The sequence below is a fragment of the Podarcis vaucheri genome (genome assembly GCF_965113315.1).
Source record: "Podarcis vaucheri genome assembly, chromosome: 1".
NCBI classification, from domain to species: Eukaryota; Metazoa; Chordata; class Lepidosauria; order Squamata; family Lacertidae; genus Podarcis; species Podarcis vaucheri.
In genome coordinates, this window is record NC_138759.1 from 121,756,590 (window position 1) to 121,826,166 (window position 69,577).

The 69,577-nt window shown below is 44.5% G+C and overlaps 5 protein-coding genes and 1 long non-coding RNA gene across 11 annotated transcripts in view; 2 read left to right on the forward strand and 4 right to left on the reverse strand.

The window, feature by feature from the left end:
- Positions 1-339: 339 nt before the first annotated feature.
- On the forward strand, positions 340-11,680 carry METTL5 (methyltransferase 5, N6-adenosine). Its single transcript, XM_082209827.1, has 7 exons — positions 340-673; positions 1,459-1,573; positions 5,222-5,403; positions 7,007-7,089; positions 7,358-7,409; positions 9,093-9,142; positions 11,375-11,680. Exons 1-7 carry the CDS (start codon positions 484-486, stop codon positions 11,438-11,440), a joined length of 738 nt encoding a protein of 245 aa, XP_082065953.1. The 5' UTR covers positions 340-483; the 3' UTR covers positions 11,441-11,680.
- Positions 10,715-31,416, reverse strand: SSB (small RNA binding exonuclease protection factor La). Its single transcript, XM_082203032.1, has 12 exons — positions 31,260-31,416; positions 25,688-25,758; positions 24,874-24,977; positions 22,850-23,024; positions 21,030-21,137; positions 20,830-20,930; positions 19,446-19,517; positions 19,300-19,342; positions 16,855-16,995; positions 13,598-13,784; positions 12,561-12,689; positions 10,715-11,594 (listed from the first exon to the last, which is right to left on the reverse strand). Exons 2-12 carry the CDS (start codon positions 25,751-25,753, stop codon positions 11,494-11,496), a joined length of 1,227 nt encoding a protein of 408 aa, XP_082059158.1. The 5' UTR covers positions 25,754-25,758; positions 31,260-31,416; the 3' UTR covers positions 10,715-11,493.
- On the reverse strand, positions 11,682-12,554 carry LOC309525122. The gene is made up of 2 exons (XR_014216055.1): positions 12,389-12,554; positions 11,682-12,145 (listed from the first exon to the last, which is right to left on the reverse strand). It is a non-coding gene; the product is annotated as an uncharacterized lncRNA (long non-coding RNA).
- A 1,951-nt stretch (positions 31,417-33,367) lies between the features above and the next one.
- On the reverse strand, positions 33,368-44,698 carry KLHL23 (kelch like family member 23). 3 transcript variants are annotated; one of them, XM_082191597.1, is made up of 4 exons: positions 44,442-44,698; positions 38,995-40,209; positions 37,939-38,091; positions 33,368-35,492 (listed from the first exon to the last, which is right to left on the reverse strand). In XM_082191597.1, the coding sequence occupies exons 2-4, from the start codon at positions 40,205-40,207 to the stop codon at positions 35,143-35,145; spliced, it is 1,716 nt and encodes a 571-aa protein (XP_082047723.1). In that variant the 5' UTR covers positions 40,208-40,209; positions 44,442-44,698; the 3' UTR covers positions 33,368-35,142. The 3 variants fall into 3 exon arrangements, with proteins under 3 accessions (XP_082047723.1, XP_082047724.1, XP_082047722.1); XM_082191598.1 differs by lacking the exon at positions 44,442-44,698 and adding an exon at positions 43,948-44,206; XM_082191596.1 differs by lacking the exon at positions 44,442-44,698 and having other exon boundaries at positions 38,995-40,300.
- A 10,431-nt stretch (positions 44,699-55,129) lies between these two features.
- Positions 55,130-62,078, reverse strand: PHOSPHO2 (phosphatase, orphan 2). 3 transcript variants are annotated; one of them, XM_082209427.1, is made up of 4 exons: positions 61,954-62,078; positions 58,909-59,039; positions 57,710-57,752; positions 55,130-56,029 (listed from the first exon to the last, which is right to left on the reverse strand). In XM_082209427.1, the coding sequence occupies exon 4, from the start codon at positions 56,006-56,008 to the stop codon at positions 55,286-55,288; it is 723 nt and encodes a 240-aa protein (XP_082065553.1). In that variant the 5' UTR covers positions 56,009-56,029; positions 57,710-57,752; positions 58,909-59,039; positions 61,954-62,078; the 3' UTR covers positions 55,130-55,285. The 3 variants fall into 3 exon arrangements, with proteins under 3 accessions (XP_082065553.1, XP_082065554.1, XP_082065552.1); XM_082209428.1 differs by lacking the exon at positions 61,954-62,078 and adding an exon at positions 61,044-61,128; XM_082209426.1 differs by lacking the exons at positions 57,710-57,752; positions 61,954-62,078 and having other exon boundaries at positions 58,909-59,041.
- A 43-nt stretch (positions 62,079-62,121) lies between these two features.
- Positions 62,122-69,577, forward strand: part of CFAP210 (cilia and flagella associated protein 210) — a 17,181-nt gene continuing 9,725 nt past the window's right edge. Inside the window, exons 1-4 of one of the 2 annotated variants that reach the window (XM_082192885.1) lie at positions 62,122-62,241; positions 64,406-64,620; positions 66,996-67,169; positions 68,922-69,115. In XM_082192885.1, coding sequence (XP_082049011.1) covers positions 62,157-62,241; positions 64,406-64,620; positions 66,996-67,169; positions 68,922-69,115 — 668 coding nt within the window. In that variant the 5' untranslated portion in view covers positions 62,122-62,156. The remainder of the gene's footprint in view (positions 62,242-64,405; positions 64,621-66,995; positions 67,170-68,921; positions 69,116-69,577) is intronic. The other variant, XM_082192886.1, reaches the window with a different exon arrangement.

Consider the following 69,577-nt stretch of genomic DNA (forward strand, 5'->3'; position numbering starts at 1 on the left):
AAAAGAGTGATTTGTTTGGTTTTACAGTCATGTGTTTTCTGTATTTAATTTGTAAGCTTGTTTGATAGCATTGTCGTCGTACCTTGTATGGTGCCTGGAGGACTGTTATATTGTGGTTTATAAACTGAACGGATGAATAAGTGAAAAATTCTAAATGTTGGAAATTGAAAGAAAAGTTGGAAGGCCTCTGAAGGCAACCCTGCATAGGGAAGCTTTTAAATGCTGGATGTTTTATAATTTTTTAAATATATGTTGGAAGCCACCCAGAGTGGCAGGGACAAGCTAGTCAGATGGGCAGGGTAGAACTAATAAAGTTGTTGTTGTTTTATCGTGCTTGGTAACACTTTATCTTTTTTTACAAATTTAATCTGTTGACCTGCTGCTGTATTATTTATGTTCTTTCCTAAAACTTTAATAAATACAGGTGGCAGAGGACAAAAACAAATTAAAGAAAAACAGGAATTGTGCTCTTGAACCCAATGCATGCATGTAACAACCACGTCCGTGTTTAATTCCTATGAATATCTTATTATAAATTTCTCTTCAAGCTTAAACTGTAAAAAAATGAAGAAGTTAAAACTTAAAGAACTAGAGAGCAATCTTCAACAAGTTGATGATTTTGAGAATCCAAAACTTCTGCTTGAGCAATATCCAACAAGACCACATATTGCAGGTAAATCTCAATTTGTTTCCTATTTCTTAACAGTATGGCTAACATACTTAGAGGAGACCTATTGAAAACAAAAGGGTTAAGCTAATAATGACTAACTTAAATTTATTGATTTAAATGGATTTACTGTGACTTGGATGCAGCCCTATAAATCTATTCTGCAAACGCTAATTCAAGAAAGCAGCCTCATTCTGGAACCTATGGTTGTTGGTGTGGATGATGTATATAGCAATCATGTATATTTAGCATTAAATTTAAGTCATGTGGGCAGCAAAAATTCTCATTAACAAGCTTTAAGTTGTGGATAAAACATGTTTTTCTCCTGGGGCTGTCAAGGAAGTCAAGAGCTTAATTTGTATCCCTGGAGCTTAAGTTGCTAATTGATGGTGAATATTGAATTATGACTGTCTTGTTATGCTGTTGCACTCCTCTGAAAAGCAAGAGTCCATGTTCAAAACGGTTTAGTGGAAGAACACATGCTATCAAGATAATTCCCATATTTTGGGGTCTTGGACAGAAACACGTTCTTGTTTGACTTGTTCTGTGCTAATCACTGGCTTGAGCCACCTGGGTTTTTTTACAACCTGTCTTGCAAATATATTTACTTTAGTCTTCTTAGCTTGCCTTGCCCACTATAAAGTTGGCTGATTGGCTGGGAGTGTTTGGACTTAATAGGAAACTGTTCAGCTGGTGAAAAGGGGATAGATTAGAGGCCTGCATTTCATTCCAGCCTTACAGTATGGTTTTGTATTTGCTGTCACCTGTATTTCTTTGTTTTTGTCATCTAGCATGTATGCTTTATACAATTCACAATACTTTTGGTGATATTGAGAACAAGACTGTGGCAGATCTTGGGTGCGGTTGTGGTGTGTTGAGCGTTGGAAGTGCCATGTTGGGAGCAGGGTAGGTCTCTTACAGCAATGTGTACCTTGCTTTCTTATAATGTGTGCCGATACTGGATGTATTTCTGAAAAATGATAAAAGTGTGTAACCAGAAAGTCTTGATGAAGCCAACCAACCTATAAAAGTGCAGTTAGTAAATTTTTAGAAAAGGTTTTACGTTAAAGGCTAGCATCCTGATATGGACCTATACTAAAGGAACTGGACCTATTATACATGTGCATTAGGAAATCCCTAATATAGTGGTACCTTGGTTTACGAACTTAATCCGTTCCAGAAGTCCATTCTTAAACCAAAACCATTCTTAAACCAAGGCACACTTTCCCTAATGAGGCCTCCCACCACTGGTGCCCGTCCACCGTTCGGATTCCATTCTTAGACCGAGGTAAAGTTCTCAAACCAAGACACTATTTCCGGTTTTGCGGTTTGTAAACCGAATTGTTCTTAAACTAGACTGTTCTTAAACTGAGGTACCACTGTACTGAGTGAGACCATTGGCCCTTCTAGCTCAGTATTGTTTAGAGTGAATTGCAGTGGTTCTCCGGAGTTGCAGACTGGGGACGTTTCAGTCCCACCTATTTACGCTGGGGATTGAAACTGGGACCTGCTGAGGAATGGCTTGTATCCATATTGGTTTGAAAACTGCAGGCGTAAATTGGATATACTGCGGAGTGGAGATGCAGTCTAGCCATGCTTTGTTGCTTTGAATATACCGTGGTACCTTGGCTCTCAAATTTAATCCATTCGACTTCCAAAATGGTTCGAAAACCAAGGCGTGGCTTCTGACTGGCTGCAGGAGCTTCCTGCACTCAATTAGAAGCCGCGTCGGACATTCAGCTTCCGAAAACCTGAACACTCACTTCTGGGTGAGCCGATTTGTTCAGGAGTCAAGCTGTTTGACTACCAAGGTACCACTGTAACGTGTGTCCCTAAATACACTGGCTGCCTTGAAACGCCACACTGAGCCACAGAGTATGGTTCGTTTAACTAGACTGTGCACAAAGCTCATGTCTTTTCCCACTTTGCTCTAGTCAAGTGGGGAAACTAAGACCAATCCTTGGCTTAGTGTTACGTCCGAACCAGCATGGTTTATTTCTGACACATAACACAATGGAATATGGAGAGACGCAAACTACAAGCACTTGCTCAGGAGTAATACTAAGACAGCTTGTGGTTTATTTAGCCACTTAACTGTGGAGCGAGCCCCTGTGCCAGAACATAGTTTATGCACGGTACGTTTAAAGAAATCATGACATATGCTACGTCTGAATGCTGCCATTATTGCACAGCTTAAACCAGGCATGGCCAAACTTGGCCCTCCAGATGTTTTGGGACTGCAACTCCCACCATCCCTAGCTAACAGGACCAGTGGTCAGGGATGATGGGAATTGTAGTCCCAAAACATCTGGAGGGCCAAGTTTGGCCATGCCTGGGTAAACTGTTGCCAGCTTGAAGCCATAGTGCAGCAATGTCCAACTGGTAGACCGCAATTGACAGGTATATTGGCGGAGTGCTCCAGGTCAATAGCAGAAGTAAAAAAAAACTGATAGCCTGGTCTCTCCCGAGCGCTCGCGATGCGCCCCACCTCCGTGTACCTTCGCCACTGCCGCTGTGAAAGCTCTTGTTCCCTGCATTGGTGGCAGTGGGAGAAGCAGGGAGGCTGTGAACCATTGGGTGAGCGGTTTTCTGCAATCCTTCCTTAAAAAAGCTCAGCAACTCTGATCTCTTCCCCTAAAATAAGCTCAACAACAACTCAGCTGACTCCCCCTAAAGAAAGCTCAACAACTATGAACAATGACAATGGGTAAATCTCTGCCAGTTTTATTATATTGGGAATAGATTGCAGTCTCTGGAGAGTTGGGTGAGCCTGCCATAGAGTAACTCTTCTGTATTGCAAGCTTTCACATGAAGGAATTCACAAAAGTCATTCCTATGAAGAAAACATTTGACACCCTTAATTTATTGAGGTTTATAAAATGTGCAACCTTACACCCACTTTTGAGTTGCTCAGGTGACTTGAAAATTAGCAACCTAAAGACACATTAGTTAGGTAAGGGGTAATTAGGTAAAGGGACCCCTGACCATAAGGTCCAGTCGTGGCCAACTCTGGGGTTGCGGCGCTCATCTTGCTTTATTGGCCGAGGGAGCTGGCGTACAGCTTGCGGGTCACATGGCCAGCATGACTAAGCCGCTTCTGGCGAACCAGAGCGGCGCACGGAAATGCCGCTTACCTTCCCGCCGGAGCCGTACCTATTTATCTACTTGCACTTTGATGTGCTTTCGAACTACTAGGTTGGCAGGAGCAGGGACCGAGCAATGGGAGCTCACCTCGTTGCGGGGATTTGAACCGCCGACCTTCTGATCGGCAAGTCCTAGGCTCTGTGGTTTAACCCACAGCGCCACCTGCGTCCTGGTAAGGGGTAATTACTTGTATGTTTAAATGTCTGAATGAACAGGGTGCATCGCCTTCCTAGAACAAAGTCACGTAGCAACAGGGGAAATTGTCTTTTTATTGTCTGCATTAGTGGTGTGCGGTCATTGGACTGGGGGGACTAGGCTAGTCCCTTAAATGTTTCCCTGGCACCACCTTCCCAATGCCCAGGAAGCTTCTGCCCAGCCTAGGGAGGGAGGTGTGATGCTCTGATGGGTCCAAGAGCCTCCCCGCCACCTTCCCCAAGCCTGCCCAGCTTTTGGAAAGAGGCAAGAGGGCTCCAGCGTCCTCTCAGAGCCCTGGCGTCTCCTCAAAGCCCAGGAAGCATCTGGGGGGAGGCACGATGCTCATGTACATGACATCCCTTCCCCAATCGCTTTTGCAAGCTGGCGCTTCTAGCCCTACAAAAAAAAAGTCACGCCATGCTACTGGTCTGCATCTTGGTAATCATTCATTTATGCATCCAGTCTTCAATACAAATCCATTATTTCCTTCGACAGAAAAGGCTAGTATTGAGCATTCTTTCAAGTACACATATACCAGGAATAGGGGTGCAGGTGGTCTAAACCACTGAGCCTGTTGGACTTGCTGATCAGAAGGTCAGTGGTTTGAATCCCCGCCACGGAGTAAGCTTCCAGCTCCTGCCAACCCAGCAGTTTGAAAGCACGCCAGTGCAAGTAGATAAATAGGTATCGCTGCAGCGGGAAGGTAAACGGTGTTTCCGTGCGCTCTGGCACTTGTCACCGTCCTCCGTGTGCCAGAAGTGGTTTAGTCATGATGGCCACATGACCCGGAAAACTAACTGTGGACAAACGCCGGCTCCCTTGGCCTGAAGGCGAGATGAGCACCGCAACCCCATAGTTGCCTTTGACTGGACTTAACTGTCCAGGGGTCCTTTACCTTTACCTTTTATCTATACATCAACATATTCGTAACTGAAACAAAATATAAAAAAATCCGTCCAGTAGCACCTTAAAGACCAACTGAGTTTGTTATTGGTAAGAGCTTTCGTGTGCATGCACACTTCTTCAGATACCACTTCAGATAAGTGTGCATGCACACGAAAGCTAATACCAATAACAAACTTAGTTGGTCTCTAAGGTGCTACTGCAAGGAAATTTTTTATTTTGTTTCGACTACGGCAGACCAGCACGGCTACCTACCTCTAACTAGAAATATTCGTAACTGTAATTGCTGTTTTTCCTTCCCCCCTTTTCCAGGTTATGTATAGGATTTGACATAGATGCTGATGCCTTGGAAGTATTTAGCAAGAACGCTGAAGAATTTGAGCTGACAAATATTGATTTGGTCCAGTGCAATGTGTGTTCTTTGTCTGACAGAATGCCAAAAACCTTTGATACAGTCATTATGAATCCTCCTTTTGGAACAAAGCACAATAAAGGTTGGTAATAATGCAGCCTTATTTCCAGTGATAAAGCAACTAGCTTTACAAACTAAATGTTTTGTAATTACACTTCTTGGCAATTTCTTTCAGTACTTACTTTTGGATTGTGTAAGAGTAGCGATTTCTAAAGTCTAGTGCCATTTTTTTAGGCTGCATGTGTGGTGTTAATAAGGATTTAGCCTCAGCGCCTAGGGCTTGCCGATCGAAAGGTCGGCGGTTCGAATCCCCGCGGCGGGGTGCGCTCCCGCTGCTCGGTCCCAGCGCCTGCCCACCTAGCAGTTCGAAAGCACCCCCGGGGGCAAGTAGATAAATAGGTACCGCTTACCAGCGGGAAGGTAAACGGCATTCCGTGTGCGGCTCTGGCTCGCCAGAGCAGCGATGTCACGCTGGCCACGTGACCCGGAAGTGTCCCCGGACAGCGCTGGCCCCCGGCCAATAGATGTGAGATGGGCGCACAAACCCCCCAGTCTGTCAAGACTGGCCCGTTCGGGCAGGGGTACCTTTACCTTTACCTTTACCTATCTTCTATATATTGGAAGACTCATGTCACCAATCCTGTTTTGCTCTCTCCTCCCAGGTTGTGCAAACCCAATTCCTTCTGTTCTTCAAAAGTGTTCACTTTCTTTCTACATTTAGCACTAGATTTAAGATGGATGCTTGTGATGTTCTGCTTGTTAATATTTCCAAGCATATGCTATTTTATCCAGCATATTGTAGCCATCTAATAGGGGGCATTTAAAAGGGACGCGGGTGGCGCTGTGGGTTAAACCACAGAGCCTAGGACTTGCCGATCAGAAGATCGGCGGTTTGAATCCCCGGGACGGAGTGAGCTCCCGTTGCTCGGTCCCTGCTCCTGCCCACCTAGCAGTTCGAAAGCACGTCAAAGTGCAAGTAGATAAATAGGTACCACTCCAGCGGGAAGGTAAATGGCGTTTCCGTGCGCTGCTCTGGTTCGCCAGAAGCGGCTTAGTCCTGCTGGCCACATGACCCGGAAGCTGTACGCCGGCTCCCTCGGCCAATAAAGCGAGATGAGCACCACAACCCCAGAGTCAGTCTCGACTGGACCTAATGGTCAGGGGTCCCTTTACCTTTATTTAAAGGGGCAAAACCTTCCCTGTTTTGGGGGGGGGGTTGGGTGGGCGGAGTAAGTCATCTGAAAATGGCAAAAGTTTTACTGAAGTTTAGGCACATCGCTTCTGTTCCTTCCCACTCGTCAGTAAGGTCTGTCATCTTTTGTGGAAAGAGGCACTAATTTGTTTAAGGTTGTAACTAAAAGCATGATGTTAGACAGGAACAGGTAGCTAAAATATTTACTCTTCTTGGGCAGGGAAACTGAATATTCAAATATACTGTTTAATTAGGCTTCCAATGCTGAAAACCTGGAAGAGACACATTTGGCTTCCAAATTAAAGAAAACATTTTTTTCCCAAAAGTGATGCAAGTTTCACTTAATGCTGACGGACAAAGCTTAAAATTAGTTTAATGTTTGTCATCGCACCTTTCAAGATTGCTAGCCTGCTACCCGTTTCAGTAAAACAAGTTTTGCTTTGGCTCATTCAATAGGCGATGTGAAACGTAACAACCATCTTTAATTTCCTAGGCATGGATATGGCTTTTCTCAAGACAGCATTGCAGTTGGCAAGGACAGCCGTATATTCCTTGCACAAGACTTCGACCCGACAGGTACATCTCAGTCAAGTTTGTCTTCTTTCCACCTATATTACAGGAACTGAGTGGGTCAGAACTTATGGGAGCTCTAGCGATACAAATATCACACTTTGGAACATAATTTCACGATCAGCTACATTACAAGTCAGTGTTTAGGATTCTTACCCTTTGGTCACGATGGAAGCAGTCCTATCGCAGCTGTTGCGTCAGTTCAAAAGATCAGGCATGCTTCTGCCGATTGCCGAGGTGACCACTAAACACCTTGCATTTCTTCCATGCTTAGCATATCCAGAAGAAAGCAGATGAATGGAATGTGAAAATGGAAGTTTTAGCAGGTAAGAGCTGACTGTTTAGATCAGCCTTAAAGGCACATGGTTCCCCTTGCTGAAGGTTTGGGCTAGATAGGAGACTGCTGTGAGGAAGAACAACTTGAATTTAATAAAAAAAAATGAAACACAGATTATGCCTAATACAGTCAAAACTCAGTTGTTGAACGTAATCTGTTACAAAAACCCGTTCGGCTTCCGAAATGTTTTGACAACTGAGGCGTGGCTTCCGATTGGCTGCAGGAGCTTCCTGCACTCAAGCGGAAGCCACATCAGATGTTCGGCTTCCAAAAAATGTTTGAAAACCGGATCACTTACTTCCGGGTTTTCGGCGTTCGGGAGCCGAAACGTTCCAAAACGGAGGCTTTGGGGAACCGAGGTTTGACTGTATTTGGGTTGTCTTATAGTGCCTAAAAAAATGAAACTCAAAAGAGCTGCTTCCAAAGCCACTTTGCAAGAGCTACAACGATGCTGACTTGATTACATACGATATAGGAGTCACTTTTGCTTTTTCCGGTTGAGTTGCCCTGAGAACTTGGCTATTAGGGGAAATAAGTATGGTTAAATAAGAGCAGACAATTTTAAAAATCTTTTAAATTGCATTTTAGAAGTAGATCAGGTGATTTACTGCTTGTCCGATAATGTAGCCCCCCCATCCAAACCTTAGACAAATAATGTCCCTGACCTCCAATATCCATTTTATTTTAATTTATATCCTGCCTTATCTCCTGCTGTTTCTGGACTACAACTCCCATCATCCCTCGCTAGCAAGACCAGTGGTCAGGCATGATGGGAATTGTAGTCCAAAAACAGCTGGAGACCCACATTTGGGAAACACTGGGGTAGATTCTTCTAAGACAGATTGTTGTTTTTAGTCGTTTAGTCGTGTCCGACTCTTCGTGACCCCATGGACCAGAGCATGCCAGGCACTCCTGTCTTCCATTGCCTCCCGCAGTTTGGTCAGACTCATGCTGGTAGCTTCGAGAACACTGTCCAACCATCCTGTCCTCTGTCGTCCCCTTCTCCTTGTGCCCTCCATCTTTCCCAACATCAGGGTCTTTTCCAGGGAGTCTTCTCTTCTCATGAGGTGGCCAAAGTATTGGAGCCTCAGCTTCAGGATCTGTCCTTCCAGTGAGCACTCAGGGCTGATTTCCTTAAGAATGGATAGGTGTGATCTTCTTGCAGTCCATGGGACTCTCAAGAGTCTCCTCCAGCACCATAATTCAAAAGCATCAATTCATCAGCGATCAGCCTTCTTTATGGTCCAGCTCTCACTTCCATACATCACTACTGGGAAAACCATGGCTTTAACTATATGGACCTTATGAGACAGATTACAAATATCAAAATGCTTTAAAAAAAATATGCAGCATGCATAATGGCAGCAGATGGTAGATGGTCCTACTTTGTGGCGAGTGCATTGTTCATCTAGCTCAAGGCTTTGTCGCTTTCACCTGCCTGCCTCCCTCTCCCAGAATCCTTATCATACAGCAGCTGATGGCTGATGGCCCTGGAAAAACAGGCCGTGTATCTAAAATGCATTTAGTCCATGGAAACTTGTGTTTTCTTCCTGATTCCAGTTAACCTGCTTTCGCATCATTATTCCCTAATGCTTTTGCCGTTTACACCCAGAGACATAATTGCCTGATACCATCCATTACACCTTAATGTGTTTACTCATTTTGTTTTCAGAACTGAGATACGACCTACCAGCCTCGTTCAAGTTTCACAAGAAGAAATCGGCAAGTATTACATCACTCTTGAGCCAGAGTGAATATAGGAACTTGGTAGTTTTAACTGAAGCATGGGCTTAGGACCACGTATGAAAACCTTTTAGGCAAGGAGCTCTGTGTATTCTGTGACTGAACTGTTCAGCCACTAAAGGTGGATCTGGGGACAGAAATCAAGATCCCGAAAATCAACTCTGTGTTGACCTATTTTGAACATTATGTATACAGTGGTACCTCGGTTCTCAAACACCCAAAACCCAGAAGTAAGTGTTCTGGTTTCCGAACAATTGTTTTTGCTATTTATTTTGCGTTTTTGAGGCTTTCTCGGTTAATCTGTTTTTGTGACTGTGTGGAACCCAGTTCAGCTGCTGATTGATTGTGTGACTGCGGAAATGGATAAAAGCCCCCAATCCAAACAATTTTTATCATCTACAATACTGTCTTATTTATTTTATAGTACAGTACATTGATTATTGCTTTCATTTTATGGATCAGTGGTCTCGTTAAGATAGTAAAATTCAAGTTAAATTGCTGTTTTAGGGGTTGTTTTTAAAAGTCTGGAAGGGATTAATCCATTTTGAATTACCTTCTATGGGAAAGCATGCCTTGGTTTTGGAACGCTTTGGTTTTGGAACAGACTAAGTTTGAGAACCAAAGTACCACTGGACAGGTACACATCCCCCTAAACAAACTGTTGGTGATACAAGCAGGTGGTACAACCTAAGTGTTGGCCAGCAGAGATCCAGGTAAACATTACACTAAGCCTCTGTTTACTAACAGAGCATGAAGTCATCTGTGTCCTGCTGGCCCACATTATGGATTACACCATATTGATTTTTCACACGCAAGTGCTGTTGCTAGAAAGCACCATATTCAAGTAGAAGCAAAAATATACAAGGTGGATACACCCACCTATTTTCTCACAGGCAACCCACCCCCCCAATCTTTCTTACATATACAGTGGTACCTCAGGTTACATACGCTTCAGGTTACAGACTCCGCTAACCCAGAAATACTACCTCGGGTTAAGAACTTTGCTTCAGGATGAGAACAGAAATTATGCGGCAGCAGCAGGAGGCCCCATTAGCTAGAGTGGTGTTTCAGGTTAAGAACGGACCTCCTGAACGAATTAAGGACTTAACCCGAGGTACCACTGTACAGGGTTATCCCCACTCAAGGCCCTCTGCAGTACTAAGCAACTCCCTGCTGGCAGGCAAGCAATAACTGAGCAAGCAAGGTGGCCCTTGTTCCTTCTCTCCCCCCCCCATTTTTTTGGGGGGGGGGCAAGGCCCTCTAAGGGGCTCCATGTGGCTGGTGGGGAGAAAAATGGCAGTTTCCTCTTCCTTGACCATCCCCATCTAAAAAAAAAAAATCCCATGTGGCAAAGCAAGAAAAAGCAACTTAAATGACAGGTGCCCCGATTGCTTTAGGGATGCCAAGAAAGGCTTTTACAGGCACCAGGTTGATCACACACACGACCCAACTCCCAGTGTTGTGGTAAACAGAAAAAGCAAATGAAATTCGAAGGCAGCTATTTAACGAAAGCATCGGCAAGCAGTTCAGAATCGAATCACTCAAGCCGGGTAACTGTACACATTTTGCTTTATTTAAGCCCACCTTTCCCATCAAACTCAAGACGGTGGTACACCTGTTGTTCCACTTCTGAAACTTAATGCAATATAATTCATTGAATTCCAACACTGAAGCACGTTAAGTTTATTTGGTATCTACTAAATACAACTTTTGTACATAGGTTTGAATGAAGGTGGTTCAGTTTTCTGGAGCCTTTCCCCTTTGGCCCAGGGGTTACGGAGGTGGTGGCCAGGGGCAGAGATTTCCCTGCAGAAGCCTTCCCTGGTACCCACGGCTGCCCTGCCTTTCCCCACTGCTGAAATTAGGCTCGGAAAGAGCATTCAGTTGTAGCTAATAGAAAAGGTTGCCGTAATTAGTGTGTGTGGCCTACAAAAGGAGTTGGCAACTCTTGGTGCGTTGTATAACAAACAATTTATGCTTTTATCCAGGCCACAGTCCCTGCCCCCAATCCTCCAGAGCATACTGGGGGGGGGGGGGAGCAAGCAGGGGGTTGTAAGGGGAGAATAGAGGAAAGGGAAGTCCCATTTATGTTAAGAGGGACCACACAGTTCGATTTCACTCAAATAGCTATTATAAAAAGGTATGTTTTTTTAAAAGAAAAAATCCCAAAGAAATAACGTGAAATGTAACTCTTCTATCCCCTTCTTGCAGGTGGACATCGAAGTCGATTTTATTAGATTCTCTTGCAGAAAACAGGATGAACGGAGGAATGATTGAAAACAAATCATTTGTTTCTTTAAAGCAAAACCCTCAATGCTTTTTTGGGAGTACTATTCTGTATCTCCAGCTCCATTTTCTGTCTTCAGCTGTTTGCGGGCAGGCTCTTCCTTCTCAGCCTCTTCCAGTGGTCTTTTCTTTGGACTCGCCGCCCCTAAAAACGTCCAAGAGTTAACTCAGTATTTGATCTATAAAACAGCCAGATCCATACCTCTGCCAATAAAGCAAGTATTACTGAAACTTTTTGTGCAACCGTCCTTGGTGCCTCTCTCAGAACAACACCAAATGCTTACGCTACATATTTGGATGGAAGAATATCGAGGAATGCTTGTGACCCTCAGACAGCCATTCTCCCCTTGGACCTGCAGCTGTTCAAGGTGAAACAGATTCAGCTGTAAAGTGATTATTTTGAAGTAACAGAGGCCTCCGAGCCTATTTTGACTGATCAGCCATTTCCCCCCAGCAGCAAAAGCCTGAACAAGCTGGATGGTAAACACAGCCCAGTGTGCTGGGAATGTATTTTGGCGTTGAGCTATGAGTTGCCAACCAATCTTACTGGCCTTCTGGCTTTTTCGTGGAGATTAACACTGCCTTTTTATTACTTGCCCTGCCAAGGCTTCTTGAAAGATCAGGTTGACTGGAGCCTCTGTTGCACAGCACTATTTTTGCCTGTTCCGGGTAAACCATTCTGCAAAGACATTCAACCTAAAGTATAAAATAAAAAAAATTCCTTCCAGTAGCACCTTAAAGACCAACTAAGTTAGTTCTTGGTATGAGCTTTCGTGTGCATGCACACTTCTTCAGATACTTCACATATCTGAAGAAGTGTGCATGCACACGAAAGCTCATACCAAGAACTAACTTAGTTGGTCTTTAAGGTGCTACTGGAAGGAATTTTTTTATTTTGACTATGGCAGACCAACACGGCTACCTACCTGTAACTGGAACCTAAAGTATGTGAGACTTGAGTCGCTGAGGCTTATTCCTTACCTAGCCCTTTTATTCTGCAGTGGGAAGCTGCATTTGATACCAGGAAAAATCCCAGCCAGTATTAAGAGTATGTGATACTAAACCCAATGCATGCATTCAGAATCTTGTTCTAATAAAGGAAACCGCTCACCTGTTGCACTTTCATCTTCCCCCTCTTCTTCATCTTCACTCTCAAACTTCGTTTTCTTGCCTTGGAATTTCACTTTCCTGTCCTGCGCACCTTGAGGTCCCTTGCCACCTTTTCCTTTACCTTTGCGGCCTGTCGGGCAAGAATAGGCACATCTTAGGCCGCTTAATATTCAGCTTTAGGGGCTTCCCACAACGCATCTCAAGAGGATAAGAAAACTGCAACCTCAACTATCTAAGCCAAATGTTGACAGGCAGCGGTTTTCCACTTTTGCCCTGCCTTTCCCAGAACTTGAACCCTGGACCCTTCTGCAAAGCATATTCACGTGCAGCGCTCCCCAAGCATTTTGCCGGTATGTGTGGGTGAGCCTTCATAGATCAAACCCCGCTGGCAGAACTCGTGCAACCCCTCCACGCACGGTGCTGAGAGTTAGTCTGCCCATCCAACCACAAGCAATGAGGTGTGCAAATCAGTTGCAGAATTCGGATTACATCCCCAGCACGCTCTCACTGCCCCAGCATGATCTTATTTCATAGGCTTTCCCCTCTGCTGCACAGTCCAGTTCACCACCAGTTTTCCTGCCCCCTCCAAAGCCCTGCCCCCACTGCTGCTCTTCCAGCAAATCGGGACCACAAGAGTCACCTAGCCCAACCCCTTGCGATGCAGGTATGCTTTGCCCAACACGAAGCTCAAACACACAACCCTGAGATCAAGAGAGTCATGCTCTGCCAACTGAGCTATTCCGGCATTGGCCTAGGCCTCATGTCTGGCTTGCAGGTTTCCCAAAGGCAACTGGTTCACCGCTGCATTAAACCATTTCTGGACAACATAGCTCCCTGGTCTGATCCAGCCAGACTGATCTTTGTGTCCTTATATGGCTTCTGTGGGTCCAGAAAGGTTTCTGCTGCAGATCCCAAGACTGGGACCCTACTTGAGAAGAGCAGCCCACCGCTTTGCTCAACACCGGCTATCCACATAATAAGGCTTCCAAGAAGGTAAGCTAAATGAAAGAAGACTAAAAAATCAAGGCAAAACGTCACCTTTTCCTTTCTTTTTGTTCAACAGTTCTTGCTGCCCCTCCATGATTTTCTTGAGGCCTTCTCTCGCCACGTCTCCTTCCAACACGTCCCACGTCACCTCTCTGCCTCGCAGCTGCAGGCTCCCGTCATTTGCCGCCTGGGCTTTATCCAGCGCTTCTTTGGCGCTGCTCTTGAACAGGATGATTCCCTGTGTGCAGAAACGCAAGTTTGTCATCTCAATACGCAACCGTTCGCTCGGACATTTTCTTTCTATGGATTCCCTGTAGTCAGAAGAGACGGCCAAAGTGGCGATTCGATAGCTAAAATTTGCCACCGAGTCGTAATGGATGCAGCGGTAAGGACCACACAGGCCAAGCACTCCCACGAGGCCTCAGCCTAAACTAGGTTTGTTGGAACAGTTTACAGTAGAACCTCAGGTTGCGGATATAATCCGTGATGGAGGCACGTCTGCAACCCGCAGCGTTCGCGTCCTGAAGCGCTGCATCTGCGCAGATGCAATTTGGCGCTTCTGCGCATGCGGTGAAACCCGGAGGTAAACCGTTCCGGTACTTCCGGGTTTCTCGTGGTCCACAACCCAAAAACATTTAACCTGAAGTGGCTGTAACATGAGGTATGACTGTATTTGACACCAGTTGCCCAAGAACATAACTGATCACTCCTCTGAACCCTCTCAAGGCGGCCCACTGTTAAGTACAGTGGTACCTCAGGTTACATACGCTTCAGGTTACAGACTCTGCTAACCCAGAAATATTATCTCATCTTAAGAACTTTGCTTCAGGATGAGAACAGAAATTGTGCTGCGGCGCGGCAGCAGCAGGAGGCCCCATTAGTTAAAGTGGTGCTTCAGGCTAAGAACAGTTTCAGGTTAAGTACGGAACTCCGGAACGAATTAAGTACTTAACCCAAGTTACCACTGTATTCCTATTTCGTTTTTAGCACTGCGGCAGCATAGCTGGCATGTCATGCGCTTCTTCAGAAAAGCACCAAATTCACACCATGCGCAGACTCATCTATCATGATAGCTCACAGATATCGGGGCATGTGGTGGCATATAACAGGTGTGTGCACGTAGTAGCCGACGTAAGAATGGTTCTGTTGGGGTGTGGCATGAACACAGTGCACAGATACAAGACGATAGCTCTTTTAAAAAGGTCAAAGCCTTGAACAACCGTACAAATAAATGCTGACATCGTATAGGTGTGCACAAACACAAGCGGTATTTGGTCTGTATTGGCCACATGTAATACAACTCGGACAGAGGTTAAGTGGTATTAGGTACTTATATAATTATTACATTACAGTTTTACTCTGTTTTATATTGTGCTCCTCAGTGTCTCCATATCTGAAAGTCATTATGCACTTGGCGTAAAACTGGTGCTTTTATGAAAAGGCATGTGTTGATTATTGTGAAAAATTTAGATAAGCCACTACAGTGGTGCTTCGGGTTACAAACACTTCAAGTTACAAACTCTGCTAACATGTAAGCAGTACCTCGGGTTAAGAACTTTACCTCAGGATGAGAACTAAAATTGCGCGCAGGCAGTGCAGCAGGCCCCATTAGCTAAAGTGGTATCTCAGGTTAAGAATGGTTTCAGGTTAAGAACGGACCTCTGGAACGAATTAAGTACATAACCAGAGGTATGACTCCCAGTTTGACTCCCAGAACAGTTAAAAAACCAAGGTGTGGCTTCCAATCAGCTGCAGAAGCACCGGACATTTGGCTTTCGAAAACCGGAACAATCACTTCTGGTTTTCAATTCTTTGGGAGCCAGAACTTTTGAGTTCAAAGGCCCTGGGCTTCCAAGGTACGACTGTACTGGCATTAGTTGCTGTTCTTTTCATTTGAGGCCTAAGCCAGACAGGACAACCTTATGATCCGAAGAACAGTGGCTCGGTGCCGGAGCATCGATTTTGCCCACAGAAGGTCCCAGGTTGAATCCCTGCCATCTCCAGCTAGGGCCGGGAGAAATTTCTGTCTGAAATCCCAGATAACTGCTACCGGTCAATATAGGCAATACTGCTTTCTATGTTCCTAAAGCAGCACATGAGTCACTACCCACAACTCTGCCCTTTAACTATTCTCTTTCCCAGGAGAAGATGCTATAGTGGACTACAGAGAGGAATGAACCAGTTCCTGTAGCTTATGAGCATAAAGCAGTCCTCCCAAAGCTAGTTGTGGCTCCTTCAGCTAGGAGCTGCCAGAGTTTCCTGGGGTGTTTTATACTAGCTCTGGTTCCTGGGATATCGCTCGTGTGGCAAATCCATGGGAGGTATTACTCAAGAGTTGAACCATTGAAATTTATGGACCTAACTTTGTCACGCTCATTAATTTCAATGGGTGTGCTCTGAGTAAATCTTAGCTGAAATACCACCCAATTTGTTTAAGGCAGGGAGGGGGAAAGCAGACACCCTTTAGGTGCTGTTCGGACTACAACCTCCATCACTTGTGACCACCAGCTGGGGCTGGCGGGAGCGCAGAACATTTTAAGGCAGGCCACAGGTCTCCTAGGGTTGAGACCCATTGTTAGTTATTCACCACAATGCAGAGTTTTACCTCTACCTATTAATTTGCTGCTTAGAATAAAGCGAAGCAATCACAGCATTCTGTCTAGCAAGCAAGAATGAAATTTATGCTCCGTTTTTATGAGTGCGCCTTGGATAAGAGGAATCAAATGTTTCTGCCAAGTTTTCCATTCTGATTTTCAGTAATAGATTGTATATACCAGGGATGTCCAACCGATTGACCGCGATCTACTGGTCGATCCCTGGGAGGTTTAGGTTGATTGCGGTTGATCGCTGGCTCCCCCCCCCTTTGCTGGGGGAAAAAAAGCACCTGGCCTCGCCCCCTCTTCCATTTGCGCACGATCGCTAGAACGGAAGACAGAGTTTTTGCTGTGAGGCTGATTGTTTACTGAGCAATCTTTTGGTGAGCGACTTTTTCCTTTCTCCCCTAAAGAAAGCTCAACATTTTTTTACCTCCCCCTCTTAAAAAAGGCTCCACAACTTTGTCTTTCCTCCCTAACAAAAGATCCACAAATTTGACCTGAAACCCACCCACCCCCTGCAAAAGGGGCAGATCACTGCCAGATTTTTATTCTGTGAGTAGATCGCAGTCTCTGGGGAGTTGGACGTCCCTGGTGTATACGTTTCGAAGTGAACCACTGTCGTATCAGGCAGCGAGCACAGCAAAACCTGAAAACATCGCCCCATTTTGTTGTTAACATTTCGCCAGATGCAGCAACGCCCCGGGGTCTGACCTCTTTGGCACCTCTGACAAAGTCTATCCATTTAATTTCGCCATGGCCAGAGAAAAGGGCATGGAGGTCTTCTCGGCAAGTCTGATCTTCCAGGTCTCCAAAGAACTTCAGCAAGCAGCCTTGCTTCTCCTCCAGAGATTTCTTTCATTTTCAAAAGGGGAGGGAAAAGATTCCATTAGACAGGACAGACATTTATACCCCAGCAGGATTGAACAAGAGCAAGAGATGGGTTTTAAAGCTTCCCAGCACTTGGGCAATGAGATGTACACAAACTTGGACCGTTTCAAGGTGTGTGTGTGGGGGGGGGGATCAAGCTTGTAGACAATTAGCGAGTTCCCAAGTTCCCGGCTGTTAAAATAGCCCTATTTAGAGATTCTCATGCTACCATAATCACATGGAGGAAGGGTGGGGGGGGGCACACCACTGTACCTCCACACTCCTCAGCTGGCTCCAAGGCCCTGCACCCCCCACCGCCATCCACACTTTGGGAGGACCCATTCCCCAACCAACACAGCTCCACCCCCTTCCACCATGTGATTATGATGTAATGAAAGAGAACGCCTGAATTGGGATATTCCTTCAGTGCTGTTGGCTGCATAGTGCTGCTGGTGGCTCGTAATAGCCATCACATGTTGAGTTGCATGCTTCCAGCTATGTGCTGCTTTACTCTAGGGTTCAGTTTTCCAAGCATGCTCCAGCGATCTAACCTTGGTCAAGACCAGATTACCCTGGATCACACCTTCCTGCGGTGGAACCAACACAAAACCAATACACTCAAAGTCTTGCAACCGCAACTTCAAGAATGTGAATTTATTTGGCACTGCTCATCTCCCTCCCCCAACCCATGTACACAAAAGCACCCATGATCACATTAAATCTGGAATGGGGAGGGGGGGTGTCCTGCTTCTTCCAGGAAAGCTACTTTAGCACAGGACACTGGTAGGAGGAGGAGTATTACACTCCAGTCTGATTGGAGCGTAATTGAAATTTGTAAGATTCTGGAACACACAAACAAAATAAATCACTAAACCATCAATTCTAGCACATGAAGGGCAACCTAAATTGTATAATTTGGCATCTCAATGATTGGTATTATTCATTGTATTATAATTTGGCATTGTTATAATGAGGCTATTATTGGTTTGCAATTGAAAATTAATAAAAGGGGGTATTACAATCCCAGATGCACTTTGGCAATTGAGTTTCAAGTCTCCGAAAGACTATTTTGGAAAAAGCTTGAAACCAAACAGGTAAATTGTTGCCTTTAGCCTTCTCCACACAACTCTTACGAACCCCAATTCTCTCCCATCTGGGTCAGAACAGCCTTTTCCACTGTTTGGCCTAAATTTAGCCTTGGCTAATTAAGTTTGCGACTAGCATGAAAATGCTGACTAGCTTTTTAAATAATAAAAAAACCCTTCTACCAAGTGGACTGGAAGAGAAGGCCCTTTCTCCTCCAGCCAGCCCCTTTGTCGGAATGAGATTCCAGGTGATTTTTGTCTACCCCGCAAGGTGTTAAATACAAGGCTGACCTAATGACATAAAAAGGAGCAGAACTGCTTTCTAGGTCTCCTGTATCTCCAGCAGCACTAGGCAAACAGCCCTTATGAATGAGGCACTCCGGATTTAATTTCTAGAAGAATCAGAGAATTGTAGAGTTGGAAGGGACCCTGAGAATCATCTAGTCCAACCCTCTGCAATGAAGGCATATGCAGCTGTCCCATACAGGGAATTATCAGCAGAAGAAATGTTGTCAAGGTTCAGGTTCCTGTGCAAACCCTCCTTACAGCTAGTCCCAGTCCACAGCCAGTTACCCATATCTGGGACAAAAATGCACTCTGTACCTGCTCAGGGGCATTTCCTACTTACTTCATATGCTCTAGGATTGAGCCTTCGCACTGAAAACGGATGTTGGGGCCGACTACTGGCTCAGTCCCAGTATGTGTAAGAAATCAAGTGCGTACGGGGTGAGCTCCCGTTGCTCAGTCCCTGCTCCTGCCAACCTAGCAGTTCAAAAGCACGTCATAGTGCAAGTAGATAAATAGGTACCGCTCCGGCGGGAAGGTAAACGGTGTTTCCGTGCGCTGCTCTGGTTCGCCAGAAGCAGCTTAGTCATGCTGGCCACATGACCCGGAAGCTGTACGCCGGCTCCCTCGGCCAATAAAGCAAGAGGAGCGCCGCAACCCCAGAGTCAGCCACAACTGGACCTTTACCTTTTTTAAAGGGGGGGGGGAACTAAACAGCGTCGTGTGTTTTGGAGAACCCAGGGGAAAATTTCCTGTTTGTTTTATTGTTCTTATCAGGTCCAGGAGAGAAGACTCAAGGTGGTCTTAGCTAATTGCTTTTCAAGTCTTTATTCTTCCACCTTATCCTTCTAAATTACACAGGGGAAACAGAGGCACTGTGGATTACACAGTTTTGTCAGTGAAATCAAGGGGCATGTACCATTTCCGCATCTTCCGCTTGCTTCTGTTTCTCCTCTTTCTCCCTGCGACAAAAAAGTAAGAAAAAGGATTGCGAAGTTAAGCAGAGCGCACTGCTAGCAAACAAAGAGGAGATGATAATTGTGAGGTTAAAAAGTCTCCGCTTACTGCTTGGCCTTTGCTTTCGCTTCCAATCTGTTCCGTTTTTTCTCGTCGTTCTTCTTCGCAAAGTAATCATCCCTGCACGGAATATATAATTCAATTAAGCAAGCCAATTTAGGGGTACTCTATGCAACGGAAAGGAATATGAAAGCCACCCTTAAGATGTCTGGCTGTTCTTTGAAGCGAGCTAATCGCCGCCTTGGTGCTGCTATAGACAATGGTGACCAATTAGCGTTGACAGAAAAACTGGCTTTGGTTCAAGAAAAAAATAATCAGCTCTTATTAAAACTGGCCATCTGTTTTCCCCTCAAAGCACGATGAGACTCTTCTCCCCACTGTGCTCTGTTCCTCAGACTGCAAGAAATCGCTACCATTGCCAGTGGAAAGATCTCCATCGGGAGGTTGTGGACTCTCCTTCCATGGAGGTTCTTAAGCAGAGGTTGGATGGCCATCTGTCATGGATGATTTATAGCTAAGATTCCTTCCAGCTCTACGATTCTATGATGCTAGAGGGCAGGCAGGCAGAGCAAGACAGAAGACCCCCCCAGACCCATTTTCTAGCACTTGGTGGAATGGACTAGAGCGCAGCACACCCAAAAGCGTCTGCCAAGAGAATTACAAGCAAAAGTCCACTCCAGCCTTGATCGTAGGCTCCTTCGCCAAGGCTATCAAAGCTTGCCTTTACAACTTGGTGTGGGATGTAACATAAGCAGTCAAGTACAACACTTCCTGTTTGCCCAGAGTGGACACAGAGGGGGGGGTGTTACTCCAGCCAGGAGGACTTCCTGTCATACCTGTCTAGAGCATCGTCCCCGAGTGTGACCAGGTAGATGGGCATGACTCTGTGAGTGCCTGTAAAAGGCCAGTCACGCAATCATCTTCCTATCTTTTGCTGCTCTCTTCTGATACTAATGTATTTTGCTGTCTGCTGGCTCTCAGTAGTTTGCAGTTTGCAAAAAGAATAAAACCAATAAATTGGTTAAGTACAACCATTTAATTTTTTAAAAAATAAAAATAAAATCAGCAATAAACTAAAAACAGATTAAAACTCGCAATACTCTACATACCTGGATAAGCTCGTATAAACAAGAGTGTTTTTAGCGGGCGCCAAAATGGGTACAGTGAAAAGGCTTGCCTGGTGTCAACAGGTAAGGAGTTCCAAAGTTTAGATGCCACTACACTAAGAGATCCAATTTTTGACAAATGTGGATCAGGTATTCTGCGCCAGCTCCGCAGATCAAAGAGGTCAAGTGGGCATATATGGGCAAGGCGATCTTGCAGGTAAACTGGTCCCATGTTGGTAAGGGCTTTGAATACTAATAGTAACACACTGGGTGACTAGTAACAATCTATAAGTCCAAAGCATTACGATATCAAGTACATAACTCACCTGAAAAGTACAATAAGCTCCGTGTCCTTGTATTTTTGGTTTGGAGTTTCAACGAACTGTTTGGCAGATTCGACGCTGTCAAAAACTGCAAATACTGATCCCTGAAGGAGGTAAGAAAGGAGATGTTTTAATTTAGATCGGTGGAATATTCCCACAGGAAAAAATAATAATTGAAAAGAGCTTTGACGAAAAGGAGTTACCTTGAACATTTTCTGAATAGTTTTCCGCATCTGAATGTTTTCAACTTTGCCTTTACAATCTAGCCATTCCTTGATATCATCAAGGGTTGCATCCTGTGGAAAACCTTTCTGAAAATTGAGGATTCGGTCAGTGACTTCATATTCAGAGACACGTTTATGCAAACACCTATATGGGGACGTTTAGGGTATTTACACAGACGTAGTCTTGTTTGTGAACAATACCCATAAGCAGGATGGGTAGCAGTAAAGAACGATATTTGAGAGCCTCCCTCATGACGAGCAAAAATCGAATGTCAAGCAGAATTAGCCAACTTAAGCTAAACTGCTCATTACCGGGCAACATAATATGGGGCACAGTGGATAAAAATCAATGATTTTTAATAAAACAAAAAAAACACCTGTTTTTTTATTTAAATCAGAGGTTTTTAAAAATTCAAATCGGATTTAAAATGCTTTTCAGGGAAAAATCTTTCTAAAGATCGTTTTCTATTTAAGTTCTATTTAAGTTACATTGCAGTCCAAAGACTGCATCAAGAAATAAGGATTTGTTTTAAGTTTTTCCTGTGTGCTAAAACTCAGTCTAAGGTGTGTGTTTTTTTAATGTTTAACCACATCAGTTAACAAACATGTTATTGTTTTAGTTAAATAAATTGTTTAAATCGTTATTAAGGAAATGATTTTTTTTTCTCCTTCCAATAAAATACAGCAGAACAGCTGTCCAAATATAAACAGTTAACTTATTAAACCTCACAATAATCTCTGTATTTCTAACAGTATAACCAAATCAGCCATTTTTTATACAACTGCAAAAACTACTCTGAAAATTTCTTATTCCAAAAATGAAAACTTCATTTGGTTGTAAATATTAAGATTATAAGAGAAGGAATGAGTCTTTCTGTAAAAAAAATAATGATTTAAATCAAGTCTTACTGACTAGTGATTTAAATTTATGTGATGTAAATCAAATCCACCCTGAAATATATACAACCAAAAAATAATCAATTTGAGTCGTGCGAATCAACTTGTGTTGACTAGACCCAGCTTTTTTTAAGCATTGTGGGCTAAAGTCGTTTCTGAGGCTCCTCTGGGATTATGGACCCTGAAGCCTCAGTCTTATCATTTTCATAGTACAGTGGTACCTTGGTTCTCAAACGCCTTGGTACTCAAACAACTTGGAACCCAAACATTGCAAACCCGGAAGTAAGTGTTCCGGGTTGCGAACTTTTTTCGGAAGCCAAACGTGCTCCATTTTGAGTGTTACGCTTCTGATTTGAGTACCACACTTCCGTTTTGCGTGTTACGCTGAGGTCTGTCTGTTTTTGCTATTTATTTTGCATTTTTGCGTCTCTTTTTGTTTTGTTTTTGTGACTGTGTGGAACCCAGTTCAGCTACTGATGGCTTGATTGTGTGACTGCAGTACATTGTTTATTGCTTTCGTATTATGGATCAGTGGTCTCGTTAGATAGTAAAATTCATGTTAGATTGCTGTTTTAAGGGTTGTTTTTAAAAATCTTGAATGGATTAATCCATTTTGCATTACTTTCTACGGGAAAGTATGCCTTGGTTTTGGAACGTTTTGGTTTTGGAATGGACTTCCAGAACAGATTAAGCTTGAAAACCAAGGTACCACTGTAGATCTTTCCTGGGGAAAAGTGCATTTTCAATTCACTGAGCCTAGTAAGGCCCAGGGCCTACAATATGCTTCCCAGAATCCTTTGCAACACGCAGGGTGTCAAAGAAATTTTCATGCAGGACTGGGGTCCCCCAAACTAGAACGTTTGAAATCCGGTTGCTTTAAAACACATATCATTTCCACTTACAATATACACAGATCTGCTTTTAACCGCGTTCTTATATTGCTCCGTCACTTCCGGCAAAGGTTTGTTTGGAGATCTTCGGACTTTAGCTTTGTCTTCGCTAATTTCCATCAGCTCAGTCGTTGATTTTTTCAACGCCCCCACTATTACATCAAAGTCTTTTGTGAGGCGATTTAACCTAGGAAGGAAGGTAGAAAGGTGGGTAAAAAGAGGTTATTTGTTTTCTTTTTTTAAAAAAAATCAATTACATTAAGTCTCCTCTAAATACAACCTGAGTGAAAAAGTAGAAGTGTAGATGCCCTTTATGATTGGATTACATCAGGAAAAATGAAGAAATAGATGGAAAATCAATATATCGCATAGGAAATGTATTGGACACAAACTCCTTTTGCAGAAACGAAAGTTAATAAATTTGCAACTACAAATGAAAGTCAATAAACCAGTGGCTGTTAAACGAAAGATTAAGATCGGAACTGCTGTAAATGGATTTATGAAGATTATGGAAGCAGGAAGAAATAAGAACCTCGTATCCTGAAACCCAGTGCACAGAAGTCACCTCAAATTGTTAATTCGGTTTTTGAATAATCGGCTCTGTTTTTAATTGGATTGTGATTGGGTACTGCGATAATGTGGCTTTTATTGGATTTGTAGTAAATTCAAAAAAAAAAAAAATATTGCTTGCACTGCATTCAGATAACATGATGAAGGCTGCACAAATCCTTAAAACTGAAACCATTACCTTCTACTGAACATATTGGCTTGGATGCCAAGGTAAGGTTACATTAGAAGATCATAGAAGTAGTTTTACTCCTCAACCTGTGGTTTTCTCCTTACCTACAACCCTTTATGAATGAATTTTAAGAGGGAGAAATGTAAAGTATTGCACTTGGGGGAAAAAATGAGAGGCACAAATACAAGATGGGGGACACCTGGCTTGAGAGCAGTACATGTGAAAAGGATCTAGGAGTCTTGGTTGACCACAAACTTGACATGAGCCAACAGTGTGACGCGGCAGCTAAAAAAGCCAATGCAATTCTGGGATGCATCAATAGGAGTATAGCATCTAGATCAAGGGAAGTAATAGTGCCACTGTATTCTGCTCTGGTCAGACCACACCTGGAGTACTGTGTCCAGTTCTGGGCACCACAATTCAAGAAGGACACTGACAAACTGGAACGTGTCCAGAGGAGGGCAACCAAAATGGTCAAAGGCCTGGAAACGATGCCTTATGAGGAACGGCTAAGGGAGCTGGGCATGTTTAGCCTGGAGAAGAGGAGGTTAAGGGGTGATATGATAGCCATGTTCAAATATATAAAAGGATGTCACATAGAGGAGGGAGAAAGGTTGTTTTCTGCTGCTCCAGAGAAGCGGACACGGAGCAATGGATCCAAACTACAAGAAAGAAGATTCCACCTAAACATTAGGAAGAACTTCCTGACAGTAAGAGCTGTTTGACAGTGGAATTTGCTGCCAAGGAGTGTGGTGGAGTCTCCTACTTTGGAGGTCTTTAAGCAGAGGCTTGACAACCATATGTCAGGAGTGCTCTGATGGTGTTTCCTGCTTGGCAGGGGGTTGGACTCGATGGCCCTTGTGGTCTCTTCCAACTCTATGATTCTATGAAAGCAGGTTTCCTCAACCTCGGCCCTCAACCTGTGGGTCCCCAGACATTGTTGGACTACAACTCCCATCATCCCTGAGCTCTGGCCTTGCTAGCTAGGGGTGATGGGAGTTGTAGTCCTACAACATCTGGGGACCCAGAAGTTGAGAAAGGCCGCTCCAGATGCTTTTGGCCTACAACTCCCATGATTCTTAGCTAGCAGGACCAGCGGTCAGGGATGATGGGAATTGTAGTTCAAGACATCTGGAGGGCCGAGGTTGAAGAAGTCTGCCTTAAAGGCTTGCTGGACAACATGGGATGCAGCACAGGGAAGATGATGAGCGAGGAAGGACTGATAGGACTCAACAAAAACCCCATCCCTGCTTCCCCTTCCTTTCAGTTAACTTTGAATAAGCACCCATAGATTTACCTGTTGAATTTGATTAACGTTTCCAAAGTCACCCAGCCATCGTCCAGCTTGATCTTCTCCTGGAGGAACTTGTCCCGTGGCAAGTTGTGGTCGCCAAAATAGTACTATGACGCAAGTACGAAGAGCAACACAAATATTAGAAGCCAAAGACAACCTACTGCTTCATTTAGCACCGAGAAATCAGTTTCCATGCACGGGAGCTTTCAGAAGCCTTTCTTCAGAGCGTCATCGGAATTTACAGCACACATTTCAGAGCGCCAGGTGAAAAACGTCCGGGTTTCTGTTCAACATTTTGAAATGCCTTAACGTCATTCCCTCAATGGTTTTATATTACAAACTGCTTGCTAGAAGCTTGATGTATGAAAAATATCAGCACAGATGAAGCTACATTATTGAGTTCAAACCGCTCCCCGCCCCCAAAGGCAATTGTGACACTGGTTACAATTTGTGGGTGCTTAAAATTGTTCTGACAATTCAATTCTGGACTGCATCTCGTCTCATGCATCATCAGAACAAACGGAGAATTTCTGCAGCTGCAGAACCCTTTATAGCTTCTTGCCTGACTTTTCAAGGCTGTTTTTAATCTTTGTTTTTACAAAAGTCTGTTCAACTTAAGAAGCATTGTACTTTATCAGCGATCGGCCAGCAAAGCTGTGCAGACGAAGATTCCTATTCCAAAACATCAGGCTGATATTAGGAATAAAACAGTTCTAAGCTGCGAGGAATCCCCATTTTAAGTACTCAACCAAGACAGCTACACAAAGTTTATAACAGGCGTTTTGCATTAATGCTATGCTAGTCTCAATATTCGTACCTCAATCTGCTGGCAGACCTTCCTTTCCAAGTCAGACATGTTTTCGCTGTCTCCATTTTCGGCCATTTTCGCTACCTGTAATCAGAGCAACATTTCACCTCATTTAAGCACTAGGGCTCATTTAAATGGTTTAGACCAAACTTTATCAGCAATTGCCTCTATTATTATAGAATGTTCTTCTTTTAAATCTGTGTTAGAAACACATATATAAACTAGGCAGCAAACGGGTTTACAATCACCAGGATGGATAAAAATTAAAGATATATTTTTAAAAAATATATATTTAAAAAATCGGAATTTTTCAATTTAAATTAGATTTTTTATTTATTTAAATGCATCTGGACGAAAAAAATTCTAAAGATAGTTTTCTGTTTAAGTTACATTATAGTCCAAAGGCTATTCATCAGGAAATAAGGATTTGTTTTAAGTTTTTCATGTGTCTTAAAACTCAGTCTAAGTTTTTTTTTAATTGTTTAACCACATCAGTTAACATGGGTACATATGCTATAAAGTTGTTGTTTTAGTTAAATAAATTGTTTAAATTGTTATTAAGGAAATGATTATTTTTCTCCTTCCAAAACAGTACAGCAGAAAAGTTGTCCAAATATAAACAATAATTTCATAATTACCTGTCTTTTTATTTCTAGTCCTATAACCAAATCAGTAATTTTTGATATAACTGTAAAAACGACTCTGAAAAGTTTATCTTTAAAATTTTATCTGGTTGTAAATATTAAGATTATACCAGCAAGAATGAATATTTCTGTAAAAAAATGATTTAAATCAAGTCTTAATGACTAGTGATTAAAATCGATCTGATTTAAATCAAATCCACCCTGACAGTTGCCAAAACAAAATGCTTAGTTGCCTTCTTTTGGCTCGAAAGTAATGTTTTTCAATATGACTTTTTGGTTCCTGAAATTGATCTTGATTGTGCTGATAAAATATCACAGGTTTAATTCTACAGGATGTGTTGCTGGTGTGTGAAAACAGGCAAGACCCAAGGTTTCAAGGCCAGGTGGCGGAAACATCAGGCGCCATCTTGACACCTGGGCATCTTCACTTGGTCGCAAGTGGCCAATGACCAGGTGCAAAATGCACCTGGCAAATTTCGAACGCTGTTGTAAATGTATATTGATTTCCAAGCAAGTCTAAAAAAACATAAGCCCCACATTTCAGATTTGAGCCACCTCCTGGCACAGGTTCAGGACATCCAGCATCTCCCCACAGCACCTAATGAAAAAAAGAAATAGCGCTATCCATTACCCTTTGGCAGGGCCGGCCCAATATATTTTGCCATTTGAGGCAAGCTGCAGAATGGAGTTCCCCTCCCAGCCAGGGAAGTAGGGGTGGGTGAAGATTGACATCAGGATCAAGGGGGACAATAAATACCGCATTTTTTGCACCATAACACTCACTTTTTTCCTCCTAAAAAGTAAGGGGAAATGTCTGTGCGTGTTATGGAGGGAATGCCTACGGGTGGCATGCCTACGGATTTTCCTCCTCTTAAAAACTACGTGCGTGTTATGGTCAGGTGCGTGTTATAGAGCGAAAAATACGGTACCTTATTTTTAGCTCTATAGGATGCACCCTGTTTTAGAGGGGGAGAACAAGAAAAAAAAATCTCCCCCTCTCTGCGCAGCGCCCCTTCAGCGAAGCGGCAGGAGAAACAGAGCCCCTTCCATTTCTCCTCCCGCTTCGCTGAAGGGGCGCTGCACAGAGCGAAAGCTGCGCAGCACCTCTCCAGCGAAGCCAAGAGAGCAAGAGGGATCAGTGCGCACTGACCCCTCTTGCTCTCCAAGCTTCAGCGATAGCAACGTGAAGCCTCCGGAGCGTGGCGGGAGCGCTCCCTCTGAGCTTCGGAGGCTTTGCGTTGCTATCGCTGAAGCCATGGAGCCTGCATTCGCTCCATAAGATGCACACACATTTCCCCTTAATTTTTGCGGGGGGGGGGGGTGCGTCTTATAGAGCGAAAAAGTACGGTATCTACCTTGGAACCTACCACCTGACATCATTGCTTCCACTTGTCTCACGGGTGGGCCGGCCCTGCCCTGCCCTTTGGGCAGCAGAGGACCATGAGCCCCTGTCAGAAACTCAGGTGTATAAGCTAGACACCAAACAGCTCCTTTAACCAAGATTAGTCACCGAAACAGAATGCCTAGTTGCCATTTTGGGGCAAGACAACTCTAAATTATTATTTTCAAAGGATGGACTGGTGGTGACTGATTATCAGTTAAAACACCTGGCAAGTTCTGCTGACAAGCTTGAGCTGGGTTAAGAAATTTGAGAACTTAAAAGAAGAAAAGTCACTTTATCAAGGGACAGTCCACATATATGCTGGCTTCTTTTTCTTAATGCCGACACATTCATAACATGAGAACGTCCCTCACAACTATGTGGAGGGCAGCAGGGTGAGGTACCATATTTTTCCGTGTATGAGACTAAGTTTTATTATGTAAAAATCATGCTAAAAATGGGGTTTGTCTTATACCTGGGTAGTGCATAGGGTTGACGTTTGATTGGTTGCTGCCGTGGCTGTCAGCAGCTATTGTGAGTGTTATTGGTTGCTGCGTCAATGGGTGGTGTTGACTGGCTGACGCTGCGCCAATTGGACGGGCTATTGTCAGCTTCTGCCGGCAAGGGGACAGACAAGAGTTGGGTTTTGCTACGTGTGCAGGTGAGCGATTTTTGGCAACCTCCCCTTTAAAAAGCTGAACAACCCAGGGTAATTCCCCCACCCCAAAAAAGCTCCAAAACTCTGAGCAACCCTTCGCAAAAAAAAAGCTCAACATCTCCCCCAATTTTTTTAAATTTGAGCCCCCCAAAATAGGGGGTGTCATATACATGGGGGTGTCTTATGCACAGAAAAGTATGGTAAGTGAAGATAAGGTAAAGGGACCCCTGACCATTAGGTCCAGTCGTGGCCGATTCTGGGGTTGCGGCGCTCATCTCGCTTTCTTGGCCGAGGGAGCCAGCGTACAGTTTCTAGGTCATGTGGCCAGCATGACTAAGCTGCTTCTGGCGAAACAGAGCGGCACATGGAAACGCCATTTACCTTCCCGCTGGAGTGGTACCTATTTATCTACTTGCACTTTGACGTGCTTTCGAACTGCTAGGTTGGCAGGAGCAGGGACCAAGCAACGGGAGCTCACCCCATTGCGGGGATTTGAACTGCTGACCTTCTGATCAGCAAGTCCTAGGCTCTGTGGTTTAACCCACAGCGCCACCCACGTCCCACAAGTGCAACAATTAACTACAGCGTTGTTCACTGTTCTTGTTAAGGCTGCGCACTTAAAGCATTTTGGTTCCTGAAATGGTGCAGATAAGATATGGCTGATAGAGTTCTATAGGATTGTGGGTATTAGTGTGTGAAAACAGTCAAGATCCAACGATCCCCAGATGTGCACCTCCAGGTGATGTCAGGTGTCATCCTGGGGCCCAGGCACCTTCACTTGGGTGCAAGTGGCCAATAACTCATTGCAAAATGCTCCTGGCCAATTTTGAACACTCTGAACAATATAACACAACACGATGACCAATAACAATGGCACTAAACACTATTTATAGACTAATACAAATGATCAGAAATTACAAGCAAAGTCTCTAAATCTTCTTCACCAGTCGCCGCAGAATAATTCAAAAGCTCGATCTATACATAATCTGTCACCAATCTTCTCCCCTCCACCTCACCCCCCAAAAGTCCTCGTCCCACCAATCTCTCCATTTTTATCAAAGGGAGGGCAAGTAAGCAAAAAGATAGTCTCCTTTAAATAAATAAATAAAAAAACAATAACAATCCCTTCCTTTATGATATGGATAAAAGCTATTTAGGGAGAAACAACTGGTTTTGCCAGAAACGGCTTAGTCATGCTGGCCACATAACCCGGAAGCTGTCTGCAGACAAACGCCGGCTCCCTCGGCCAAGAAAGCGAGATGAGCGCCACAACCCCAGAGTCGGCCACGACTGAACCTAATGGTCAGGGGTCCCTTTACCTTTACCGTTAAGTGGAAAGACGATTTCTTAGCAGTTAGGAGGGATGAAGGAGAGGGCAAACATAGCTGAAGCCTGCACATTATCTGCAAAGAATCTTCAAAGTATCCTGTTCAGCAGAGCTACCCCCTGGGAAGCTGTCAAATGTCCACCTTTGGTTCACAGGTATATTGCCTTGTTCAAACATTTATCACAATGTTATTTCAATACAGTGGTACCTCGGGTTACATACACTTCAGGTTACAGACTCCGCTAACCCAGAAATAGTACCTCGGGTTAAGAACTTTGCTTCAGGATGAGAACTGAAATCGTGCTCCAGCGGCGCAGCGGCAGCAGGAGGCCCCATTAGCTAAAGTGGTGCTTCAGGTTAAGAACAGTTTCAGGTTAAGAACGGACCTCCAGAACGAATTAAATACGTAACCAGAGGTACCACTGTACCGGTACTCAATGGTACGGTGATTTATTGCCCAGCCCTACTAAACAGTCTGTGCTGCTGGACCCTTACCTTAAAACTGGGGTCCCTAGCGGTTTTTGGACTACAACTCCCATCATCCCTGACCACTTGGTCCTGCTGGCTAGGGATGATGGGAGTTGTAGTCCAAAAACAGCTGGATATCCAAGTTTGAGAAACACTAAGAGATTAAAGAGCACCACTAGTTCTAGATACCGGCCACTGATTCCAAGAAGTCACGCCGCATGGCTGATATCACCCTGACCTCACTTTTACCAAATGAGATACTACAAAAAAAAGGAGAGAACTCTTCTTTTGTGAATTACTCATGTGAGGAAGGGAAGCAAAACAAAAACCCGAAGGATCGGAAAGTCGAGCCTTTGCCACACCTCCGTGAGCACTTGCAGTAAAGGACTCCTAGCTGCCAATCAAACCATCCTCCACGTGGTCCAAACCGGCGCGCACAAGAGCGCTGCGTGGTGCTCTTCCTCGCCGGCCACCTCCAATAGGAAAAAGCTCCCTGGGCATTTAAAATGCAAGTTTCTCCCTTGAACACGTCGCCTGCGTGTTCCGAGAAGTTCCCCGCTCCGCCTTCACGTGCGTTAAAAGCAAAGCCAAGAAAAAACACGCGTGGGAAGCCTTAAAGCGGGGAAAGAGACGGATTATTCCCCTCATCACGCCAAGCGGCGCATCCGTGCTCCCCAAAGAGACCCCGCGACCACCGCATTCCGGGGTTTGACCTACACGTGTAGGTCACGTCTGGAGAGCGTTACAGCGAGCAAGCGCCCCGGGGGAAAGAAATCTAAACTCTCCTGGGCTTTGAACCTCCAGCATTTCGTTCTGCTGCGCGCACACGGGCCCTGTTTGTAGCTCAGCTCCTTCCCCGGGCTGGGGGAAAAGAGCAGGCCGCGTCGTGGGTACCCGTCGCCGGCGGAGGCGCGCAAGCAAGCCGACCCTCCTCGCTCCCCACCCACCCGGTGCGGCGAAGCCCGAAATCCCACCCGGGGAGCCCACCCGGGACGCACGTGGGGACGTCCACCCAAGTCTGGAACGAGCTCCGGGCAGCCGCGCGCAAGGCAGGCGCTCCCCAAAAGCCCCGGAGCCAGGATTACGCGCCCGCGGAAACGAACCAACCTTCGCCCAAAGCAAACCCCGGCCTCTCCTTTTCTAGATCGCGTAGGCCGCCGGCGCCGCTTCTCCGTGCGCCTTTGCGCGCTCCCGTCCTCCTCTCGCCGGCCAGCCCAGCAGCCTGTGCGGCGCTGGCCGCACCCCTTTCCCCGGCCCGGCCCACGAGGGCTGGGCTTCCGCGGCGCCCGCCTCCTGAATCCGGATCCTCGGAAGGTGCCCAGCGAGCAGCGGGTTGTCAGGATGGGTTGCAAAGGAGCAGGAAGCGGGCGCGCACCGTGCAGCTCCTAATATGATCGTCTTGCGTGCGATTCTATGGCTAAACATCAGGAAGAAATTTCCGACAGTAAAAAAAATATTCAGGGTAAAGCTAGCCTCGTTTCTTTTTTAGCATAGCATAGCTAAACTATCGATTTTGTTAAAGCGGGAAGTAAGTGGCGACAGCCTCGCAGCCCGCATTGGAAGCTAGGTAATCAATAAAAAAGTAAATAAAGCACCTCTCTGAGCATGTATGAAGTACACATCTCTGATTATTGATTGATCATAAGCTGCAGCACCCACCTGTTTGGCAATCGGGTACAGATTTGGGCATAACATATCTCATTTGACCTGTGATGATTAAGCACAACCATTGCCCTGCTTTTCAGCTGCGGGTTATTATCCCCTTGCTCAGGTCAGTCAAACGGGATTGAAGTCTTCAAAGCAGTGTGAACTTCCATAGAATTTTTCATAAACAGGAAAAATCAAAACGTTTCCATTAATATCAGATTGGTTATTGGGGATTTGGTGTACTGTATTTTTGATTAAATTAACGTACTTAACTACAGTCGGATAACATTCACTGAGAAATGGGGTATATTTCTAATGCATTGGGACCTGAACGTACAAAAGGCACAATGGTGTACTATTGATGTATTGCATAAGCATACCCCCACCCCCAGACTGTAGCCAATGATATAATTATTTATTTGATCGCTTCTTGAAAGCGTTGGCATGGTTGAGAAAAAATGGCTGAGGTTACTTCAAGGAAACGGTATTCTTCCCTCTTGGTCCTAAACACATTTCCAGATGTACTAGAGGCAACTCCCATTTTAGGCACTACCAATACTGTATGTGAGCAATCGTGCACATGCGCACATCACCAAACCCTGAAGTGACCCAGGGTGAACGGAAGAAGAAGAAGAGAAGAGTTTGGATTTGATATCCCGCTTTATCACTACCCAAAGGAGTCTCAAAGCGGCTAACATTCTCCTTTCCCATCCTCCCCCACAACAAACACTCTGTGAGGTGAGTGAGGCTGAGAGACTTCAGAGAAGTGTGACTAGCCCAGGGTCACCCAGCAGCTGCATGTGGAGGAGCGGGGAAGCGAACCCGGTTCACCAGATTATGAGTCTACCCCTCTTAACCACTACACTACACTGAAGAGGTGGATGGCAGCAGTTGAGCTGGGGTGGAATACAGTGGTACCTTGGGTTACATACGCTTCTGGTTACAGACGCGGGAAGCAGCAGCGGGAGGCCCCATTAGCTAAAGTGGTGCTTCAGGTTAAGAACAGTTTCAGGTTAAGAACAGACCTCCAGAACGAATTAAGTGCTTAACCCGAGGTAATGGGGTGTTTGCAGGCTTTTTCAATTGCACACGATTTCACGGAAGCGAGCAATGACCCAAAATGCAAACCCTGCAAAAGTTGGGGGGTTGCCTGTGTTTTCAGTGGTATAAGATATTAGATTAGTCTTTTATTTTTCCCCAAAGTTAATGAGCACATCTTGAAAAAGGGTTTCAAGTAGTGTATTCTTTACAATTTAGAAAACAGTGCAGCATTTTGTTTACTCCTAAAAGTAAATCACACTTTACAAATTTTTATCAAATGCACAACATACTTAACGTGAATTAAATATAAATTAAATATAAACAACAACAATAAATACAATTGTAACGAGAACCTGAAAGCTCTACATTCTAATCCTTTTCCGCTTCCATAAATAATAATGTTCCAGGTATAGTAATAACTCTGAAGTCGTGACTGGAACAGTGGCAATCGCAGTTTGTAAACATTTATGCTGATGTCTCCTGCACTGTCATCCTGAAACTGTTATAGGTGGGTTCCTTTTCTTAGTATTTGCTATCATTGTGCTGGTGAAGCAACTTTTTTGGAAATAAGAAAAGTACTGAAGTGATATTGCAGTGCTGGTACTTTTGAACTAAAATCCAAATAGTTAGTAATTCTTAAAATTCTTGTGACTGCTTTGCTCCTCACCCTCTCCATTCCTGTGGTTGCCATGCTGCCAGGAACCAAGCCATTAACATTATGTGCCAATCTGGGCACATGCTTTGTCTTCCTCAAAGCTCCGCAATGAGCTGTCCCCAAGGTTTGTGCTTGACTTATCAGGGAAGACAAACCATGAACTCAAGTTTACATGGAATGCTAAGTCAATCCATGGTATAGGTGTCTGTAGCATGGTAGCTGCAGGACCAGGGTACGAGTGAAATGGCCATGACTTCCTAGTTGCACACTTGCTTGTTCATGGTGAGGCATAGTTTGGCTTAGTATTTGGTGCTATGTAAGCCAAATAAAGAAAAGGCAGCAACGTTTTATAAGCAGCTGGTTATCGTCAGTGGCCTAGACCACAAATTCAATTGTTTACATTTTCAAAAAGTCATTTTTAGATCGTCATTCTGAAACACAAACATGATATGCAAAAGTAGTTTTACAACTATGAAAGATAAACGAAACATTTCTAGTCCAAAATGCATTTGAAAAGCACATTGTTCAAATTTATAGGGTAGCGAGTTAGGTAATGTACAGAAAGCGAGGTCTTCTGCCCAGTCAGATCCAAGAAAGTACCACTGCCTAACCTCGTATGACCCTAAAATTAGGGAGTTGTGCTCATTTCCACACACCCCACCTATATTTTATTTTGATAGCTATTGTACCGTTCATACACAACGGCAACACAGTAGTACCATAAAATTAATAAGGGAGGTCAACGGTAGCGTAGATGCCACCTATTGATTAGACATATGGTGTCTGTCTCTCGGACAAAAATCCAAAAGCAGCAGTAGCACAATAACTATTTTAGGACCGATTAAAAATATCACAAAATAATGACCAACCTGCTGAGTTCACCCTAACCCTTACAGAGCTTGTACGTAAAGCCAAACAACTTTCCAAATGTCAAGGGCAGAGTGGAAAAAAGGGGGGATTGTGCTGGGTATTATGAGAATCCCAAGTCTGCAGTTTGCTATGGTCCTGAGATAAAATGGAGATGTTATACCAGAGATGGAGAACCTCTCCCAGATGCCTTGGACTGCAGCACCTATCATCCACGACCATCAGTCATGCTGATGAGACTTGGAGTTTAGCAATATATGGATGGTTACAGGCTCCTCCTCATCCCTGTTTAACATGGGCTTTAAGACCTTATTTGGTGCAAAAAATAACTTGGTTCACACACACACAAAAAAACCCAATGTTTGTCCTCCCTTTAGAAATATAAAACCCTAACCCAGGCATAGGCAAACTCCAGATGTTTGGGACTACAATTGCCATCATCCCTGACCACTGGTCCTGTTAGCTAGGGATGATGGGAACTGTAGTCCCAAACACCTGGAGGGCCGGAGTTTGCCTATGCCTGCCCTAACCCCCCAACAGTTAATCAGATCTGGCAGCAACCAAACATTCACATTGCTTGTAGGGCGGAGAACAGTAGTAACAAAAGAAGTGGTAGCCCTTGTATCAACAATGTTGGAGCTTAACTGGAGTTGATGCACTAGGCTTAGTGTCAATAAAAGCCAAAGGGAGTAGTGTTCCATAGTGACTGAATACTATAGGCTAAGTCCCATCATTAGGTGGTGGGTCACCTTCCTCTAGTTTTGGCCTCCCTTATATTATTCGTTCCTTGTCCCGTAAGTGGCATTTTCAACCTCTAGCACACTGTACAGGCAGACACAGCCATGCGAGCGCATAGAACTGGGGAGATCACCCACGATTTCCCATGTATCGCATTCAGGATCGTACTTCTCAATGTTCTGCAAATACGACCCTTTGGAAGAGGAATAGCCTCCCGTCACATAGATGCATCCATTCATGACGACGGCGCCGCACTCCATCCTTCTTTCTATCATATCAGCCTTCTGTTTCCACACATTCTGCTCTGGGTCATAGCAATCCGTCACCGTCGATTGTCCACCCACGAGGTACAGCTTGTTCTCCAGTGCAATGGAACACAGCCCATATTCTACAGGTAAAGCAGAGAGCGCCAAAAAACACCGAATAAGCATTTGAAGAAAAGGAAGAGAAAGGGCAGGCAGCAGTTGGTTAGAGCGTGGGGCTGATAATGCCAAGGTTGCAGGTTCGGTCCCCGGATGGAACAGCTGCATACTGTACAGTGGTACCTCGGGTTACATACGCTTCAGGTTACAGACTCCGCTAACCCAGAAATAGTGCTTCAGGTTAAGAACTTTGCTTCAGGATGAGAACAGAAATCGTGCTCCGGCGGCGCGGCGGCAGCAGGAGGCCCCATTAGCTAAAGTGGTGCTTCAGGTTCAGAACAGTTTCAGGTTAAGAACGGACCTCCGGAACGAATTAAGTACTTAACCCGAGGTACCACTGTATACCTGCATTGCAGGGGGCTGGACTAGATGGTCCACAGGGTCCCTTCTGTGGGAAGAAGAAGAAGAAGAAGAAGAAGAAGAAGAAGAAGAAGAAGAAGAAGAGGAGGAGTTTGGATTTGATATCCCGCCTTTCACTCCCCTTCAGGAGTCTCAAAGCGGCTAACATTCTCCTTTACCTTCCTCCCCCACAACAAACACTCTGTGAGGTGAGTGGGGCTGAGAGACTTCACAGAAGTGTGACTGGCCCAAGGTCACCCAGCAGCTGCATGTGGAGGAGCGGAGACGCGAACCCGGTTCCCCAGATTACGTGACTACCGCTCTTAACCACTACACCACACTGGGAATGTTCAGGGAGGCAGGAGAGGATATATTGTTTATTAATATCTTTCCTAACTTGCACTAGCAAGTTCTATAATTTAGCAGAGTTTTAACATTCCCCTTTAAACGCACTGCTTATCATGCTTTTGTGCATTTTTTGTTACTCCTTATCATGCTTTTGTGCATAAAACCACATGGATGGAATGTGTCTGTAAAAGCACAAGATCATAAGTTTGCTGGCATTTTTGATCAACGTGATGAAATGTATGATCATGTGTGTTCATTCCATGGGCATGCATCCATCTGTCTTGTCCAATACAGTGGTACCTCGGGTTACATACGCTTCAGGTTACATACTCCGCTAACCCAAAAATAGTACCTCGGGTTAAGAACTTTGCTTCAGGATGAGAACAGAAATCGTGTGGTGGCGGTGCACCAGCAGCGGGAGGCCCCATTAGCTAAAGTGGTGCCTCAGGTTAAGAAGTATTTCAGGTTAAGAACGGACCTCCGAGATGATGAATTTTTCAGAGCTAGCCGACCTAATCGGAAGAGTGCGCAACCAGAAGGAGGAGGAGTATCAGGAAGAGTGGATTAAATTTAATGATACTTAGTTAAATATTCCGGCTACCTATCTGTAATTAGTTAAATATGTTAATTTAAATTAACTGAAAACAGCTTGCAGATACTTAATTGGCTCAGGATTTTATTTATGTTAAGTGTCAAACTAATATGTTTAATTTCATAATGTGAAGATTTAAGGATGTTAATGTTTAAGTTAAATTTTATAAGAACTGTGATTTGGAAAACCGTTAAAAGGACATGCAATGAAATTCAACCAAGGGGAAGCGAGGAAGTCACTTAAGAATGTTAACAAGTGTAATTTTCAATAAGGCTATGATTCATGTTTGTTTGTCTTATGTGTTTGTTTGTTTATAATGTTGTGAAAACGAATAAAAAAAATTTTTTTGGGGGAAAAAAGAACGGACCTCCGGAACGAATTAAATACGTAACCAGAGGTACCACTGTATAGATTCCTGGTAAGATCCCTTATTTCCCTCTTAAAAGAATAAACACGCCACAATCTTGTTTAAGATATATAAAAGTAGTTTATTCACATCATCAGTTCACAGTTGGATCCCTGAAGGCAGACCTAGTTACATGTGGATCTACCCCAGTGACTGCAGACTGACAGTCACGGCAGCTCACGCGATGAAAGGAAGATGGAGAAGGAAGGGATCTTACCAGAAATCTATGGTGAGAAGCTTAAACAAGCTTGCAACCAGCTACCCACTGTGCATTTAAAGGGGAATGTTAAAACTATGCTAAATTATAGAACTTGCTAGCGCAAGTTAGGAAGCATATTATTACTAAACAATATATCCTCTCCTGCTTTCCTGAACATTCCCACACCTTCCAACTCTACAGTCCCTAAATGGTTGTAATACAGCAGGACCAGAGTTTGGGGGCCATAATACAAAAGCACTGGAAAAAACCTGAACAGGCAGAAACAGCAAAAGAAGGGGGAGCAGCAGGTTCTGTGAGTCAGCAGTGGGCTCCCTGCAAGGAAGTGGGTTACTCAACAATGCCTGTTAATGCCCTAGTATTGCTAGCTGGCTGTGAGCTTTTGAATGTTAACGTGTGGGTGCAAATCAGCAGAGCAGCTGCAGATATTTCTTTTCTTGGACAAAAAACAGGCAAATTGCTGCTTTTGGAAGGCAATTATTCAAACCACGGAGCGGAAGTAAAGCTTACCTGGATACGGACTGGTGGTGATGACATTCCATTCATTAATATTAGAGTGGTAACTTTGAACTTTGTCGTAAGTGCAGCTTCCCCGATAACCGTAGTGACCTCCAGTGACATAGATAACTTCGTTCAAGACACAGGCTGTGGCATTCCCAACCCCTAATTAATAAAAACTGAAATTGCTAAAAAGCTTTAAAACGGAGTAACATTCACCATCAAGTTAGTAGTAAAACTAATACATTAGCAATGGTGTAATGGTATAGAAATACAGAACTAGAAATTCAATATTTTAAATGATTTCATAATAAATTATACACTAAAGGCTTTTTCTGGTTCATCTTGAAGCTTTTCCAATAATTATATATCTGCATTTGGTCACAGGGCTAGTTTTTTCAATGCTTAAGAAGAAACAAGGTAGGTATGGCAATATATTCTGCTGATCAAGCTTGTGAGAATGCACAAGTTTGTATATTTTCATTTGAAATTTGTTGAGGAAGGCAACACAAGAACTTCAAATGATTTAACAGAAGACAATAATATCCAAAACATTAAGAGAAATGTGCTCCTGATAACGAGTTATGAACAGCTAAGAAGCACAATGAATGCACTTGAAGCTTAAGCTACAGTGATAGATTGTAGATTCAGGTAGGTAGCCATGTTGGTCTGACGCAGTAGAAATGAAAAATTGTCCAGTAGCACCTTATAGACCAACTAAGTTTGTTCTGGTATAAGCTTTTGTGTGCATGCACGTATCTGAAGAAGTGTGCATGCACCCGAAAACTTATACCAGAACAAACTTATTGTAAGATTGCGTTGGAGCAGAAATTCCGTTGTAATAGTCAAACATAAATTCTAAGTGAAAAATGCAACTGACAATGTTTCTTCACTCAAGCAATTGCATCTCACACATTTCTTTTCATGGGCAGAAGGCTGATCAGGCTGTCTTTTAAAAGCTTGAACAAAAAATAAATTGTGTATCCTAGGGGAGAGGGGGAAAAATATTCATTGATTTTTTAAAAGACACATGCGAAAATACGAATAAGCATGCAATATTCCACTTACCTTTAATCATGTTTGCAATAGGGACCCATATCTTTTTTAAAGGGTCATAGAATTCTGCTTCTTCAGCTGGAGCCCCTTTTCTGTAACCCCCTAAAGCATAGATGCAGCCGCTCAAGGTAACTGCGCAGTGGTAGTACCTTGCGTTAAGCATCGGGCAGCCTTCAACCCATTCATCGGCTTCACAGTTGTATATCCACATGACATCGAGGGATTCTATATTGTCTGTTCTATAGCCGCCTGTCACATAAATGTTGGGCCCCAGACTAGCAACTGCATAACTTTCCCTCGCGTGGTCCGGCATGTCAGCTCCCTGGATCCAGACATTGGCGACTGGATCCCATGCATGCACCTCAGATAAAGGATGCCAGTAGTACCCTCCAATCACGTACATAACAGCCGTAGACCTCGTAGGAATTGCTTTTGGGTTGGGGCGCAGTGCGTTGTGTATTAGAGACCGGATCTTGTTTTCATTCAGCCGGCTTTTCTTGTGCAAACTTAAAGCTGACCTCAGATACATTTCATCTAAGTCTGCTTCGAGGCAGCTCAGCAGATCATAAATGCACTCGCTTCTCTTTTCCACGTCGTAGGCTATCCACTTAACAATGGGCTCCACGGCTGCCCCCTCTTTCCAAAGGCCGAGGTTCTTTCTGGAGAGAATAAACTGGAGCTTCTCGCTGCTGATTTCCAGAAATTCTTCCTGCGCCCACACCTCATCAAATCTTGATAACAATATCCTTCTAGATTCCTTCTCCAGCTCTGAGCAGACGTGGTATTCTGCAAAGGAGTGCATTCCTAGGCAGTTGTCGACATCCAAGTGCCGTATCAGAAACTGCTCACAGGCTTTTTTCACCGGGGCAAACTGAAGGAGGTCTGCTGCTTGGAGCAGGCTTTGGACATTTCTCTTTGTTATTTGAATCTCTGATGTGTAAGCGTAAATCACCAGGGATTCCAGTATTGTGGGACTGAGTCCAGAAAGTTTGACTTGGTTCTTAATCTTCTCTTTCATGTCAGAGGTGAACATGGCCTTGAAATAGTTGCTGCAAGCAGCTAGCACAGCTTTATGGCAATGGAAAACCACACCTGATGCACATTGAAGGGCAATATCGGTGAATACACCTTCAAGGTAGAATGTTCTGAATGCTTCCAAGAACTCCACAGGATGAGAGCTGTCTCTGTATATATAGGTATATTCCTCCTGCTCAGTCAATGCCATCACTGCAATAAAATGTCAAGAAATGGTAAAGAAATGAAGATAGTAGAGCGTGCTTACTCAGAAGTAAGCCCTACTGAATTAAGATACAGTGGCACCTCGGTTTTTGAACATAATCTGTTCTGGAAGACCATCCGAAACGTTCAAAAACCAAGGTGCAAAGGGCGGCCTGCAAATTTAATACAGTGGTACCTCGGGTTAAGTACTTAATTCGTTCCGGAGGTCCGTTCTTAACCTGAAACTGTTCTTAACCTGAAGCACCACTTTAGCTAATGGGGTCTCCCGCTGCGGCCGCGCCACCGGAGCGCGATTTCTGTTCTCATCCTGAAGCAAAGTTCTTAACCTGAAGCACTATTTCTGGGTTACCGGAGTCTGTAACCTGAAGCGTATGTAACCTGAGGTACCACTGTAGAGAAAAATGAAAACTCAGTGGAAGCCGTTCGATGTCTGAGGCGCATTCGCAAAAGGAATCATTTACTTCCAGGTTTTCGGTGTTCAAAACATTTAACTTCTGAGACGTTCGCAAACCGAGGTGCCACTGTATTCATTCTGGACTCATCCATACTGTTGTTTAATGGAGACATTAAGCTTCCTGCTTCTCCATTAATTCTCTGTGATGCTCTATGATGCTCTCCTCCAAAGCACTGTCCTCCCACACTTCTCCTTCAATCCAGATTTTCTCATACCAGGAGGAGAAAAAAGGAGAAGGTATAAGCAAATCCAGATCTGGCTCCCACAATATGGTAGAGTCCACAAGGTGTGAAATACAAAGAGCTAAGTCTAGTATGTTAGGTATCAACAAGTAAATGAGGTGTAAATAAGTAAATGCACACTTATGGAAGAATGGCCTCATAATCTTCTTCTTTTTCTAGTTCCAGTATAAATTGCTTTATTTGGACATCAACTCAACGTCTTGCCATATTTTAGATAAAGGTGTATACCCACCTGAAGGTTAAAGTATAAGACTGCAGACAGAATATACTTGAGGAAAAGAAACTTTAAAATAAATATTTCCCTGGAAATATCATTTTAAGGCCCTCCTGATTCAATGGAAGTTGTACAGTGGTACCTTGGGTTGCAGATGCTTCAGGTTACATACGCTTCAGGTTACAGACTCCGCTAACCCAGAAATAGTACCTCGGGTTAAGAACTTTGCTTCAGGATAAGAACAGAAATTGTGCGGTGGCAGCGGGAGGCCCCATTAGCTAAAGTGGTGTCCTAGGTTAAGAACAGTTTCAGGTTAAGAAAGGCCCTCCAGAACGAATTAAGTTCTTAACCCGAGGTACCACTGTATATGCAAGTACTAGAACCAGTCACCCTGGTCTCATCAGCTCTGGCAAGCATGCTGCTGCTGAAATAATTAATCATGTTAAATAACTCTGATTATGTAACTTTTGTACTCTCCCGAATCCTAAACAAGCTCCTTATCCTTACCTTGCCCCCTCCCATCTCTCCCATGGATTTCAACAGATAACTCCACCAGTCTGGATTAAAACTATTTTATTTTTAATAATTTATATACATTAAGAAAAAATCAAAGTAGGATATATCAGGCTCCTGACCAGGCACTAACCATCTTGTTTGTTTTTAACAATGGAACAGCATCAAATGACCTCAGACAGTGCTTTATTTCTCTTGAAAGAAAGAATATATACTGTATAAACAAACATACTTATATAGCAATACATCTCTCAATTAACAGGCACCAGATGGGATGGTTAAAATAGAAATAAAATAAAATTTTGACTTCAGTTTCCAAAAACTTGTATTCGGTTCAATGACCAATCAGTGATTTATTTTTTAAGCATATGAAACATGAATCAGTGCAATCCTAAACACACTTATCCGGGAGTAAAACCCATGCAACACAATGGGGTTTACTTCTGAGTGGACATGCGTCGTAGGATTGCACGACTAGTAGGGAGTGACTCCTGTTTAATGTAATGGGACTTACAGTGCAACATTAAACAGGTTTACTTGGAACTAAGTCCTAGGTGGAATCGAGACACGTTGTGAAAATTCTTATTTATTCTTATTCTATCTGAAGGCAAGTATTTAATGTTTGATGGTGTTTTTAATATTCTATTGGGAACTGCCCAGAGTGGCTGGGGAGACCCAGCCAGATGGGCGGGGTATAAATAATAAATTATTAAAATTATTAAATGCTTTTTAAAAAAATAAATAAAAAGTTTTGAAAAACATATATTGAATTTTCCATCGCTCACCGTCGCCATCTAGTGTCACATTTGTACAATGCAACTTTACAGCACCCTCAGAACCTTTTATGTGTAACCTACTGGATTCAATGGTGCTTCTTCCCCCAATAAGTGGGATTGCAACTTCTCTTCTTTAGAATCACGGGACGCAGCACCGCACACGAGAGCGCAGGAAAGTCTGGGCTCCTGCTGTTATGCACGCGTTCAAAAACACAGTGCCTGCCAGGGCCAGATTTAGATTTGATGAGGCCGTAAGCTACTGAAGGTAACGGGGCCCTTTATATGTCCAGCTGTCCTTTGTCAACAACAAATTGTCGCTGTTTTTTTGTGTTGAATATATGCTATATGGTAATTTACGGACCTAATAGGTATCTAAAGCCATTTGCACATAACAAAATATGCATTTTATCAAAGTCATTCTTGAACTGAAATACACTTAAGAAGTATATTAATAGTAAAATACAATTATGTTGCAGGGAACCAGGCAGAAGGCCTTCTTGGTAGTGGCACCCACCCTGTGGAACGCCCTCCCACCAGATGTCAAAGAGAACAACAACTACCAAACTTTTAGAAGACATCTGAAGGCAGCCCTGTTTAGGGAAGGTTTTAATGTTTGATGTATTACTGTATTTTAATATTTGGTTGGAAGCCGCCCAGAGTGGCTGGAGAAGCCCAGCCAGACGGGTGGGGTATAAATAATAAATTATTATTCTGAAGTACCGTATTTTTCGCCCTATAGGACGCACTTTTCCCCCTTCAAAAATGAAGGGGAAATGTGTGTGCGTCCTATGGGGCGAATACAGGCTTTCGCTGAAGCCTGGAAAGTGAGAGGGGTCGGTGCGCACCGACCCCTCTCACTCTCCAGGCTTCAGGAAGCCCTGCGCAACCCTTGGGAGCCCAGCGTGGCTCCCTAGGCTTGCAGATAGCAGGCTGTTCTGGGGGCTGGGGTCGGGGGAAGCTCGGGCTTCCCCCGCGCCAGCCGTGTGCCGGGGGGGGGGGAAATATATATTTTTTCCTTTATTTCCCCCCCCAAAAAAAACTAGGTGCGTCCTATGGGGCGAAAAATACAGTATATTAATAGTGAAACACAAGAAGTATATTAATAGTGAAATAATTATTAAGCTTTAACTTAAAATGATTTTTTATCATTTTTTATCATTTTATCAAGACGTCTGAAGGCAGCCCTGTTTAGAGAAGCTTTTAATGCTTGATGTATTACTGTATTTTAATATTTGGTTGGAAGCCGCCCAGAGTAGCTGGGGAAGCCCAGCCAGATGGATGGGGTATAAATAATAAATTATTATTATTATTAAAGTATATTAATAGTGAAACACAATTAAGAAGTATATTAATATTGAAATAATTAAGCTCTAACTTAAAATGATTTTTTATTCATAACAAAATAATGCAAACACACTGGCATTTGGAAATAACAATTTTAGAAACACAATTTACAGACTCATAATTTTTTTGGGGGGGGGCCCCCAAGAGAGTGGGGCCCTAAACTATAGCTTGTTTAGCTCATACCTAAATCCGAAACCGGTGCCTGCAGACAAAAGCCAGCAGTTTGTCCTGCACCGGCAGCGAGACAAAAGGGAGCCAATTCGAAGTCACGCGTCTGCCGCGTTTCGTTCTGCGCGCTCGGGGAAGACGACTAGTAGGAAAAAACGCCCCCGATAGGAAACGGGCTGGGGGGGGGCGGCTCGGTTTGGGGAGAGCGAAGGTGGTCGCCTGCCCCTCCAGACATTTCCCAAAGGCCGAGAGCGCGACGCAAACAGACACCCCTCTCGCTCGCGCGCAGTGGCGTAGCGTGGGTTGTCAGCCCCCGGGGCAAGGCAAGTAATTTGCGCCCCCTAACCCATGGATTTGCGCCCCCTAACCCTAACCCCCAGATGTTGCGCCCGGTGCGGCCGGCCCCCCCTGCACCCCCCACGCTACGCCACTGCTGGCGCGTGTATCGTGACAGAGACACCCCGCCCCACACAAACAAACACACAGCGGCGCGCGGCGCGAAGACCCACCTGCTCTCCGCGCGCAACCTCGGCGGCGGCGGCGGGAGCGCGGAGGAGGGGAGGCGCGCGCCCGCTTCCCGAAATTAAGAAGAAAGAAAAAAAAGCGCGAGACGAAAGGCGGCCCGCTCGCCGCGCGCGTCTATCGCCTCAGGCTGCTGCGCGTGGAGCGCGCGCTCCCCTCAGGATGGCCCTTGCGCGCGCATGGAGGAGGGGTCCTGTCATTCGTGGGGTTGCTGGAGGAGAGGACCCCCCCCCCAGTTCGCGTGACTTGCCTCGGCCTCTCTTCTGACCGAGGGGGGGACCTGCAAAAAAATGGGCTGGCTGCGCCCCCGGGCGACCGGTTGCAATTCCTCCGCGAGTGCGCGCGGGTCAGAAGTATTGGCCGCGGATCTTCTGGGGGAAAGCAAAGGCGGCGGCGCTTCCCTGAGGTACCCGGCGCGACCCTTTGACCATCTTTGGGAAGAAGAGGCGCTGCTTGCCAAGCTGTCCGCGAGCAGATGGCCTGAACGGCAGCAGCAGCAGAAGCACCAGCAGCAGCAGCAGCAGCTCCTATTTTGGTGCCTCGGCTGCCTCTCCCTCCACCCGCTGCTCCCTGGAGGCCGAAGGCAACGTGGTCCTTTTAATAGCTTCTGCCTCAGGCTTCCCAGGCTCACTTGAGGGGGCCTGAGGGGTGTATGGAAGTGCCGGATTGACGCATAACAGGAGTCAGCAAACTTTTTCAGCAGGGGGCCAGTCCACTGTCCCTCAGACCTTGGGGGCGGCGGCAGACTATATTTTGGGGGGGAAATGAACGAATTCCTATGCCCTACAAATAACCCCTTCGAAACCCAGCTTGCACTTCTGGGAGTTCTCGGTCCACATACTGCTTAAGCCTGCCTTGTAGAATTTTAAGCATAATCTTGCTAGCGTGTGAAATGAGTGCAATTGTGCGGTAGTTGGAGCATTCTTTGGCACTGCCCTTCTTTGGGATTGGGATGTAGACTGATCTTCTCCAATCCTCTGGCCGCTGCTGAGTTTTCCACACTTGCTGGCATATTGAGTGTAGCACCTTAACAGCATCATCTTTTAAATTTTTCAGCCGGAATATCATCACTTCCACTGGCCTTGTTATTAGCAGTGCTTTCTATTCCCCCCCCCCCAAAAAAAATTCTTTTGGTTTTCACAACATTAGGTAAAGGTAAAGGGATCCCTGACCATTAGGTCCAGTCGTGGCCGACTCTGGGGTTGCGGCGCTCATCTTGCTTTATTGGCTGAGGGAGCCGGCGTACAGCTTCCGGGTCATGTGGCCAGCATGACTAAGCCGCTTCTGGCGAACCAGAGCAGCACACGGAAACACCGTTTACCTTCCCGCTGGAGCGGTACCTATTTATCTACTTGCACTTTGATGTGCTTTCAAACTGCTAGGTTGGCAGGAGCAGGGACCGAGCAACGGGAATCATGGGGATTTGAACCGCCGACCTTCTGATCGACAATTCCTAGGCTCTGGTATAACAAACACATAAGACAAACAAACATAAATTATACTCTTATTGAAAATTACAATTATTAACATTGTTAAGTGACTTCCTCGCTTCCCCTTGGTTGGATTTCATTGCATATCCTTTTAATGGTTTTCCAGATCACAGTTCTTATAAAATTTAACTTAAACATTAACAACCTTAGATCTTCACATTATGAAATTAAACATATTAATTCATCACTTAACATAAATAAAATCCTAAGACAATTAAGTATCTGCAGACTGTTTTCAATTAATTTAACTTTTCATATTTAACTAAGTAATCATTAAATTTAAGCCACTCTTCCTGATACTACTCCTCCTTCTGGTCGCAGACTCTTCCAGTTAGGTCGGCTAGCTCCGAAAAATCCATCATCTTCATCTGCCATTCTTCTATTGTTGGTAATTCTTGGGTTTTCCTCTTTTTAGCTAACAAAATACGAGCAGCAGTTGTGGCATACAAAAATAATTCAACATTTTTCTTGGGCAATTCCAAACCTGTTATTCCAAGAAGAAAGGCCTCTGGTTTTTTTATAAATGTATACTTCAACATTTTTTCCAATTCGTTATAAATCTTTTCCCAGAAGTCTTTCACCTTGAGGCAGGTCCACCACATATGATAAAAGGTTCCTTTCTTTTCATAGAATCATAGAATCATAGAGTTGGAAGAGACCACAAGGGCCATCGAGTCCAACCCCCTGCCAAGCAGGAAACACCATCAGAGCGCTCCTGACATATGGTTGTCAAGCCTCTGCTTAAAGACCTCCAAAGTAGGAGACTCCACCACACTCCTTGGCAGCAAATTCCACTGTCGAACAGCTCTTGCTGTCAGGAAGTTCTTCCTAATGTTTAGGTGGAATCTTCTTTCTTGTAGTTTGGATCCAGTGCTCCGTGTCCGCTTCTCTGGAGCACCAGAAAACAACCTTTCTCCCTCCTCCATATGACATCCTTTTATATATTTGAACATGGCTATCATATCACCCCTTAACCTCCTCTTCTCCAGGCTAAACATGCCCAGCTCCCTTAGCCGTTCCTCATAAGGCATCGTTTCCAGGCCTTTGACCATTTTGGTTGCCCTCCTCTGGACACGTTTCAGTTTGTCAGTGTCCTTCTTGAACTGTGGTGCCCAGAACTGGACACAGTACTCCAGGTGAGGTCTGACCAGAGCAGAATACAGTGGCACTATTACTTCCCTTGATCTAGATGCTATACTCCTATTGATGCAGCCCAGAATTGCATTGGCTTTTTTAGCTGCCGCGTCACACTGTTGGCTCATGTCAAGTTTGTGGTCAACCAAGACTCCTAGATCCTTTTCACATGTACTGCTCTCAAGCCAGGTGTCACCCATCTTGTATTTGTGCCTCTCATTTTTTTTGCCCAAGTGCAATACTTTACATTTCTCCCTGTTAAAGTTCATCTTGTTTGTTTTGGCCCAGTTCTCTAATCTGTCAAGGTCGTTTTGAAGTGTGATCCTGTCCTCTGGGGTGTTAGCCACCCCTCCCAGTTTGGTGTCATCTGCAAATTTGATCAGGATGCCCTTGAGCCCATCATCCAAGTCGTTGATAAAGATGTTGAATAAGACCGGGCCCAAGACAGAACCCTGTGGCACCCCACTAGTCACTCTTCTCCAGGATGAAGAGGAACCATTGATGAGCACCCTTTGGGTTCGGTCAGTCAGCCAGTTACAAATCCACTGAGTGGTAGCATAGTCAAGACCGCATTTTACGAGCTTCTTTACAAGAATATCATGGGGCACCTTGTCAAATGCCTTGCTGAAATCAAGGTAGGCTACATTCACTGTGTTCCCTTCATCTACCAGGCTTGTAATTCTGTCAAAAAACGAGATCAGGTTAGTCTGACATGACTTATTTTTCAGAAATCCATGCTCTGACTATTGGTGATCACAGCATTCCTTTCTAGGTGCTCACAGACTGTTTGCTTAATGATCTGCTCCAGAATCTTCCCTGGTATTGATGTCAGACTGACTGGGCGGTAATTATTTGGGTCCTCTCTTTTCCCCTTTTTGAAAATAGGGACAACATTTGCCCTCCTCCAGTCTGCCGGGACTTCGCCTATTCTCCAGGAATTCTCAAAGATGACTGCCAGTGGTTCTGAGATCACATCTGCCAGTTCTTTTAATACTATTGGATGCAGTTCATCTGGCCCTGGAGACTTGAATACATCTAAACTAGCCAAGTATTCTTGTACTATCTCCTTAGTTATTCTGGGCTGGGTTTCCTCTGTTGAATCATTTGCTCCAAATTCTTCAGGTCGGGCATTGTTTTCTTTATCGGAGAAGACTGAGGCAAAGAAGGCATTATATTATGTGCTACATCTCTTGCCCAGTCTGTCATCACAGATTTAACTTTTAGCAGTGCTTTCTAAGGCCCATTTGACACTTGGGCCACCTTATGAGAAGACTCCCTGGAAAAGACCCGGATGTTGGGAAAGATTGAGGGCCCAAGGAGAAGAGGACGACAGAGGATGAGATGGTTGGATAGCGTTCTCGAAGCTACTAGTATGAGTTTGACCAAACTGCGGGAGGCAGTGGAAGACAGGAGTGCCTGGCGTGCTCTGGTCCATGGGGTCATGAAGAGTCGGACACCACTAAACGACTAAACAACAACAACAACACAAATAACCCAGAGATGCATTTTAAATAAAAGGACACATTCTACTCATGTAAAAACATGGTGATTTCCAAACTGTCCGTGGGCCGGATTTAGAAGGCGATTGGGCCGGATCCGGCCCCCAGGCCTTAGTTTGCCTACCCATGACGTATAAGCTAAACAAGCTATAGCTTAGGGCCCCACTCTCTTGGGGGGCCCAAAAAAAATTAAAGGGGGGGAAAACTGGATGTACATTTCCAAAATATAAGATAAAAAACAAATAAAATAAAACTTACATACAGCAACAGTTTTTTGTGTTGTGTAGGCTCCTATGATGTAAGTCATGGGCCCCGCCTGCTCCCTAAAATATCACTGGTTTGCTCATTTCTATGTATAGGGTGCCTACATTCTGCATGTGCTAATGGCTTTAGATACCTATTAGGTCCGTAAATTACCATATAGCATATATTCAACCCAAAAGAACAGCGACAATTTGTTGTTGACAAAGGACAGCTGGACATAGAGAGGGCCCCATTACCTTCAGTAGCTTATGGTCTCATCAAACCTAAATCCGGCCCTGGGTCTGTGTTTTTGCCTTGCTCAGTCCCTGTCCAGCCAGAGCCCACATTGCAGGCTGCTTGCTGCTGCACAGAACTTAATGGGAGCCACCAAGAACCAATGAAGTTCTCCTCAATATAGGAAAAATACAGGTGGTTGGCTTTTGCTGCCCAACGCCTCAAGGGAATGAGTCCCCTAAGTCCATGATTGGTCAGAGATGAATGGATGGAGGCTGGATGCAGCGAAAGCAAGGCAGATCTTTATTTTCTTCTGTTGCAACTGAGTTCCTTCCCCTGGTAGCAAGGAGGCAAGAGAGACCCAGAACCGAAAAGAAACTTCTCTTTTAAGGGTTTGCATTTTGGCGTGGAGAAAGGAGCACATCCCATCTACAAACGGTGAGAAATTACATCCCACATAAGGTGGGGTTACTGTGGCTCAGGCAGGCCAAGGTATGATATTCCTGAGGATTTAGCAAGTTTCACATAGTTCCAGACACAGTTTACACAAAACATTTACGGGAGCGGATGGCACTGTGGTCTAAACCACTGAGCCTCTTGGGCTTGCCAATCAGGTCAGCGGTTTGAATCCCCATGACGGAGTGAGCTCCCGTTGCTCTGTCCCAGTTCCTGCCAACCTAGCAGTTTTAAAACTCGCCAGGGCAAGTAGATAAACAGGTACTGCTGTGGCGGGAAGGTAAATGGTGTTTCCGTATGCTCTGGCACTTGTTACGGTGTCCCATTGCACCAGAAGCATTTAGTCATGCTGGCCACATGACCCGGAAAGCTGTCTATGGACAAACGCCAGCTCCCTTGGCCTGAAAGTGAGATGAGCGCTGCAACCCCATAGTTGCCTTTGACTGGACTTAACCGTCCAATCAGGATGCCCGTCAGACATCCCTCAATGCAGAGCATCTGGGCCAACAATGACAATTAATACAAAGGAGGTTCATAGATATAGGAGAGGAATCCCTTCAGGAACTTCCCCAGATTGCTATCTGCCTATCTGTTCGCAGGCAAGGGGGATTAAGGAGGCAGAGGAAATACTTAGAGTCTTTAGGAAAGCCAAGATGGCTTTTGGATTGCTCTCCAGTACTATTTTAGACATGTGGCTTATATACTTACGGCATGTATGTGTGTTTACCTTGTGCAATTATCAACATTTATTCTATATTTGAGACCTTAGAATTCCTATAACATCCTGAACCTAAACATTCACTTCTCCTATGACCTTCTCATGTAAGGAGTTTACACTGAAAGTAGCGTGCTACAGCAGAGCAATTTTTTTTTCTTTCTAAAAAGGAAAGGGAGCATGCAAGGATAGGTTAATGTTTCCAGAACTTAGCAGCAGCTTGGCAATGACTCGCAGCAAGTCGTTTTCTGTGGCTGCACAACTTTGGAACGCCTTCCCTGCAAAACTTGACATTTTCATAGTTTTTAGTAGGTGGAAATGTTATTTTAGAAGGGTTTTGGGGTGCTGACTGAGACCAGTTACAGGTTATTTGTATTACAGCTGATTCAATGGGATTACTGCCATTGCATTTTTGTTCTTTTGCAGTCAAGAGTGCAAAAATCTCTTGAGTACCTCTGTAATACCAGATCTGTTTATACAAATGTAGGCTGCTTCTGTTTATTTCCACTGCAGTAAGATTTTACATTCAGACCTTTTAACATCACAGTAATCCAAGTTTATGCACCAACTACTGGTGCTGAAGAAACTGAAATTGACCAGTTCTATGAAGACTTACAAAACCTTATCAAAGTGACACCAAAGAAGGATGTTCTGCTCATTATAGGGGATTGGAATGCTAAAGTAGGGAATCAAGAGATAAAAGGAACAACTGGCAAGTTTGGCCTTGGAGATCAAAACGAAGCAGGGCAAAGGCTAATAGAGTTCTGTCAAGAGAACAAGCTGGTCATCACAAACACGCTTTTCCAACAACACAAGAGACGACTCTACACATGGACATCCCCAGATGGGCAACATCGAAATCAGATTGATTATATTCTCTGCAGCCAAAGATGGAGAAGCTCTATACAGTCAGCAAAAACAAGACCTGGAGCTGACTGTGGCTCAGATCATCAGCTCCTTATAGCAAAATTCAAGCTTAAACTGAAGAAAGTAGGAAAAACCACTGGACAGGTAAGATACAATCTAAACCAAATCCCTTATGAATACACAGTGGAAGTGAGGAACAGCTTTAAGGATTTAGATTTGCTGGACAGAGTGCCTGAAGAACTATGGATGGAGGCTCGCAACATTATACAGGAGGCAGCAACTAAAACCATCCCAATGAAAAAGAAATGCAAGAAAGCAAAGTGGCTGTCCAACGAGGCCTTACAAATAGCGGGGGAGAGAAGGCAAGCAAAATGCGAGGGAGATAGTGAAAGATACAGGAAATTGAATGCAGATTTCCAAAGAACAGCAAGGAGAGACAAGAAGGCCTTCCTAAACGAGCAATGCAAAGAAATAGAGGAAAGCAACAGAATGGGAAGAACCAGAGATCTGTTCAAGAAAATCGGAAATATGAAAGGAACATTTCGTACAAAGATTACCATAATAAAGGACAAAAGTGGTAAAGATCTAACTGAAGCAGAAGACATCAAGAAGAGGTGGCAAGAATACACAGAGGAATTATACCAGAAAGATATGGATGTCTCATACACCCCAGGTAGTGTGGTTGCTGACCTTGAGCCAGACATCCTGGAGAGTGAAGTCAAATGGGCCTTAGAAAGCACTGCAAATAACAAGGCCAGTGGAAGTGATGGTATTCCAGCTGAACTGTTTAAAATTTTAAAAGATGATGCTGTTAAGGTGCTACACTCAATATGCCAGCAAGTTTGGAAAACTCAGCAGTGGCCAGAGGATTGGAGAAGATCAGTCTACATTCCAATCCCAAAGAAAGGCAGTGCCAAAGAATGCTCCAACTACCGCACAATTTCACTCATTTCACATGCTAGCAAGGTTATGCTTAAAATTCTACAAGGAAGGCTCAAGCAGTATGTGGACCGAGAACTCCCAGAAGTGCAAGCTGGATTTAGAAGAGGCAGAGGAACCAGAGACCAAATTGCAAACATGCGCTGGATTATGGAGAAAGCTAGAGAGTTCCAGAAAGACATCTACTTCTGCTTCATTGACTATGCAAAAGCCTTTGACTGTGTTGACCACAGCAAACTATGGCAAGTTCTTAAAGAAATGGGAGTGCCTGATCACCTCATCTGTCTCCTGCGAAATCTCTATGTGGGACAAGAAGCTACAGTTAGAACTGGATATGGAACAACTGATTGGTTCCAAATTGGGAAAGGAGTACGGCAAGGCTGTATATTGTCTCCCTGCTTATTTAACTTATATGCAGAATTCATCATGCGAAAGGCTGGGCTGGATGAATCCCAAGCCGGAATTAAGATTGCCGGAAGAAATATCAACAACCTCAGATATGCAGATGACACAACCTTGATGGCAGAAAGTGAAGAGGAATTAAAGAACCTTTTAATGAGGGTGAAAGAGGAGAGCGCAAAATATGGTCTGAAGCTCAACATCAAAAAAACGAAGATCATGGCCACTGGGCCCATCACCTCCTGGCAAATAGATGGGGAAGAAATGGAGGCAGTGAGAGATTTTACTTTCTTGGGCTCCATGATCAGTGCAGATGGTGACAGCAGTCACGAAATTAAAAGACGCCTGCTCCTTGGGAGAAAGGCGATGGCAAGCCTAGACAACATCTTAAAAAGCAGAGACATCACCTTGCCAACAAAGGTCCGTATAGTAAAAGCCATGGTTTTCCCAGTAGTGATGTATGGAAGCGAGAGCTGGACCATAAAGAAGGCTGATCGCCGAAGAATTGATGCTTTTGAATTATGGTGCTGGAGGAGACTCTTGAGAGTCCCATGGACTGCAAGAAGATCAAACCTCTCCATTCTGAAGGAAATCAGCCCTGAGTGCTCACTGGAAGGACAGATCGTGAAGCTGAGGCTCCAATACTTTGGCCACCTCATGAGAAGAGAGGACTCCCTGGAAAAGCCCCTGATGTTGGGAAAGATGGAGGGCACAAGGAGAAGGGGACGACAGAGAATGAGATGGTTGGATGGTGTTCTTGAAGCCACTAGCATGAGTTTGATCAAACTGCGGGAGGCAGTGGAGGACAGAAGTGCCTGGCGTGCTCTGGTCCATGGGGTCACGAAGAGTCGGACACGACTAAACGACTAAACAACAAGATTTTACATTAAAGCAAAAGACCTCAAACTGTAATGTAGTTACTTAATAAAATATTTAATTAAGTATTCTTTATATAAGCATGAATCCTTAAATACAAAACTACAAACAGGATAAATTAAATTTATATCTTTCTTATTTTTAAAGAATATACATACTCCAAAATTTGCAGCAGGCACATTGTATACAGACAAAATAACAACTGGGCAAGAAATGGATCTTCAAGGAAATCCACTGATCACTGTACCTCAGTATTTGAATTTTAGCAGATTGCTAAGTAAACTCATCAAAGGGATGTCTGCCACCAAATTACTAGAATCTGGAAGCCTACCAAGTTATGCTCTTTACTCTTCATGTATGCTTTCAAAAACTGGAAGGAAAACCAATTTATCTAAATATTTTTTTCCACATATTAAGCAAAACATTTTAACACAATCACCTTTCACAATAGGGTAAAAGGGTCAACACAATACTGTTTATCAATATATGCCACTTTTCAAACCCTTCATTTCAGACACACCATTCTAACGCTAATAAAATGTCATAGGAAGATGGACCACAAACTCCTGGGTAATATCCTCAGAGGTATTACAAAGAGGTACAAAACATGGTGTCTCAGTCACAGGAACTTTCATCAAGATGCCTCAAAATCGGATTGATACACTCTCCTTTCCAACATTATCATACACAGGACACTCGTTTTAGCAAAACTGACTTCTCTTTTAAGGCTGCAATCCTATGCACACATACACGGAAGTAAATCCTATTGAAATTAGCGAGAATTGCTTCCAAGCAGACATGGAAGGCTGCATTAATACGAAGCACCTTTTTGCCTGTTACGAGGAGTACACGTATCGTTCCATCATCTCTTTTAATTTCTTCACAGGGCATATGCAATTAAAGCAGACACTGCATGGGCACGTGAAGTCAGACAACACGAAACCTTCAAGTGTTGCTCACATTTATTCCTTGTTAATGCTGCCTACACATGGTATCAGCTTTCACTTTGTGATTAGTGGTTGATACTGAATTATGCTAAATAATGTAAAAGAGCCACGTTGGGATGAGATGTGTGGGGATGAGATGTGGGTGCGACAAAATTAGCCCCCGTTTCTAGGCAGATTTTGTGGCTAAGGGAAGCAACTCTCCCTTAAGAAAGAGATTCAGAAGGTTATACAGAAATGGCTTGCTACATACAGTGTGGAAGTTCTATGTTTCTTGCAAATAGCAGCTGAGTTATAATGGTTGCAAGGGGCTCCGGGTGAGGGATGTTCACAAGACGAGAAGTCGAAGCCACATCCCACATGATATTAACAACCTTTTAAAAGTTAGCTCATAGGGATACCTATCATATCATCTTAAATGGACAGCTGTTGCTGAACGTGGCACCGAGGCACAACAGTGCAACGTTAGCTATAGCTCCTGCTGCATTTCTCCTCTCCATTAGATAATTAGAGGGAAACAGTTTCTATATCCCATAAAACATACCTTACCAACAGCTTATCTCATGTAACATAGCTATTACAGGGCAACTATATTTAACAATGACTTCCAGTGAAATCCTATACATGTCTACTCAGAAGTAAGCCCTCTAGAGCAGTGTTCCCCAACCTTGGGCCTCCAGCTGTTTTTGGACTACAACTCCCATCATCCCTCGCTAGCAAGACCAGTGGTTAAGGATGATGGGAATTGTAGTCCAAAAACAGCTGGAGGCCCAAGGTTGGGAAACACTGCTCTAGAGTTCAACGGACTTGCTGGTAAGTGTCTACAGAACTGCAACCTTCGGCACCTGCTGCTGCTTTTGATGAATTTCCCTCTTTTCTCAGGAACCTCACCACACCGAGTTTGCACAAGGGAAGACAATGAATCAAAGTAGCATAAACAAAGTGTTTTTTTTTCTTCTTCTAACATTCATAAAGAAACGATTCTGCTGTGAGAAGATTCGGAGAGCACCACCCATTTGCCAGTATTAATTAGTTCTATCCTTTTGTAAGTACTTCTAAGTAGGCCAGTATCTCAAATCCAGATGACCAGACGACAACCGATGCCTCGACGGGAACAAGATTCTGAGACAACTGAGAAATCAAGCTCTCCAACGTATACCCTTGTCTTGGCATAACAACATCGCTTTTTTTCAAACACATTACTGGGCACAGGTCATTCCCACCGTCGCCTATATATATAATTTGTGAGTATTTCACCTTGGGCTTTAAATGTTCTAAGAATTCTTCCAAGACTTTTCTCTTGCAGAGGTTAATAGGACACTTTGCACAATCATGAGCATGACAATTCTGCACAGTGAGAGAGCCACAGTCATTGAAACTTGCAGGATTTGTAAACACTTCATCAAATACTTGAGATACATCAGCAGCTTTTAAAATCCAATCAATAAATATTGCATTGGAATCCGATATAATTATGCAGTCAAAAAAGTCTTTGTGCTTGCCAATAAAATCTATCAGCTCTTTCATTCCTGTAGTAAAAGGGATTGCTGTCATAGTTCTTTTCATCTCATCTTCTCTTATGCCAATGTCCCCCAGGTATCGGAAGACTCTGCCCATATATTCTGTCCAGTATCCTTTTCGATAGGAATTTTTAATTTCATCAGGAAGCTTGGAAGCTGGAGCACATTTCACAATCCAAGTATCACTGTTTTCATCTACAACTGTATGGTCAAAATCAAAAACCAGAAGAACCTTCATTGTTGTTGGATAAATGTAAACCTGGAAATGAGAAAGAATTATTTGCTTAAGTATGCTATTACTGTATTATATTACAGTCTGACCATGATCTTAGAAATGGAGTTATGCCAGAAAAAAAATATTGTCTCTCATTCAGAAATCAGGTTGTGTGTGGCAGTATTCAAGTGTGCTTTTGAAAGTACTGTATTACAATCTACAGTATCCTATGATATGAAACCCATTTGGAATATGCAATTATTTACCATACCCTATAGCAGGTGTGGGAAATTTTTGACTCTTCAGCTGATGTTGGATTCCAGTTCCTTTCAGCCCCAGCCAGGAAGGCCAATGGTCAGGGATGACAGGAATTGTTGTCTGGCAAATCTCGAGGCCATAGGTTCCTCATTCTTGCCTTACAGGTTTCAGATAAAAGTCTGATAGCAAGCTATAGTTTGGTGCAGTTGAATGAAACAGCAAACTGCAGTTTATTACAAATCAGATTCTCAGGTTTTAAGCTCCTCCCCTCTTGTGTGCAGATTGTTCTCGTAACAATAAAGCACAGTTTGTTATGTTTCAACCAGGTCAGCCTAGACCTGAAGTGGACACAAACAAATATGCACACATGTATGTTGCAATGCCAGGTGTGCATCACAAAAGGTAGATACAGTGGTACCTTGGGTTAAGTACAGTGGTGCCCCGCAAGACGAACGCCTCGCGAGACGAAAAACTCGCAAAACGAAAGGTTTTTTCGTTTTCGAGTTGCTTCGCAAGACGAATTTCCCTATGCGCTTGCTTCGCAAAACGAAGCTTGCCCCGCAAGCTCCGGGGATAGCGGGAAGCGCAGCGCGTCTTCCCCGCTGTCCCCAGACCTCTTTTGAAGCAAGGGGCGGCGCGGAGAAGATCGCTTCTCCCCGTTGCCAGCCCCGCAAGCTCCGGGGACAGAGGGGAAGGCACAGCGCCTTCCCCTCTCTCCCCGGACTCCTTTTGAACCAAGGGGCGGCAAGGGGGAGAAGCGATCTTCTCCTCTCCGCCCCTTGCTTCAAAAGAGGGGACAGAGCGGCGCTTCCCCTCTGTCCCCGGACGGTCTCCATAGGAACGCATTGATTGATTTTCAATGCATTCCTATGGGAAACCGTGCTTCGCAAGAAGAAAAAACTTGCGGAACGAATTAATTTCGTCTTGCGAGGCACCACTGTACTTAATTCGTTCCAGAGGTCCATTCTTAACCTGAAACTGTTCTTAACCTGAAGCACCACTTTAGCTAACGGGGCCTCCTGCTGCTGCTGCGCCTCCAGAGCACGATTTCTGTTCTCATCCTGAAGCAAAGTTCTTAACTCGAGGTACTATTTCTGGGTTAGCGGAGTCCGTAACCTAAAGCGTATGTAACCTGAGGTACCACTGTAATCTAATAGTGGAACAACACAATGGTACTCAATAGCCGACACTGATGTTTGAAATCTGAATTCATTGGAGGGTGTCAGACAAAAAGCAGTTTTCCCCAATATGAATGCAGATCCCTTTGTAATATCTGCACATAAAGAGAGACAAGACTACTTACATCATCATCCTAGTCTATCTATGAGGAGCTCAAGGTGATATATACTCTTCTCCCTCCTATTTTATCCTCACAATAACTTTGGGAGATAGAGCAGGCTTAGAGATAATGGCTACAGTGAGCAAGTGAGGCTCAGGGGGGATTGAGGATTTGAACCCAGGACTCACCAGTACAAGTCCAACACAAAGAACGTGATCCCAACTTCTTTTTTCTATTTAGACGAAATAACATAATGTAATGACAAAATTACACAAATTGTATATCTAAGTGTCAGAAGACCCTGGTAGTGGATTAGAGGGGCTGCTTTTAGACGGGATTATGACATCAAATGCCAGGAGCTGGAAGAAGTGCACCTTCCATATCAACATGTCATTAATTATATTGTACTTAATTGGAAGCCACTTTGGGGGTCAATTTTGGCTTAAAAGCAGGGTATGAATATAAACACGCACATAAATATCGTGCCAGCTATTGACTTAATACATAAACACAAAGCAGAACTTTGGCAATGCTTCCGTTTTCATTGAAAGAGTATCGGGCTGCAATTCTAAGCACATTGTCAGTAGTAGTTATCTTTGAATCTTTGAGCCAACTTGCTCAGAATCTTGCTCTTCATCCCAGCAGAACCATTACAAAGCACTGCTTGGATGAACATGAATAATTTGGAGACAGTGCGAGACAAGAACAGATCAAGAAAATAAATATGCATTCACACAATTGCATAAAGTAAGATGATCCACGCTAGACTCTGAACCGCTTTTGCGTTCTTTAGACACAGCTAGAGGGGTTTTTGTGACAGCGCTCACCTATATGGAGTCAGTAACTTCTTTTTTTTGCAATCATTGTGTGCTCAGATGCGCAGCACTTTTATAAAGAGATGAGTAGCGGCACCTCATATATATACCGTATTTTTCACTCTATAACACGCACCCGACCATAACACACACGTAGTTTTTAGAGGAGGAAAATCCGTAGGCATGCCACCCATAGGCATTCCCTCCATAACACGCACAGACATTTCCCCTTACTTTTTAGGAGGAAAAAAGTGAGTGTTATGGTGCAAAAAATACGGTATATAGCCAAAGAAAAGTACTGGACACAGGCAACAAACAGGGAAGCGACTTAACCTTACTTCCCATTTCCTGTTTATCAACATAAACTGCATGTAAACATCCTCAGCCCCCCAAACTCCTTGCAATCTCTGCAGCAAATGACACTTGCATTTAGGGAGAAACATTTTGCTGTGAGGGCAAGCAGTTGACTGGCCTCTGGCATGTACAGTACAGTTCTTCATTCCGCTGGCAGCCCTGCTCTTCCTAAGCAGCAGACAGTTTGGGTCAGTGCTCAACATTAGAACACTATTTACCTTGTCCTGAGGGGAAGGAAGAAACAACAGGAGACAGAAACAGTCTGGTAACCTGCTCCACTATTCAGCTCCCTCCCAGCAGTTCCCAAGCAAGCTGCTGTCTGGAGCTTTCCATAGCTGCCGCCACAGATCTAGTTAGGAAGAGAGGAAAGAAGAGCCAAGGAAATTCAGGTGAGAGCATACATGTGTATATTTAAGCCTATGAAGGCAGTTACTGCTTTCTCAGCTCCCCACCAGCTGAGTCGTATTCATAATATTTGCAACATACATTGACTTGCACGCTTTTTGATTATTATTTTTTAAGGGAAGGCACAATTCAGTGAGGCTGTGGACAAAGTCCCGCATGTTATTCTTGCAAAGAAGCTGGTAAAGTATGAGCAAGGCGAGGAAACTGTTAGGTGGATTTGTAGCTGGTTGCCTGGCGGGTTCCGAAAGAGTGCTCACTAATGGTTCCTCATCATCCTGGAAAAAAATGACAAGTGGGGTGCTGCAGGGTTCTGTCTTGGCAGAATTGGGATTCAAAAGGCCCTTAACAGATTGGAGAACTGGGCCAAAACTAACAAAATGAATTTCAATAGGTTCTGAGCGTAGGCAGGAACAATCCACTGCACAAATATAAGATGGAGGACACCTGACTTGCCAGTTGTGCATGTGAAAAGGATGTAGGGGTCTTAGCAGACCACAAGGTGAACGCGAGTCAACAGTGTGATGCAGCAGCAAAAAAAGCTAATGCTATTCTAGGCTGCATCTGCCGAAATATAGTGCTCCAATCAAGGAAAGTCATAGTCCTGCTCTATTCTGCCTTGGTCAGACCACACCTGGAATACTGTGTCCAGTTCTGGGCAACCACAATTTAAGAAGGATGTTGACAAGCTGGAACATGTGCAGAGGAGGGGAACCAAAATGACCAAGGGTCTGGAAACCAAGCCTTGTGAGGAACGGTTGAGGGAGCTGGGAATGTGCAAGTTGGATAAGAAGAGAGGAGATATGGGACAGCCAGCTCCAACTATCTCAAGGGCTGTCACATGGAAGAGGGAAGGAGATGGTTTTCTCCCGCTCCAGTACCAATGGCTTCAAATTACAAAGAAAGGAGAACTGCCGATCTAGGGTAAGGGTAAAGGTAAAGGAACCCCTGACCATTAGGTCCAGTCGTGACCAACTCTGGGGTTGCGGTGCTCATCTCGCTTTACTGGCCGAGGGAGCCGGCGTACAGCTTCCGGGTCATGTGGCCAGCATGACTAGGCCGCTTCTGGTGAATCAGAGCAGCACACGGAAACGCCGTTTGCCTTCCCGCCGGAGTGGTACTTATTTACTTGCACTTTGATGCGCTTTCGAACTGCTAGGTTGGCAGGAGCAAGGACTGAGCAACGGGAGCTCACCCCGTCGCAGGGATTCGAACCGCCGACCTTCTGAAAGGCAAGTCCTAGGCTCTGTGGTTTAACCCACAGCGCCACCCATGTCCCTTCGCTGGTATAGGGTGATATGCAAATTTAATAAGTAAGTAAGTAAATAAAAATAAAAAACATTAGGACATCAAAAAGAACTTTCTGACAGCAAGAGCTGTTCCGACAGTGGAACAGACTCTCCTTCCTTGGATATTTTTAAAAAGCAGACGTTGGGTGCTTGGCTGGAGCAGTGGGGTTGGGCTGGATGACCCTCGGGGGTCCCTTCCACCTCTCTATAATAATTGGGCAAACCAGTGCCGAGCGCCTTCATTGCATAATAATAATAATAATTTATTATTTATACTCTGCCCATCTGGCTGGGTTTCCCCAGCCACTCTGGGCGGCTTCCAAAAAAACACTAAAAATACAATAACCTATTAAACATTAAAAGTTTCCCTAAACAGGGCTGCCTTCAGATGTCTTCAAAAAGTTTGGTAGTTATTTTTCTCTTTGACATCTGGTGGGAGGGCGTTCCACAGGGTGAGTGCCACTACCGAGAAGGCCCTCTGCCTGGTTCCCTGTAACTTGGCTTTTCGCGATGAGGGAACCGCCAGAAGGCACTCGGCACTGGACCTCAGTGTCCAGGCTGGATGATGGGGGTGGAGACGCTCCTTCAGGTATACTGGACCGAGGCCGTTTAGGGCTTTAAAGGTCAGCACCAACACTTTTGAATTGTGCTCGGAAACGTACTGGGAGCCAATGCAGGTCTTTCAAGACCGGTGTTATATGGTCTCGGTGGCCGCTCCCAGTCTCCAGTCTAGCTGCTGCATTCTGGATTAGTTGTAGTTTCCAGGTCACCTTCAAAGGTAGCTCCACGTAGAGTGCATTGCAGTAGTCCAAGCGAGAGATAACTAGAGCAGTGTTTTTCAACCACTGTTCCGTGGCACACTAGTGTGCCGCGAGATGTTGCCTGGTGTGCCGTGGGAAAAATTGAAAATTTTGAAAGATTTTTTTCAAATTTTCGCCCACTAGGCGGGCGCCGGACTGTGTCCACCCTATTTTCCATCCATCCTGGGTGGGGATCAGATCGGATGAGAGCGGACAGGCGGTCCGCTCTCATCCGATTCCCCATAGAGAGCAGCGGGGCTCTGACATCTCCCCTCTCCGCACACAGTGGTGGTGTGCCTTGTGATTTTTTTCATGAAACAAGTGTGCCTTTGCCCAAAAAAGGTTGGGAAACACTGAACTAGAGCATGCACCACTCTGCAGGCAGGTAGGGTCTCAGCCTGCGTACCAGATGGAGCTGATAAACAGCTGCCCTGGACACAGGAGTCCCACATCATCCGAGTCCCACAGACGGTAAATATGGGGGAAAGCCTGCGGGGGAGACCCTGTCCCCGTCCCTTTTCCCCCACCCCGCCACCCCACATCCACCCAACCCGGGTCGTCTCCCTCTGGCTTGGGGCCGCCTGCGGGCCGGAGCCCGGAGGAAGCGCGGAGGCAGAGGGACAGGCTGAGCTGCGGGAGGGGGGCGCCGCGCACGCGCACGAGGACGGGGGGGGGGGTAAACAGCCGCAACAGCAAACAACAACGACAACAAGAACCGCTGCCGCCACTGCTTCAGCAGCAGCAGCAGCTGGAATCGCCCGGCCGCACTGACCTGCAACGTCTCCTTCGAAGCCGGGTCACGTGAGCGGCGCGCGGACAACTCTCGCGCCGCCGCCGCCGCCGCCGCCTCAGAACGTCGCGTCACTTCCCTCCCGGCCGCCGTCCCGCCGTTGCCTGGCAACCGCCGCACGCGCGCTAAGGCCCCCAGTCGCGTCGTTGTCGCCGCGTGTCAGACGCGGTGGGTCGCCTCACGCCATGAAGGCCGCCGCCGCCGCCGCCGCCCGCCAGGCCGAGCTCGTCAAGAAGCGCCGAGGGCAGGAGCGCCCAGCCTCGCGTGCGTGTGAGGGGAAGGAGGCGCTGCTTGGGGGCCCGAGGAGGAGGAGGGCGGCGGTGGTCCCCGTTGATGCGCCTGGACCCGCTGCCAGTTTGAGCCTCCTCATGAGGCTCGGCGCCTTCGCCCTGGCAAAATGCGGGGCGGTTGGGGGGCGAGTTTTCTCCGTCGTATTTCTGTCCTCTCTCTTCCTGCTGGGTTGTTGGTCAGTCAAAAGAGATTCGGTGAAATCAGAATCGATGGGTTTTGTCAGCAAGAGGTGGCTGCGACACGGCATACACGGGCAGTGCAGTGTTGAAAACAAATTTTAATTGAAGAATTATTATTATTATTATTATGTATTTTGTGTTTTTGTCTTGTATTTTTATCATAGCTGTCAACTTTCAGATTTGAAAATAAGGGACCAGCAGCATAGCTGTCAACTTTCAGATTTGAAAATAAGGGACCAGCAGCCTCACCTCTTATTTATTTATTATTATGAAATAATTATGAAATATTAAATAACTTTGATCAAGCTAGAAAAAACAAAATACATATATACCTAGGTATTGCCTAAATGTATACCTACTGTTTCACTAAAGGACTTTCGACTTTGTGAGCTCATTTACCAAAGACTCGCCACGCCAGCGGCGGCGCTTGTCATTCACAACGGTGGCGCTTGTCAGACTCAACGATGGCACTTGTCATTTCTCAACGGTGCTGTGCACGCAAAATTAAATTTGGGGGCCCTGGGCGGATCGTTGCACCCTGGCGGTGCATATGCTAAAGACCATAGCTGTCAACTTTCAGATTTGAAAATAAGGGATCAGCAGCCTCGAAAATAAGGGATCAGCAGCCTCACCTGTCCTGGGGACAGTCTACGGGATATCTAACAATCTGGGATAGCAGCGGGAAGCAGCAGGAAACAGCGCTGAAATAAGGGAATTTCTCACAAAAAAAGGGAAGATTGACAGCTATGATTTTTATGCTGTGAACTGCCCCAAGATCTTCGGGTGAAGAGGCGGGATGCAAAGCGAATGAATGGGGCTGCCCCTGAAGCTGGAGATTTCAGCTTTGCTGTTTGAATTTAAAAGCTGTAGTTAGCAGGAAAATGACACTTAAGTGTCATTTGGGTGCTGCCACTAACCCTGGTGGGGTCTTCCCTATCGTCAGAGGAACTGTGGCTTATATTCTAAGCATTTCGTTTTTGCCCCGCTTCCCCGCTATCAGCATTTTCATTTATGCGGCCTTAACTGTGATAGGTTTAAGGTGGGATGTCTGGGGAAATCTTAAATAGCTCATTTCCCTAACAGTCTCCTAGCGTCTCATAACAGAATCCTAGATAGGGACCTTTTGCCACTTCTGTTTTCAGGTCATAACTTCCTTCACATAGCCAATGGCCCTTGGGAAATGTCCTCAATGTTGTGGTTATTATTCCACTATGAGGAATCCATAAGTTGACTAAGGCTGAAATCTTATATTGCTGGGGTCACTGGTGTGACGCCTGTAGGCATAGTGACACAATTGGGGACTTACTTCCTTGGTAGCTGTGAAGCCTCTGAGCACCCACAAACCCCATCATGAGGAGGAGAGGGTAGCTATCTTTGAACCCCCTGGTGGAAAAGTAGCAGGAATGATTGAGCTGGAGAAGGGCAAATAAAAGCTACCAGAGAGGGTGGTGCCCACCACGCCCTCCCAAAATACAAAATGTACCCATTGGCCCCAATATTTTGACAAATCCTGTCCATTGTCATTTATCTGGGAATAAGTCCCCCTGAACTCTGAAGTGTTTGCATCTCAGCAGACCTATAAGGCTTTAATCCCATGAACGTTTACATGGGAGCATTTGCGCTGAAACCAGAGAATGAACATGTTTTTAGGGTTGCAGTGTGAAGATGTCTCCATCATACAGCATGCCCAGGGTTGCTATCTCAACCTGGTATGAAAGCATGAACATTTTGCCCAGAAGGTGAAAGAATAATAATAATAATAATAATAATAATAATAATAATAATAATAATTTATTAATACCCCACCCATCTGGCTGGGCTTCCCTAGGCACTCTGGGCGGCTTCCAACAAAATATTAAAATACCGTAATGCATTAAACATTAAAAGCTTCCCTAAACAGGGTTGCCTTCAGATGTCTTCTAAAAGTAAGTGGCATTTGACAGAAAACTTTTTTTCATATCTAGCAAACGAAGATGATGTTGTGGAGGGAATATTTCTTCCGGTGGGAGTAGATCTCCGCCAAATAACTATACTCCCCAAAAAAGAATGGGAGAGGATTCACGATAGCCTCACCGCCCCAGCAAGAGAAGCAGCCCGGATTCGTGCTGAAAGGAAGGAGCGGAAAGATCTGCACTTAAAGTCTCAAGCACTTGTGAAAAACTGGCATAACACTATTGCGGTAAGTGACACACATACATTTCAATGCCTGTGGAATGTTTATGACAGTCCTGGTTGTATTTCTATCCTTTTTCTTACTACTGGGTTGGTTAGTCAAAAGCGTTTCAGTAAAATCAGAATATATGTGTTTATCAGCAATAGAGTACTGCAACATGAAATACATGGGGCTGCCTCTGAAGACGGTTCAGAAATTTCAGCTGGTGCAGAATTCAGCAGCCAGGTTGCTCACCGGGGGAAGATGGCTTGAGCATATAACAACAATCCTGGCCCGACTGTACTGGCTGCCAATCGGTTTCCTGGCCCTATTCAAATTGCTGTAAAGCCTTAAATGGTTTAGGACCACAGTGCCTCAAGGGGACCTCTCTCCATATGAACCTACCTGGACCCTGAGATCATCTTCTGGTGCCCTTCTTCATATGCCTTCTCCATGAGAGGTCTGCAGGGTGGCAACACAAGAATGTTCCTTTTCTGCAGTGGTTCCCTTTTGGTGGAATGCTCTCCCCAGGGTGGCTTGCCTTGCACCTTCATTATTTATCTTTAGGTGCCAGCCAAAAATGTTTCTTTATAACCAGGCCTTTGACTGATTAAACATTCTATGGCCTTTTAAATATGTTAGTTGTGTGTGTGTGTGGGGGGTGTTGTTGGTTTGATTTTGTTTTTTATTTAGGTATCTTGTGTTCTCATTTTGTATTTTTATGTTGTAAACCTCCCTGTGATCTTCAGATCATTTAATAAATGATAATGATGATAGTGATAATTTTATAGTGTGAGCTGGGAAGTCCTGGGTTCAGAACTTGCCTCAACCATGAATTTTTCAGGTCAACTCATATTGCAATAGATAAAAAAATAACACATTTACTATGCAGACTGTTGAGCACTATTTACATGTATAGGCCCCACTCCTCAACCAGGAAAGCTCCCAGAGGAGCTTACAAATTGAGAAAAATAACACAGCCCCTGCCCTCAGGTTTACAGACTAAAAAACTAAATGACAAAATAGGAAAAGGGGATATGGCAGGGATCAAAGAAAATACAGGCACCATGATCTTAAAGGTACAAGGTTTTATAAATCAACAGATTGGATGGAAACAGGCTGATCATTGTTTGTTTGTTGGTTGGTGGCTCCTGAGAAATAGCCTGGCAACCCAACCTACCTGGAAGTGACTGCAATGCAGCCAGAAGTTGTTGACCTTACTGGGTGGGGCCTTCATCTCCTGGGGCCTAAATGAAATCTGCCAACACTTTGTGGCATCCTAGCAGGTAGGTTCATGGCTCATAGATACCCAGTACCGTCATCCTCAGATCAGATGGTCCTTCTCACAGGACAAGCCTCTGTGAAGGTGAGGAGTCTGCCCAGCCGGCGAAAACAGCAGTGGCTGGTGATGGCAGATCCTTGCTCTCTGCTGCTCATTCTGCTGAGTATTTGTGTTATTGATGCTAGTTTAAACAACAACATTCTGATCCTCAACATTGACATTGTATCTGCAACATTGGGTGCCTTGCATGGTGTCATAATGTGCAGCGTGCGTGTGCCAGAGCAGTGGGTTATATATATATATAAAAGTTAGTAGTTAGTAGTTAATAAATGAACAAATGCCTGTTTACTACTCTAGACCAAATGTCTTAGTTGAGTACTTTATTACAATGCATCATGCAAGGAAGTTGGGTCACAGGGTTATGGAGAGCGGTAGTACCTCTGGTGGGGTATGCGTCATACTCCTTCTGGGGTAGTTTATCCACCTTTGGTCCCCACCCTGCCCTCAGCTCTCACCTGTGACAGCAGCCACTCCTTGGAAGCGGCTTCCGCTGGCTGGATAAACCAGGTGTGGGCAGCCGATGGGTCTCAAACCCTAGGTGAGTTAGAGTTTGCAAAGACAGGCTCCGGCGGATTGAATGGATGAGACTAATAGTGGGTCCAATGGTCAAGAAGGCAGTTTCCATATGTGCTATAGAGGGATGTGAGGACAGATGGGGCTTGTTAACCTGGGAAGGTAGCCCATCTAGGAGAAGGAAAAAACTGATCCTAAACCTCTACTGCCTTGTGGGATATCTTCAGGAGAAGAAAAGGATAAGAAGTAAACCCTGCAGTCCCTAAGACTTGTATGATTCTTTTTAGCAACTCCTGCAGCCAAGCTGGTGCCAAACATATCACTCTGCTTTTCTTTCGACCAAATCAGCTAGACTGAAAGGGGGATGGGGTGGATCTTGTCTGGGCAGCACACACTGCCCAGGCTTGTGCCCTGATGAGGTCACTTTGGTGCTGCTAACACATCGGTTTGACTTTATCCCCAGAGGTGTACTCCATTTTTTTCTCGAGACAGACAGATTGCAACAAGAATGAATGAATGAATGAATGAATAAAATATTGCATTGCAGGGTATGGCACAAGCGAAAGTGAAAGCCAAGAAAGAGCGTCAGGAGAGGGATGAGGAAGAAAAAAGAAAGGTTGACCTAGAAGAAGCAAAGTATGAAGCACAGAAGCGAAAAGAGGCGGTGGCAGAATCCAAACTCTATCAGTACTACCAGAATGAGAGAGTGAAAGACTTCCATGTAACATTTATTATTATTATTATTATTTCACTTTAATGTGGGGGATATGTTCAACATAGAAGTTGTATTAAATGAGGGAAATAGGCACAATCAAAACGGCTGTTAATAAGCTTTGCTTGTGGTCAGAAGAAGCCGAGAGTATCTGGGAAAACATTGTCTAATACAATAAGAAATGGGGGGGGGGGGGGCTAACATTCCCATCTGTAAAAAACTGCTATCAGGTTAACAAATTTGAAAAACTGGTTTCATTGACACAGATTATTAATATTGGAAGAAGGTAATAGCTCTGTGTGAGGCCATGAGAACCAGCTTATGCCTTGCTTTGCAAAGCAGGCTAGTCACATCCCAAACTGTCCAGGAATGGCTGCCACCCCCCACCTTATCTTAATGTGTATAGGCCCCAGACAGGAGCAGATTCCGAGGCTATTGAAGAAACACTGGTACAGGGACTCTGAGATAGCATCCTGTTTACTTGACCTTCCCCAGTTGAAAGAAACTTGCTTTCCTCCGTCAACTTGTTTGATGAAGCAAGCAGAGCCAGCACCCAGCTCTCTGTCTCTACCCAGAGATCAGAGCAACCTGCTTTCCCCTGTCGGCTCCAATCCCTATACCTTTGTGGCATGAACCAAGTGACTTAGGCTCATGGGTCCCCCCCCAACCTTGTGAGTTGACAAACTTCTCTAATTATATAACATTTAAACTTATATCTCAATAGTAAAAAGGTAAAGTGACCCCTGACCATTAGGTCCAGTCATGGATGACTCTGGGGTTGCGGCGCTCATTTTGCTTTACTCGTCAAGGGAGCCAGCGTACAGCTTCCGGGTCATGTGGCCAGCATGACTAAGCCAATTCTGGCGAACCAGAGCAGTGCACGGAAATGCCATTTACCTTCCTGCCGGAGCGGTACCTATTTATCTACTTGCACTTTGACGTGCTTTCAAACTGCTAGGTTGGCAGGAGCAGGGACCAAGCAATGGGAGCTCACCCCGTCGCAGGGATTCAAACCGCCGACCTTCTGATCGGCAAGTCCTAGGCTCTGTTGTTTAGACCACAGCGCCACCCACGTCCCTATATCTCAATAGTACTTTACACTATTAAGATTGAACCATATATCTGGGACAACAAGCAATATATGCTGGCTATGTAAAGCAACAAATGCAGATATTTATCATATTTTTTGGACTTGTCCCAAAACGAAGATTCTTTGGATTGAAGTATGTAAAAGAAACTGATGTTATTAACAGGGTATACATTTCTAATGAACCCACATACCCAATATTGTTTGGGTATGTGAAATATCATGTTTTAACAGACAATAGAGAAATGGTCATAAAGTTATTGACTGTTGCTTCCTAAGTGGAAAGAAGAAAAAACGCTTATCAGCAGAGAACTGGGTAATCAAAATACGGGAGGTTGTAAATATGATACAATCGACAAACATGGTCAGAGTTAGAAAAGGAAGACAACCTCATGATCATTTTATAAAGTAATTGAATTTGTTTATAATATATTGGAATAACAAAGCACAAGACAATATAAACCCACACGTTATTAAGTATAATGTAACTTAACTTTCAGAGTTCTCTCTCTTAACACATTAGAAATTATCAGCTACTGTTGTTAAGGGGAAACATCATTTGTATAATACTTACATCACTGGTGTATCGTTTATTGCTTTAAAATATTGTTTGTTGTTGTTTAAATAAAACAATAAAAAGAATCCCTATCAAATGTTGCAATTTTATTTTGCAGAGAGCCCTCTTACTTACCGAATGCATAAAAGAAAGAGATGCTCAGATTGAATTTAAAAAGGTAAAAGAAAACCTGTACCGCTGCAGAGATGAAGAAGTAGAACGTGAACGTCAAAAAGCTGTACGAAAAGAGGAGGAAAAGATTAGAGAGAACCGTAGGAAGAGAGTGCAACTCAGCAAGGATCAACTGGAACAGTAAATATAATTAGCAGAGCTCTTTTTTAAGCCCACAGAATAAAATAAATGTGTCATTTGTGGCATAAGCACATTGCCCCATAAAGCAACAACATAGAAACTGATCTGTTTTAACATTTGCTGGGGGATGGAGCAGGAAAGCAAAACATACCATATTGGACCATGTTCTGAATTAGCAGCTGTAACTCCTTACTCCCTCTCGCTGCTGGAAGGAAGTTGTACTCCAAGTGCCATTCGCCCTGGGACTCCAGAAGTGAGGGGAAGGCCTCTGTTGCTAGTCAACAGAATAAGGACATTTGCAGGGATGCTGCATCTTTTCTCTTTTAGGAAGAATACAAGTGGCGAGTTGAAGGCCAGTCTGGCCTCAATCAATGGCCAGACAAGTGATGATGATGATGATTTATTAATTATACCCCGCCCATCCGGCTGGGTTTCCTCAGCCACTCTGGGTGACTCCCAACA

Excerpts from the sequence above, each read along its gene's own strand:
- METTL5 (XM_082209827.1), top strand. The coding sequence starts at position 484 with ATGCATGTAACAACCACGTCCGTGTTTAATTCCTATGAATATCTTATT. Across the intron at positions 7,090-7,357 it reads ACAAGACTTCGACCCGACAG|CATATCCAGAAGAAAGCAGA; the intron begins GTACATCTCAGT and ends TTCCATGCTTAG. Across the intron at positions 7,410-9,092 it reads GAAAATGGAAGTTTTAGCAG|AACTGAGATACGACCTACCA; the intron begins GTAAGAGCTGAC and ends TTTTGTTTTCAG.
- KLHL23 (XM_082191597.1), bottom strand. The coding sequence starts at position 40,207 with ATGGCATTGACTGAGCAGGAGGAATATACCTATATATACAGAGACAGC. Across the intron at positions 38,092-38,994 it reads TATTGCAAACATGATTAAAG|GGGTTGGGAATGCCACAGCC; the intron begins GTAAGTGGAATA and ends TTTATTAATTAG. Across the intron at positions 35,493-37,938 it reads CACCACCAGTCCGTATCCAG|AATATGGGCTGTGTTCCATT; the intron begins GTAAGCTTTACT and ends CTTTACCTGTAG.
- SSB (XM_082203032.1), bottom strand. The coding sequence starts at position 25,753 with ATGGCCGAAAATGGAGACAGCGAAAACATGTCTGACTTGGAAAGGAAG. Across the intron at positions 19,343-19,445 it reads GCGAAAGCAAAGGCCAAGCA|GGAGAAAGAGGAGAAACAGA; the intron begins GTAAGCGGAGAC and ends TTTTTGTCGCAG. Across the intron at positions 11,595-12,560 it reads GGAAGATGAAAGTGCAACAG|GGGCGGCGAGTCCAAAGAAA; the intron begins GTGAGCGGTTTC and ends GGACGTTTTTAG.
- PHOSPHO2 (XM_082209427.1), bottom strand. The coding sequence starts at position 56,008 with ATGAAGGTTCTTCTGGTTTTTGATTTTGACCATACAGTTGTAGATGAA.